Genomic DNA, 72,089 nt, shown 5'->3' with positions numbered 1-72,089 from the left:
CATCTGTTCAAGAAGTTCCTAAGTTGGCGCCCAAACTAGCCTAAACTCTAATACTCTATATCAACCTAATCCCTCTAGACTATAAAAGCGAGAGAAAATACATTCTAGGTTTTCAAAACTCGAGTTAGGTTGAACAGGATCAAAAGACGAAATGTTATCTACTACTCCTCTGCATAATCATACGTCGTCATAGGACAACTCACTGGTACTTCATCAAGTAGCCACATAACAGGAGCATTGTACGGAGGATCTAGGTTAGAGCCCGTAAATAGACGGAGTGCAAACTATTGGGAATAAATAGTATGACCACAATTCAATCAATCATGTGTCAATAATTTGTTATTGTTGTTATATTAAAGAGTCAATATAATAAGGTTCTTGATTAAATTTAGAAATTTATCATTGTGATAGTGATCATAATATTGACAGTAAATTTTTTTAATTTAGTCTAAATTGTTCTTGGTCATAAGATTATTAAAAAGGACATTAATAATCTAAAAATATTAATATATCTCATTTATTAAATTATATATATAGATGGTGCTTATAGAGATATGACCATTAAACTAACTCAATTTGAAAATTCTTAATGGTTATAATTACCGCATATTTGTCAATAGGATATTCTCAAGATGAACATAGTAGTAGAGTTTCCTTTGACCTGCGACTGTCATAGTAATTAACAATATATTTATTATACTTTGATTCCAAACACCTAATACCCTACAATGCTAGTTGAATGGATATTGGGTATGATTTAAATATTTGTAGAATTAATGATTAGTTAATAAGGAATCTGTCTGTTGGTCGAAAATATTTTCGACCAGAGCAAGTTGATTCGGAATGAGTCAGTCGAATAGGCCTAATCGAATAGGAGATTCGATTCGAGAAATCGAGCAGGTTTTCGATGAACTATTCAAAATAGTCATGGAAGCGGGAGAGTTAGTAGCTTCTTTCACACGAGGAAATCATGGGGATATCTACAATAACGTGGCGGGAACGGTTACCAAGAGTGATTACAGTTCAAATTTGTATTTTTGTATTTAATTATAATTAATTGTAAACTAATTGTCAGTTATGTAAGATTGGCCTATAAATACTAAGAAGTGATAGGGATTAGGGGTTGGAACTTTTACTCAGAAAAATACTCAAGCACACTCACATCCCAGGGAATTCTTGAGTCTGCAATCGAGTAACTTTTCTGTAGGGTTCCTTCCATCTTTTCATTCTTTCAGTTTACACTTCTGTAAATTTAACATTTCAAGTAAATTTATTTTCCAAGTGTTCTTTATTTTCATTGTTCAATTTATCCTTTTGTATTTCAAATTTCTATGTCAAAGACCTTCGATTCAGTCAAAGGCATTTCTTTGTTTTCTTTTAAATTCCGATGCGAGCCTTTCTGCTTTCTTCACATTTAATCTTTGGAAATTTTAACCTTTAAGTTTCCTTTACCAATTTATAAACCTTCTTTATTTCTATTACCAATACTTATTTGATAGAAGATACTTTGATGCACTTTTAGAAAACTGGTACTCGCAAAGAGGAGTAGGTTTCACTCCCAGACCACTAGATATTGAACCACCATCGATTTGCTAAAAATCGACAAAACAAATTGGCACGCCCGGTGGGACAGTTTTTAAATCGAAGTGTGTCAGATAAATATTCTTTCCAGTAATTTTTAGTGTATGCGATTACGAAGTGGGAAGATCATTCACATGGCTAATGAATTATCAAATGTGAATGGTGGTTCGTCCACTAATGATAGCATACCAGTGTCCATGCAACAAACCGACGTATCTTCACGTTCGGAGGGTGCAATTGGAACTGAAAGTATAGTTGTTACGACTATTCAAACTGAAAATGTTGGACGCAATATTCGTCCACGTGGCCCTGTGCCACCATATCAACCTCCATTAACTGTTGGTTGGCCTCCTTATGGTCTTCCTCCTGGTTATACCCCACCGGTGGGTGATTTTGTGCCACCTGTCTTCTTTGGGAATGTAAATAGAGTGAATAATGTTTAAAACCCACAACAACATTATGAGTATTCTTGTGATTTTAGTGTGGGCTCCACTTCAAATTCTGTGAGTTCGATGGCGGCATATCGACAACAAGTGGAGGAAAGTCATCATGACCTGGTCAATTTATTAACTCAGCAAATGACTACAATTCTGAATCCCATGATGGCTGATCATGAATCAAGATTCGAGCGTCTTGCTAGACAAGTCGAGAGGATTGCTCGAATTGTTGATTATGATGAAGGTGAAAGACATAATGCCAGGGGAAATAACGAAGCGATGGAAAATATTTTTCAAAATGAAAATGATATTCCAAATCGAGAAAATCCTCACGTGGTTCCCCGAGGTCAAAATGCTGATGACTATTTAGCCAGATTGCGTAGTGGCGAATGCTATCAAGTCACTAGAATTGTAGAAGAGATTTTAAATCGAGTTGGATTGAATGTTGGTTTTATAAACCAACCGCATTTTGTGTCTGCTTTTCCCTAAGTGGTCCAAATGGCAAAAGTTCCAAGAGGGGTAAAAAATCCAAAGATAACCACAAAATTTGCTGGTGAAGTTGGAGAATCAACTACTGAACATGTTGCTTGTTATTTGGTTGAGATCGGGAATTTAGCTAATGATGAAAATTTGAAAATAAAATTTTTTCCTTCGTCATTGACGAAGAATGCATTTACTTGGTTCTCGAATCTTAGACCAAATTCGATTACAACATGGAATCAGTGAGAAACTACTTTTCATGCTCAGTTTTATCGAGGTGAAATGAACGTAGCAGTTACCGATCTAGTGGCTTTGAAACGTGAAGATGGTGAGACCATTGATGATTATTTAATACATTTCAAAAACGCTAGGAGTAGATGCTATGTGTCATTACCTGAGAATGAGATAGTGAAAATAGCAACTATGGGGTTAGGATTCTATATGCGTAGAAAACTGCTTAACGTGCATATTCCTGATTTGGCCCATTTGGCTGAAAAGGTTCGACAGACCGAAATTATGAAAAAAGAAAAAGAAAAATATAGGAGTGAACAAAGATCGAAGAGTAAGCCTTTTACTCGAAAAGAAAAAGTTGCTTATGTAACAATGGAGTCTTTCGAAGAGGAATTCGATTTCGAAACAGAAATCGATTTGGCCGAACTTAAGAAAGGCCCTCCTTATGTTTGTTCTTTGTTAAAGAAATTGCCAAGTAGTGAAAAGTCAAATTATTCAGAACTAAAAAGGAAAGAAATATAGTTTTGATATTTTGAAATCTGATCAGATTTTTGATGTGTTGCTTAAAGATAAACAGTTAATTTTATCTGAGGGTAGAACTTTGCTTTCTGTGAAAGATTTAAAAGGAAAGCCTTACTATAAGTTTCATCAAGCAACAAGTCATTCGACTAATAGCTGTGTCCGTTTCAGGGATTTGATTCAAGAAGCAATAATGGAAGGACGGTTGAAATTCGATGATGGCAAGAAGGAGATGAAGGTTGATGTAGATCCCTTCGAAGTTGATGCCAGTTATGTTGAACCTTGCCTTAGAGTAAACATGGTGGGCATGTCCTACGATTTTGATGTGGCTCTTGATGATTTCGAGTCACAGGTCAGATCAGTATACCCTAGGACAGGGGATGGTTTACTGGACTTCTTAGTTTAGCAAAAGATCAAAGACTGGGACGTATCTCTGTGTCCGCGGTGCAATGTTGTTTTTGATGCTGAAGCAGCAGAAATCTTTGAAAAAGAAAGGATGAAGAAGGAGTTGGCTCATAGGGAAGAGCAGGCGCGCCAGAGTCAGCCACTCAGGCGTATGGAGGGCTCTAGTTCAAAGACTCCTCAGGAGAATGTATCTACACCTTTAAGCCATTCTCAAGCTGTAGGTGTTTAGTGGATCAGGAATTGCAAGGAGTTCCAGAGACGTGACCATTTGTATCGGCATAATCCACAGTGGGGGCATCGAGCACCTTCTCGAAATCAGTATTCCTACTATCGAGGTCGTGCTAGAGGTTACCCACGAGGAAGAGGAGGAAGGAGAGGTTTCAATCAGAATAAGAAACTTTCGATTGAGACAGGCAAGGAACTAAGCAAGGGGGCAATGCCTTCTGTGCATTCTAGAATCGTTTTTCCTTCTGATGGAGAAACTTACCCTAAAGAAATTCCATCACCTGCAAAAATGGAAAAGGGCAAGGCAGTAGCCCAATCTTCTGGAATTGATAAAAACAAAGATGTTGATGTGGATGTGGAATACTTCGATGAGGGCGATGATGATATGGTTGGGACAATATCGATCATTCCCACTGAATATTTGGGGGAGTATGAAGGAGATCCTGATGCAGATTATGATTCGGAGGATGAGGAAGCTTTTTCCTTCATCCGGATAGAGGATGAGCCAGGTTACTTCTTACGGCCTACTGAGAAGCAGATGTCTCACCTTCGCCCACTTTATATAACAACTACTTTAAGTGGGATAAAGGTGAATAAGGTTTTGATTAATGGTGGTGCTGCAATCAGTTTGTTGCCAGAAAGGATGTTAATTAAAGTAGGGAAGCATCCTGATCATTTAGTCCCTACAAACATTGCTGTGACAGATTTTAGTGGGGCTTCGACTCCAGCCAGGGGATTGGTGACTCTGACCGTAAAGGTTGGCTCATCTGAGTGTAATACTGTCTTTGTGGTGGTTCCTTCGAGAGCAAGTTATAATGCTTTGTTGGGGCGAGACTGGATACATGGTGTGGGAGCTGTACCTTCTACATTGCATCAAAGTGTGCTTTTATGGACTAATGAGGGTAAACCTGAAACCGTCAAGGCAAATTCGAATTTATACGTCGAACAAATGCATGTCGATTTCAGGATTTATAATTGTAAGTTAAGGGCCTTAGATGTTGATCGATCACTGAGTCCTTATAATTGTGAAGGGTGCTACTTGTCCTCAGAAGGCCTTTTGGTGAAGTTGCATTATCCAGAGTTGGATTGTGAACCAACTGGTTGGGATTGCCTCTCTTAAAGACTTAGAAGGGACTGCTCCATGGACCAGGTTGAGGAAGTTTCCAACTACCTGGTAATATTACAAAATTATTTAAATAATTCGCAGTTATTAGATAATAAAGATAATTCTTCTTATGAATTTGAATATGATAGGGTTAGTAAGTTTGTTAATTGTAATGCGTCCGATTCGACATTCCCAGTCAAATTTAGTTTCAATTTCCTTATGTCTTGTAATGGAACTAATAATGCGAGCCGGACTGCCGATTCAATAGCAGAGGCCCATTGTGTAGAAAATAAAAGTGATGATGATTTAATCAAAGATCCAATTTCTTCTATTTCTGATGATTTTATTGATTTCACTTTTGATTGTGTTCCGAGGGTTACCTGAAACTGTAGGTCGATCTCGGACGAGATCTTCTGTACTGGTCGGAGATGACGTGCCCGGCTGGTGGGTGGCGGCCGGAGCTGTCGTATCCGATTTGTTGAGCTTGGCTGCACTGCTGATCCTTGGTCACCGGAGGGTAGGGGATACCTGCAAGGGATTCCGATGCTTAAGTTAGCAAGGGTATTAAGCAGGTTTTTAGTAGAATCAGAGTATGAGTTATACCTGGGTGCTCCAGTGTATTTATAATGGTGTAGAGTGACCTTTTTAGATAAGATAAGTTAGTTATCTTATCTTATCTTATCTTATCTTTGAGTGAGGTCATCCTATCTTCTGGGGAACCGCCTTTATCTTTCTGGGCTTTAGCTGCCTTTAGATTGGGCTGTGTTCCTTTGTTTGGGCCTACTTGGGCCTCTGTGGCATTTTGTCCGAGCTCTTTGAGAAGAGGTCGGTAATGGGCCAACCTTCCAAGAGGTCGGTCATGGGCCAACCTTCTAGGAGGTCGGATAGTCTGACCTGAAGAGGTCGGTCGGCTTGTCACTAAACATCCCGGGTCGGACAGCTTTGACCCAAGGTATGAATAGTGCCCCTGCTTGAGTTCGATCTTTCCGTGGGATTGTGCTCAAGCATATGTCTGGCTTGTTTCTTCATTGCTTTGCAATCTTTTGCAGATTTTCTAGAGGTTTGGTTCTTCACAGTCCGACCTCTTTTGAGTGGTAGTGTGGGTTTTCTACTCTTGCCTTCTGGATCACGCCTTGCTTTGAGTTTGTGTTGACAATCCTCTGCTTTGGCGAAGTTGTCCTTGCGGCTTGATATCCGGGCTTTTAATGACTTGTCTGATGACTTTTTTAGTGTTCTTTATATAGAACCTTTTTTAGTCTCGGATGACATTCGTAGCCCTGTTTGAGGTTGTGCCTTTTTTGAGCGGAGTTGTATCCCTTTTAGCTAAGCACATTTGAGCCTTAAGTTGTTTTCCAACCTTTTGGCTTGTTCTTTTTTTGAGATCGTACTTGCGCCTCTTCTTAGCTGACGTCGACCTGTACGACTTTGTCCCTGCTTGAGTTCGGACTTTTCCGTGAGATCGTGCTTTCAGAGCTTCGATCTCTTTGGGGAAGTTGCGCTCAAGCATCTGTCTTTGGTCGATCTTGCGTAGTTTCTCCTTGTGCGAGTTTGGTATTGCCTTTTTCGTTGAGAGGTCTTTTAAGCCTTCTTCCGGCTTGTTTGTCTTCACTGCTCGGGCTTTTTAGTCAAAATCCAACAACTTTTTAGGTAGTATTCTGATGGGAAACCTTTTTATAGTTTGTTTGGACGACTTTTTAGCTCCGTCTTTGAGGCCGTGCTTTTTGCTTTCTAAGTAGTGTCTTTTTTCAAGACTTTGTACTTTTCAGCGAAGCACTTCTGGCTTTGGTCTTTTGACTTTTCCTTGGCCTTTATGAGATGTTTATAGAGTGTTGGTACTTTGTTGTCCAACCTCTTTTTGATTAGATCTTTTTTAGTCAGTCTTCTGTTTAGGTGGGATGACCTTTGGGGCTAACTTGTCCGACAACTTTTTAGTGTTCTTGGTAGAACCTTTTTAGTTGGTCTGAACATTTTTGATAGCCTTGTCGTAGAGCCGTGGCTTTTTGGGAAAAGCTGTGTCCTTTTTAGCGCACGCTTTTCGTTGATCCGACTTCTCGTGTCGATCCGAGCTGTAGCTTTCGTTGGTCTGACTTCTCTTGTCGGTCCACCCTGTAGCTTTCGTTGGTCGACTTCGCTTGTCGATTCTTTCTGAGTTATTTTTAGTAATCCATTATACCTCCCGGATCTTTTTTATGGATTTACTTTTTATAACTCTGTAGCTTTAATCGTCTTTGGGCCGACTTCTTCATGTCGGTCGCTTCTAAGTTCTTTCTAGTAATCCATTTTTGGTTGGACCTTGGTGGGTCTCTTTTATGGATTACTTTTTATAACTTTTTGTCACGCCGACTCCGTTATGTCGGTCTCTTCTAAGTTATTTTTAGTAATTCTCTTTTTTGGACCTTTGTCAGGTCTCTTTCAGGGATTACCTTTTATAACTTTTTCATTTTGGGCCGACTTTTTCATGTCGGACCCTTCTAAGTTATTTTTGTAATCCTCTTTCTTGGACCTTGTTCAGGTCTCTTTCAGGGATTGCTTTTATAACTTTTGTGTTTTGGGCCGACTTCATCATGTCGGGCCCTTCTAAGTTATTTTTGTAATCCTCTTTCTTGGACCTTTGTTCAGGTCTCTTTCAGGGATTACTTTTATAACTTTTATGTTTTGGGCCGACTTCGTCGTGTCGTGCCCTTCTAAGTTATAGTAATCCTCTTTTATAGGGTTGGCCAGACCTCTTTCTAGGGTTTACTTATAACTTTGGTTGACTGGTCCGACTTCTTAACGTCGGCCAGTCTTTAAGTTATTATTTAGCAATCCATCTTATCAAGACCTCGTCAGGTCCTTTCTCCGGATCACTTTCGATAACTTCTTGCATTATTCTGTTTTTATCTTTGCCGATTTGTAGAAATTGGGTTCAATCCTCGTTTGGTCGACCTTTAGATGAATTTGGTTTTCATCTCTGTTAGTCTTTATCGTGATTGTGCAGTGAATTTGATTTTCACTTTCTGGCGATCTGTAGCTTTATAATCGGGCGATGATTTTGCTTTCACTTTTTTGCCGACCTTGTCGAAATCAGGCGATGAATTCTGCTTTCATCTTTGCCGACTTTTATCGTGATCGGGCGGTGAATTTGGTTTTCACCCCGCCGACCTTGTCGTGATCAGGAAGTGAAATTTTGCGCTCAGATTAATGCGTCTTGGTAGAGCAGTGAATTTGGTTTTCACTTTGTCGACCTTTGTCGAAATCAAACGATGAATTCGGTTTTCATCGTGGTCGGGTGGTGAAGTTGGTTTTCACCTTGCCGACTTTGTCATGATCGGGCGGTGAATTTGGTTTTCACCTTGCCGACCTGTCGTAATCGGGCGTCTTGGTAGGAAACTTTTTAGGGAATCTGCAATCTTTTAAACAATAAAATAAGGATAAGAGTATGTATATGTTAGTGCTTACCCTTCTAGGTCAGGCAATCTTTTTAGATCTCGGCCTGGCACCCTTTTTAGATTGCAGGCATGCCATGACCTTGGTAGCTCTTGCCCTTCGAGTTCGGACAGTCGGTAGTAGCCCTTTCCATGTACTTCTATGATTCGGTAGGGTCCTTTCCAGTTTGTTGCCAGCTTTCCTTCTCCAGGTCAAGTTGTTCTGATATCATTTCAGATTAGGATGAGGTCGTTGTTGCCACAGCTTCGCTATACTACCTTCTGATTGTATCTTGAGGCCATTCGACATTTTAATGCCTCTTCCTTGATCCGAGCTCTCTCTCCGACTTCTGGAAGTAGGTTGAGTTCTTTCTTTTGGATTTGGGAGTTGACCTCTTCATTGTAGAGGATCATTCTGGGGGATCCTTTTTCAATCTCTACTGGGATCATTGCCTCCATTCCATAAATCAATCGAAAGGATGATTCCCCTGTGGTGAAGTGTGGAGTTGTCCGATATGCCCATAGGACTTGTGGGAGCTCTTCAGCCCAAGCTCCCTTTGTGTCGTTTTAACCCAGCTAGTATGACTTTGTTGGCAGCTTCTGCTTGTCCACTAGCTTGTGGGTGTTCTACGGATGTGAATTGGTGCTTTATTTTCAAGTCAGCCACCAACTTCTTGAAACCTGTGTCCGTGAATTGAGTGCCATCATCTGTGGTGATGGAGTAAGGAACCCCAAACCTTGTAACAATGTATATGTACAAGAATTTCCGACTTTTTTGAGTAGTGGTATTAGCTAGGGGCTCTGCCTCAATCCATTTTGTGAAGTAATCCACCTCTATAATGAAGAACTTGACTTGTCCCGATCCTTTGGAAAATAGTCCGAGGAGGTCGAGTCCCCTCTTTGCGAACGGCCAAGGTGATGTTACACTGATGAGCTCCTCTGATGAGGCAATGTGGAAGCTGGCATGCTTTTTGATGTAAAACTTTGACTTTGTATTTGGGTTTTGGCTCTGTTGTTGCCTCCAAAGGGTGCCCCTGGACTTTTGTGTGAGTCTTGGGGTTTCCCTTTTACTGCTATATCTGACATCTGATGTTTTTCTGTTATTGTCCGAGTTGTTTCCTTATTTTCCCGAGTTGTTGGTGCTGGCTAGTTTTGAAAGTGCATCAGCTCGGGCATTCTGCTCCCGAGGTATGTGTTGGACCTCATATCCACCGAAATGTCCGAGCTATTTTTTGTTTTTGTCCAGGGTCCCCGAATTGTCGACCTGTTCTCTGGTTTTGTCCAGGGTCCCGATTCTTCCAGCTAAGTTTATTTTCTGTAGGATGCCTTTTATGGGCTGGTTGGTTCGAACTCTGATAGTGTGAGCTTGAAAGTATGGGTGGAGTCGTTGAGAGGTGAGTATGAGGGCGTAGGAAAACTTTTTCTATCTTTTGATAGTTTAGTTCGGCCCCTTATAGAGCCTTGCTGTAGACGGGTTGTTGCCCCCTTTTCGTCTTCTTTGACTAGTGCTGAGGCTATTGCCCGACTTCCCACTGTGAGGTATGATATGAGTTCTTCACTTTCCCTTGGTCGGGTAAGAATGGGTGGTTGCCCCAAGAATTTTTGAAATCTCGGAAGGCTTGTTCGCACTCCATTGTCCTTTTCAAACCTCTCTCCCTTCCCTAATATACCTCTTTGAGGTGTCTTTTGCAAGATGATTTAGAGATGCCTCCTCCTGCGAATCCTCCATTTATCATATGAATATGTCTCTTAGGGGTGTGAGGTGGACGTTCAACTCATCCGACCTCTTCGGTGTGAGGTGGACGTTCAACTCGCCCGACCTCTTCGGTGTGAGGTGGATCTTCAACTCGCCCGACCTCTTTGGTGTGAGGTGGATGTTCCACTCATCTGACCTCTTCATTGTGATGTGGACCTTCAACTCGTCCGACCTCTTTGGTGTGAGGTGGACCTTCAACTCGTCTGACCTCTTTTGTTTTTGATTAGGCGAGGTGGCGGGATCTTCTCAGTGTTGCATATTTCTTAGTAAACATCCACAAGAGACACCCGAAGAGGGGTGTAATTGTGGAATTTTATAGGCTTCTCACCGGGTTGATCTTCTTTTTTCTTGGACTCTTTATCCTTGTCCCGTGGTGGGTTAGGAGAATCCAGTTTTTGAGCTATCTCCCAATCGGGAGTTCTCCTCCATATTGATATATTTGTCCGCCCTTTTTCAGACCTCGTTTAGAGATGTTGGGTACTTCTTGGATATTAAGTGGTTGAAAGGTCCTTCTCTGAGGCCATTGATGAATCCCATGCTGGCCGCTTCTGTTGGAAGACTTTGTATGTCAAGGCATGCTTTGTTGAATCTTTCCATGTAGCTGCGGAGAGTTTTCCGATCTCCTTGCTTGATTCCTAATAGACTTGGGGCGTGCTTGGCTTTGTCCTTCTGGATGGAGAATAACGGATTGCATCTGAGGCCTCCGTGAGATACATCCTGCTTCTGAAATTGCTAAGATGATGGCTTGGATCTGATGTGCCGTCGTACGGAGTCATGTCGGGAGCTTTGAAGTCCTTTGGGACTTTAGCTTTCATGATCTCCTTGGTGAAGGGATCTTTGTCCTTGTGGGAGTCGTCATCGTGACTGGGTTGAATGGTTTTGGCTTTGAGATCAGCCTCGAGCTTTAGAAGCTTGTCCTCTAGCTCTCGTCGTCGCCTAGTTTCTCTCCGGAGGTTTCTCTCAGCTTCTTGTTTCAGCTGTTTAAGACGATTCTGTTTCTTACGGATAGCTTCCAAAATTTCTGTGTTTGGGGGTTGCTTATCTCCCCCGTTTTGAGGTGTGTCTTTGGAGGTGGCGTCCGTGTCTTTGTTTGGCATTCTATCCACCAAACCAGAGTTGTGATCGTTGTCATGGTCATCCGCCATGGTGATGGGATGACTTCCAGGTTCCCTAGCAACGGCGCCAATGTTCCGAGGGTTACCTGAAACTGTAGGTCGATCTCGGACGAGATCTTCTGTACTGGTCGGAGATGACGTGCCCGGCTGGTGGGTGGCGGCCGGAGCTGTCGTATCCGATTTGTTGAGCTTGGCTGCACTGCCGATCCTTGGTCACCGGAGGGTGGGGGGTACCTGCAAGGGACTCCGATACTTAAGTTAGAAAGGGTATTAAGTAGGTTTTTAGTAGAATCAGAGTATGAGTTATACCTGGGTGCTCCAGTGTATTTATAATAGAGTGGGCTGACCTTTTTAGATAAGATAAGTTAGTTATCTTTATCTTATCTTATCTTATCTTTGGGTGAGGTTAGCTTATCTTCAAGGGAACCACCTTTATCTCTTATAGGCTTGGACTGCCTTTGGATTTGGGTCGTGTTCCTCTATTTGGGCCCTTTACTGGGCTTTCCTGGCAGTTTGGCCGAGTTCTTTGAGAAGAGGTCGGATAGTCGGATCTGTCGAGGTCGGTCGCCTTGTCGCTAAACATCCCGGGTCGGACAGCTTTGACCCAGGGTATGAACAGATTGCATCTATGATTTGGAACCTTTGGGATTTGAAAAATATTCAACCAAAGAGGATGATTATTATAAAGGGTTTGAATCTCAAGATCCCTTAGAAGAAATTAATCTAGGGACTCTTGATGATGTTCGAATTACATATATTTGTAAAGATCTTGTTGATCCTTTTCGAACTGAACTCTTTAATCTTTTATATGAATTCAAAGATTATTTTGCTTGGAATTATCATGAGATGCCTGGTCTCGATCGTTCATTGATAGAACATCGATTAGCATTGAAACCCAATGCTCGACCTGTAAAATAGACTCCAAGGCATTTTGCTCCTAAAATCAATATTAAAATTAAAAAAGAAATAGAATGCTTAATCAAAGCGAAATTTATTCGAATTGCATGTTATGTGGAGTGGGTATCAAACATTGTCCCTGTTATGAAGAAGGATGGGAATTTAAGAGTATGTATCAATTTTCGAGATTTAAATAATGCTACTCCAAAAGATGAATATTTTATGCCTATCGCAGATATGTTAATCGATTCTGCAGCGGGGAATGAAATTCTTAGTTTCATGGATGGATATTATGGATATAACCAGATTTTTATTGCAGAAGATGACGTGGCTAAAACTGCTTTCCGTTGTCCTGGAGCATTAGGTACATATGAATGGGTGGTTATGCCTTTCGGTTTAAGGAATGCTGGAGCAACATATCAGTGTGAAATGAATGCCATTTTTCATGAATTCATTGGGAAGTTTATGGAGGTATATATCGATGACGTAATGGACAAAACGATTTCCGCAAGTCAACATATTGACCACTTAAGAAAGGCATTCCTTACTATGAGGAAGAAAGGTTTAAAAATGAATCTGTTGAAATGTGCTTTTGGAGTATCGGCTGGAAATTTCTTGGCATTTGTTGTTCATAAGAAAGGAATAGCTATTGATAGAAATAAAGCAGATGCAATATTAGCATTGTCTGCACCCAAATCGAAGAAGGAAGTGCAATCATTTTTGGGTAAAGTAAATTATCTTCGGAGATTCATCTCGAATCTTTCAGATCGAACTAGGGTATTTGCGCCTTTAGTGAAATTAAAAAATGGTTCAAAATTCGAATGGACCACAGAACATCAATCGGTGTTCGATTCGATCAAGGCATATTTGTCAAAATCCCCGATTATGGCGAATGTTCGTCCATCTAAGCCTTTAAAATTATATATTGCAGCATCTGAAGATACTATTGGATGTATGTTAGCCCAGGATGATGAAAACGGGCATGAGCGAGCAGTTTATTACCTTAGTCGAGTATTAACTGACATCGAAGCAAGGTATTCTCCAATCGAGAAATTATGTTTGTCTTTATATCATGCATGTATGAAATTAAAGTGTTATATGGTGGCTAAGTCAGTAAAAGTTATAGCACAAACTGACCTGATCAAGTATATGTTAAGCTTTCCTATGTTAAGGGGATGTTTGGGAAAATGGATGCTGGTATTAACGGAATTCGATTTACAGTATGTTCCAGCCAAGGCTGTAAAAGGGCAGGTCATTGCCGATTTTCTTGTAGATAATTCGAAGGATCTGAATGACCAGGGGGCAAACATAATCGAAGTAGAAAGCAGTTATTGGAAATTGTATTTTGATGGATCCAAGCATAAACATGGTGCAGGAGTTAGGATTCTCATTATCTCACCAGAGGGTATTCCATCAGAATTCTTGTTTGAATTAAAGTATCTTGTTTGAATAATGTGGCTGAATATGAGGCTCTGATTTTGGGTCTTGAAATTTTAATCAGCAAAGGAGCTTTAGAGGTTCAAATTTTAGGGGATTCACAGTTAGTTTTAAAGCAGTTATCGAAAGAATTGAAGTGTAATAATGAGACGTTACAAAAATATTTAGTAACTGCTTGGGAATTATTAACGTCTTTTCGAAAGATTTCCTTGGTGCATATCCCTAGAATTCATAATGAAATTGCTAATGAGTTAGCCCAAATTGCTTCGAGGTATCGGGTTGGTCCGGAGACTCTTAGAAAATTATCTGGTATCCATCAAATTTTAGTACCAGCGAATGAAAGAGAGGTTTTGTGTATGGATGAATGGGAGGATTCTGATTGGAGAAAGCCTATTGCTCTTTATTTAAAGGATCCCAATGTTGTAGTTGATAGAAAGATAAAATTACGAGCAATGAATTTCGTCTTATTGGCTGATGAACTATATAAAAAAGGGATTGATGGGAGTCTGTTAAGATGCTTAAGTCGAGATTATCAGAACGTTGCCTTAGGTGAAGTCCATAATGGAATATGTGGTGCCCATCAGGCAGGGAAGAAAATGAGATGGGTATTATATCGAAATCATGTATACTGGCCGTCCATGATAAAAGATTGTATTGAGTATGCAAAGGCATGTCAGGAATGTCAGAAACATGGTTTGATACAACAGATTCCAGTGGCTGAAATGCATTCGATAATAAAACCATGGCCATTTAGAGGTTGGGCTCTGGATTTGATTGGATTGATCCATCCTCCTTTAGCAAAACAACACAAGTTTATTTTAATAGCTATTGACTATTTCACAAAATGGGTTGAAGCAGTTCCGTTGGTAGAAGTTGGTCAAAATGAAATAATAGACTTCATTGAGGAACATATTATCCATCGATTTGGAATTTCTCAGATGTTAAGTACTAACCAAGGAGCTATGTTTACTGGTCAGCGAATTAAAAATTTTGCGGTTTCGAGAAACATTAATATGGTTACTTTAACTCCTTATTATGCACAGGCTAATGGACAAGTAGAGGCGACAAATAAGATATTGATAATCTTGATTAAAAAGCATATCGGGAATAAGCCTCGAACGTGGCATGAAACTTTAAGTCAAGTATTATGGGCTTATCGAAATTCGCCAAGAGGTTTGACAGGAACATCACCTTATAAATTGGTATACGGCCATGATGCAGTGTTACCATTAGAAATCAATTTGAATACTTTAAGAGTAGCAAGACAGAATGATTTTCCAGTTGATCATTATTGGAATGCATGTTCGATGAGTTAAATGAATTGGACTCAGAGCGAATCCTGGCACTTGATAATGTAATTCGACAAAAAGAAAGTGTTGCTAGAAGTTATAATCGTTGAATTAAGGAAAAGTCTTTCAAAATAGGCGAGTTAGTTTTAAAAGTCATCTTGCCGATGGAGAAGAAATCGATATTTCTGTGTAAATGGTCCCATAGTTGGGAAGGCCCTTTTCAGGTAATATGGATGTATTCTGGGAACACTTATCAAATCAAAGATATCGAGTCAGGAAAAGTGATTAACTCGATTAATGGGAAGTATTTAAAACTTTTCTATTGTTGGCAAACATAAAAGTTCAATATATATAAAGTTCAGAAAAGACAAAAGAAGTTACAAAAATAGAAGTAAAAAGGAATTCAAGGTGCTACTAGTTTTGCCAAATCGGAGCGCAGTTTCGCCCTTTTGTTTTCCAGAATTGAAAGCTCTTCCATTTGTTTGAACTTGTCGGCTTGAATTTTCTCAAGTTGTTTTTCATATTCTCCCCGCTTGGTATCGATTGAGACAAGTTCTTGAATAAGGAGATGTTGTTCTTGTTGGGCTACGGCCAGAGGTTTGGCTATAGTGGCTCGATTCCGGCGTATGGTGGCAAGTTGTTCTTTAATTTGAATTATTTCTGCTTCGAGCCTTGCTTCTTCTTGATCATGAAAAGCTTGAACAGAAATAGCATGGGAGATTCTCTGGTCAAATTCCTCACGAGAGGTTTGGATTGGTTGAGCAGTTGCAAGACAATTTTCTATATTGGATCTGGCTGTGGCTTCTTTATTTTTAGTTTTCTGAAGTTGAAACTGAGATGCAACGCTCTCGTTAAGAAGTTGTTTGAATTCTTGAATTGAAGCAGAATACAGTGTGTTAGTTGGGAGTTCAAAAGAAGAATTCAAAAGATCAGCCAAGAGTTTGTTGAGAATTGGATCATTAACCCATGTGGTAGGTGGATGATCCAAGAGCTTGATGAGTGATCGAAGTTGTTCCCGAGTGTCAGGATCTAATTCGATTGGAGGCCTTGATGTAGCAGGTCTTGAGATTTCTGGTACAGGCACTGGCACTTTGTTTTCTTGGATAACTTTATTCAAAACAAAGATCAAGTCATCCAAGGTTGCACTGGTTGGAGTAGTAGGAACATTCGATGTTCCGGGTCTTGGTCCCGGAGGGGTCTGAAGATTAGCTTGGAGTGAAGGATTAGGTTGCAACTCTGGAGGAGTTTCTAAAACCTTAGATCGAGAGGAATTTGAGTTGGTGGTGTCAGCAGACTTAGAAGCGGAATCGGAATCCGGGACCACCTGGTTCCCTTCAGAGAATGCAGCTTGATTATTTGGTGAGATTGATTCAAGTCTGTGGGTTTCTTCTGGGGAATGCTGCAAGGGATTTGCTGTCAGATCAATCACCTGTGTTGAGTGAGGAAGAGGTAGATGAGCAGCAGGAATTGATTGTAGGGACCCTATAAATTGAATCGAATCATGTGATGTAGAGTGCTCTGGGTCATTTTGTTGTTAGGGAATCGGTTGATCAGGAACTCCAGTGGAAGAAGCCGATTGGGCAATATTAACGGGCTAATACAAAAGGTACACAGTTATGAGTTTAATTTTTTTTAAACTAAGTAAGATGTGTGTAGTGATGATTGTGTTACCTGAGAAACTCTGGATCTTAGTATTAACTGAGGGCTAGGATCAGAATCGGCTGCATCTTCCGATTGAGAGGAAGCAGCAAGAGAATCCTTATTGGTTGGTTCACTCTCATCAGCGCTTTCGCTTGATGATTGCAACACTAACTGTTAAAAGTCCAGAATAAAAAAAAACATAATATATAATTTGAAGGATATTTTGAGTTTGAAAATAGAGTTATGAATAGAAGAATTACTCTTCGAGAGGTTCTGGTAGGAGTTCTTCTGCTCTTATGTGGTGGTGGTCGAGTAGCATCAGCCTTCCTTTTGTGAGTTCTTTTTGGTAAACTCTCAGTGACAGCTGTTCGAACAGCAGTTTGCTGAATTTCTTCCAAGGTACGGGTGTATCTTGAGTAATAAGCAGTCCACCATTCAAAACAGGATTTGGTGATAAATGAACTGCGTTCATAGATCAAAAAGTTGAAACGGTATCTTTGTTTTTGATTTTTCAAGAGACAAGTGTTGAAATCTTCTTGAGATGTCAAAGTAATTTGATAGAATGGTTCACTGTGTCGAGGTTGTAGAGTTGGGATAGCTTGAGAAAATCCGAGTTGTCTGGTAGTCAAGTGAGGAGCGTACAAGGTTATCTTGAACTTTTCCTTCTTATACTGTGGTAACCCGATTGGTATCACTTGAACAGCCAACAAGTTTGCCCAAGTTCGATTTGCAAGTTCGTTTTTCTCATTAGTGTTTGGGAAGAGCAAACAATCGAGTCAGGCAGGGCCACAATTGCGGTGCAAAAAAGATGTAAAATTGAGTTGCTTATTATCAAAATCTTTGCAGGAATGGAAAAGAGAGAAAATAGACCAAAATCTGTCTTCATCTAATTGGGTGTTTGGAAAATTGGGTTTGTAATTAGACAAGCGAAAACCCTCAATGTGCTATTTATCAGTACTGCCACCTACAGGTTTTGTCATGAAATTTTCAAAAATGGCATTAAGCCATAATTAAAGGAGCCAAAGAGGACCTCCTGTGTTGATTATTTTGTTATCGCGGAGGTCACAAACAAGTAGACCAAATTCTTCGAAAATGTGCCCCAAAAGAAGTTTGGCCAAGTTGAGAACTTTTCCTTCATGTAAAAGAGCAGCCAGGGGAAGGTAGAGCTTTGACATCTGTACGCTTCAGGAACAGAACAAAACTGTATTTAGCCAGTAAAACAAGAAGGCTACATGTTCATTATCTGTGATTTCTGTACCGTCTGCACCCATGTTGTAGGCAATGAACTCACTGTAAGAGGTGCTGAAAGTAACATTGTACTGACGCTGAGATTGCATGTCAGGAGTACAATCTAGAGAATTTATTGGGAGTCCTGTAATGGCAGCCACATCGAGGAGAGACATCCCGATCATTCCGCAAGGAAGGTGGAAGTTGTTGGTAGTCCTATTCCAGAAACAAGTCACTGCTCCAATCATCCAAGGATGAGTAGTGAGTGAAAAATGAGAGAGCCTTAGTAGCTTTTGTATTCCTAGGGCTCCCCAGATAGCACCTTTTGTGGGTTCGAGACGTTGATACCAAGTTGTGAAATCAAATCCTCAAGGATTGATTTTTGGATTATTTCGGAAGGGTTTTTGGTTGATAAAGTGAGAAATGTTAAAAACTTGGTTTATCAATAAATCTTCCTCTTCAGCATTAGAGAAGAAAGAGAGTTTTTTCTTTGCTCTTTCAAGAGTTTCAATCGGTCCGAGGAAGCAGTGTGTATCTGTGCCGATTGTGAAGGGGATTAGGATTCTCGTGTCATTAACCTGCAAATGGGGGTCGTCAATGATTTCATCATTGATTTGATTTAGAATGCGAAGGGCTGGTGGAGATGGTGGCGCTATTACAGGACCTTTACCCTTATCTTGAGTAGTGGCATGAGAAGAAGAATTAGCCATTGTCAAGGAAAATTGAAGGTTGGGGATTTTTGTGAAAAAAATTCTTGGTGCAAGGAAAGTTCAGAGAATGATGGGGTTCGAAAGATTTGAACAAAGGAGAAAGTGAGAAATTTAAAGTATCACAGTAGCCGTTATTGTGGAAGGAATGCAAATAGAGGTAACTTCGCGAGGAATGTGAAGTGGTAGAAAGAGAAATCGCAAGTTTCGGGAGACGTATTGAGTGGATCAGTAGTAATGGAGAGTTTAAATAACAATTATTACTGATTTGAAAACTGACGTTGCTTTTTTGGATTAAGTGTTTTATTCTTCGATAATGTTATCGAAGGCAATCACATTAATCCAAGGGGGCAATTTGTTAGTCGAAAATATTTTCGACCAGAGTAAGTTGATTCGGCATGAGTCAGTCGAATAGGCCTAATCGAATAGGAGATTCGATTTGAGAAATCGAGCAGGTTTTCGATGAACTGTTCGAAATAGTCATGGAAGCGGGAGAGTTAGTAGCTTCTTTCACACAAGGAAATCATGGGGAATATCTACAATCATGCGGCGGGAACGGTTACCAAGAGTGATTGCAGTTCAAATTTGTATTTTCGTATTTAATTATAATTAATTGTAAATTAATTGTCAGTTATGTAAGATTGACCTATAAATACTAAGAAGTTATAGGGATTAAGGGTTGGAACTTTTACTCAGAAAAACACTCAAGCACACTCACATCCCAGGAATTTCCTGAGTCTGCAATCGAGTAACTTTTTTGTAGGATTCCTCCCATCTTTTCATTCTTTTAGTTTACACTTCTGTAAATTTAACATTTCAAGTAAATTTATTTTCCAAGTGTTCTTTATTTTCATTGTTCAATTTATCCTTCTGCATTTCAAATTTCTATGTCAAAGACCTTCGATTCAGTCAAAGGCATTTCTTTGTTTTCTTTTAAATTCCGATGCAAGCCTTTCTGCTTTCTTCACATTTAATCTTTGAAAATTTTAACCTTTAAGTTTCCTTTACCAATTTATAAACCTTCTTTATTTCTATTACCAATACTTATCTGATAGAAGATACTTTGATGCACTTTTAGAAAATTGGTACCCGCAAAGAGGAGTAGGTTTCGCTCGCAGACCACTAGATATCGAACCACCATCGATTTGCTAAAAATCGACAAAACACCGTCAACTCTTGGTAAAGAGTTTGAACTCTATGATTATAATGATTGAGATTAATAAAACTTTGGCCAAGGAATTGAATGAATGAAGAAATGAGTTTCTTAGGTCATTCATAGTTCATTATAATAATAGTAACAAGTTAGAGTTTGACAATTAAACCATACTCTAAGGGTTAACCAAGAGCTAGAAAAATGTAAGGAATTATACTTTGTTCTTCTCAGGTTCTTAGTAAAAAAATATACTACTTCATACTATCGGGTCGTTGAGGAGTGTTGGTAGACGTCAACCTTGATTAGTAAATTTAATATGACTAATTTACTATCCGCTTAGTATTGAACCTATGGGTCACACACTAACGAGTGTTTTAATCTTTACTGTAGAATTATTTAATTATTATTTTGATTTGATCAAATAAATAATTATATTTATTCAAATGGAATATTATTGTATTCTTTGTTAGCACCAATAATATAATAATAGTATGATAAGTAAGAATATTAAATGAGATTTGAGAATAATGAGTTATTCTATTTCTAAATTTGAATTCTAAGTTTGGACGAGATTCTAACTGATTCTGTTTCAAATTGAATTATGATTGATTCATAAATTTGAAAAATTCAAGTTTAAAATAAAAAGATATGATTTAAATTTGAATTTGAGATTCAAATTTAAAATCAATAACAAATCTCATACTATATATATGTATGACAAGAGCAAAGGGAAATGAGACTAATAACAAGAGTTTTATTCCTTTACCTCTACATACATAAACATATATGAGCCTAATTCTTGGAGAATAATTTTATGGTGTGCAAAGAGTTGCAAGAGATTTATTAATTTAGATTAGATGTCCACTAGTCAAGGAGTTGACAGTAAAGGTTCGTTTCAGTGTGGATACGCATAGAGTCTTCATACAATTGAAGAATAAAGTTTTTACTAAAGTATCTAACGGTATTTAGATCTGATCTATATATTATTGGAATAAAATTTAAACGCAAAATAGATCTTTAAGATTACTTTCTTTTCTTCCGTTGCGTGTTATGAACACATGGTAATCCTTCACAAACATCGGCTGGTCTTACAGAAAATGAAGCTCACTCTAAACTCAGAAAACTACCCAGAGCAAAATTCCTTTTGCAGAACGATCACGGAAGGGTACTCTTGCCTCCATCTGAAGGGGGAAAGGAAGGGACACTTTATTTATATTCAGAATGCATCGAAATTACTTAATGATAACTCAAAACTCCTCATCCTTCTTCTTCGTTATCATCATCATTTTCTTCTTCTCTTCCTCCTCCTCTTTTTTTTTTCCTCTTTCTCCTTCGTTATTGTCGTTGTTAACACCACCACACCACCACCTCCATCACTTAGTCTGTGCTTGTTTTGAATTGAGTTTGTTTGTGTGTCGTCATCATTAAGTAATTTCGGTGCATTCTGGATTTTATTTTGGTCTATTTTTTATTTATTTTCGGTGCATTCTAATCTGAACTTATTTTGAACTGAGTTTATTTGTGTGTCGTCACTATTAAGAAATTTTGGTGCATTTCGGATTTGAACTCTTATACATATAAGACGACAATAATGACAATAATAATAACAATGACAATAATAATGATGATAGAGGAAGAGGAGGAGGAAAAGAAAAGAGGAGATTAAAGAAAATTCAAATAAAAAAAGAACAAGGAGAAGGAGATGGAGGTGGTGGCACAGTAGTGGTGACAACGACGATAATAAAAGAGAAAATGAGCAAAAAAAAGGAGAAGAAGAAGCAATAGCATAAGAGTGGAAAGAAGAAGAAAAAGATATGCGTGACGGTGAAAAACGGTTATAACAACTTAATTGGATTTAGTTAAATATTTTGCTTAGTTGTAAGACTTTATTCTCTTTGTAAAGTAGTGCGTTATTTGAAAATTTTCGAACGTATAGTTTTCTAAAATTCTACCAAATAAGATGGCACGTCTTTATAAAATTTGATTAAGAGTGCCTGTTACTCTTGCAAGTTTATTTTGCTGTAGAGCTTTATTAATTCTTGGTCGGTTCAAGAATGTACACAGTTACACACTTTGGTTACTAATGAAATGTTTATATAATAACTATCCTTGATTCCCTGTATTGGAAAGATTGTAAAACGGCCATCACAGAGAGTTAAAACAGATCCTTCTCCTTTCACAAACATATTTTGATTATTCAGATTCAGAAAAGTGCATTCCATAACCAACAAGGCCAGTTCTCCCTAACTGCTACTACTAAATTTTAAGTGTCGTGGTGCTTCTTCATCGACGCTCAATATCTGATGTGAAACCATTACCTCCAATGCTTCCCTCATTGTTGGCGGCGTTCAATGGCTCATAAATGTCAGAAGGTCTCTTCTCAAATCTCCAGTCCTGTGTATCAGACAAGTTTACAATGAGACTGGGACATAGAAATGCAACTATACATGTCAAGACTCAAGAAGATGCCTTTGTGATTCAATCTGGAATGATTTCGGTCGGTTGTTGAGAGGCTCGAACGTCCTTGACTTTTATGTAATTGTACATCACGACGCCACATAGTGCTGCAGAAGTAAAAGATACAATAGTTGATCAAGACAAAGGAGGGAGTGATATTAAGAATGTGTTTCGAGTTTCAACTGAAACTTACCTATAGCATAGCCAGTTATATTCAACCCAGTCATTGTGGACTCTGGAAATATAACAGTTGAAAGGGCTATTAATATCCAGTCCTTAAGCACGCCGGCGACTCGGATGGTCACAGCACCAGTTCTACCGATTACTAGGAAAATAGAGAAATTCAAGGCGAGAGCACATAGAGCATTGGAAAAGAAGATCCAAAAATTGAACTGAATCTGTGAAACTTCCATTGCAGGCTTTTCCAGTAGGTACCAAGGTACAAAGAGAAACACAAAACTGCGCATAACAAAGCAAACGAGAAGTTATCACATCACATTAGACTGGATTCACTAATATCCAAGCATTGGTGCTCACAATAACATTACTTGTTAAGCAAGAGATTGAATCACATAAAGTGACATCTTTTATCAACATTGATCAATGTTAACAATACCTCTTCCGGAATAGCAAGAAGAATCAATTGGATAGTTGCTAGACACACACATTAGCTGTTACATTTTCTATACTTGATTTCTTGTATAGAGAAAACTAGTCGGAAAATTTCAACAGAATATACCTGCATGGAGCTATATAATATAAGCTTGTGATAGGATTTAAACTTAAGCCCTTCTTTTGCAGAAGGACTTGTGTTAAGACCAGTCTTAAAGCTTCTGCAAAAATGCCTGTGACCTGATAAAGTGTACCAACTACATTAAAATGAATTTCCCCATACGAGGAAACGACAACTCCAATGCTGACCAACACCATGTTCAAGAACACATCACACCTTGCTTTCTCAGTGCCGCACACAATAGCCACAACAAATGTTGCCACTGGCACTGAAACATCAAGTTTTGGAATTAAGGAAAGATTGTTTAGACTGTAAGATAAACATGGGAAGTTCAATAGAATGACAACGTACTCAGAGCCTTGAGCATCTGGATAAACGCCACAGATATATGCAAGTAGGCAGTGTTACCAAACCTGTCAACAAAAGTAATAATAATAAAATAAAATAAAAAATTTCTCATACAATTTTTCAACCAATTTCATAAGGAGCAAACTTGTGAATTTATCCTATATAGAAACCATAGTCAATAGTACTTAGTACTTAGTTACCAGTTACCACCAATGTGATCCTTTCAATTGTACAAGTGAACCATCATAGTTTCTTCACAAACATCATACTTCGAACAGATTCAAACAATAGAAATGAAAATTTCCAAGGATAGGTAAGTAGTGGCAGATGGAGAATTCCAGTTTGAGTAATCAAGGGAGGAGTAACAACTCCAGATTCATAAAAACACTGATTCACCCTAATCGAAAGTAACAGAACTATACTTAAATGGGGTAAAAATTAACAAATACTGCACCCGGAAAGAAAGCTTAAGCCCGTTGAAATTTTGATAAAAAATTCAACAGGGATAATATGGTTTGATGCAATATTGATCAAGCACTTTCCAAACTAAACTAGATAGAAAACATACAAATGAGAGATATTTCCCAATTCCCATTAACCCTGCAAGTTTATCATGCTATAGATGTGTGTGTGGCTTGGTGCAGTTCCCTGGTTCTTCTACAAGTCGTCAACAAGTGAAGTAGCATGCTCATGTACTTCAAGGAGTTGGTTGGTGTTTTTGTTTCTTTTTGGGTTTAGTTATTGTTACCGAGGTGCAGCTACTATTTGATGTTTGCATTTCTAATTTCTATGTGCATTCGGTGTTTATATTGATACTTGTTTGGTTATGCTTCCCCTTGGTTAGCCTTTGTGGCTTTGTAGATGCTCTTTTCAAGAGTCAACCATTGTTAAACTATCTCGAGGGGGGGAAAGAAAAACAGTTGTAGAGCTTACCAAAGGCTTGATGCGAAGAAAGCACTAATTGGTACCACACAAGTTGCATATCTGAGATAGAAAGAAAGTGAGTAAAAATAAATAAATAGAACAAAAAGAGAATAAGCTAAAGAAGGCTTCAAAGCGGAGAAGATACACTTACATTTCAAATGTCATTTTGACAGGAGATACAACCTGGAATTTAGAATGAGAGAACATAAATTAAGGTACTAAATATATAATAAGACAATGAAAGGTGATCAAGTAGCACAGTTAGAGGCATAGTGATGCTAAATTATGAAGAACAACCAAATGAAATTGGAACATGATCATGCATAGGCTTCATTGCACAAATCAAATCTTTGAGACACCTAAGAAAAATTGACCATAGTCTGTTATCAATGTCAAAGCCTAGTACAAAAGAGGTTGGCAATATCAAGCATACAAACTTAAATGAAATTATGTAATCTTTTTTTGTCCAATTATCACAATTCAAAGAAGTTCGTTAGTAAGAAATTAAAATATTAGAGTACATTTAATTTGTATTTTTATTTTTATCTTTTATTCTTATTTTTTCTTAACTAAATACCGAAAAAAAACACATTAAAATGAAAACATATCTTAATAGTTGTTTTCCTTTTTCAAATTAATTTACATGATTTAATTATATTAATAATTATGTAGATTTAAAAATGCATGCCATCTTAGCTCAGCGGTAGAGCGCGTGGCTTTTAACCACGTGGTCGTGGGTTCGATCCCCACAGATGGCGTTAACAAAGAGAGAGTTATTTATAACCTCTTATGTTAAAATAAAAAAAAATCTTAAACCTATAACTAAAGTCCAATTTAGTGAATAAATAAAAAAATTAAAATATATCAAACTAAATTAAACATTATAAAAAAATGAATTGAAATAGAAAAAGAATTATTAAAATTGAAAATAAAAAATAAAAAATAAATTGAAATTGAATACAAAAAGAATTGATTCTTTTTTTTACCTAATAATTTATCATGTATTTATAACCTCTTATAAAGTTAAAATAAAAAAATCCTAAACCTATAACATAAAACTCAATTTAGTAAATAAATAAACAAAATTAAAATACATCAAACTAAATTAAACATGATAAAAATATAAATTAATAACTTATAAATAATATTTAATCTTTTCATATCGCAAATATTTAAAGCACGTGTCATATATTGTGCATGTGTGATGTGATTAATGTCGCTGGTAGAATAGGTCTTTAGGTTTTGAATGATTGTTGAAATTGGGATGATTTTTTTTAAAAGAGAGCTCAACACAATAAGTGGAACAAGAACAACAACAAGCAAATAGAAAAGTCCACCGTGAAAACATAAGCGAAATTTATGACCGAAGAGGCTCTCAAGGCCCAGGTGAAGATCGTGGTCCCGGACTTCGACACGTCGGCTATTGGGATCTTCAAAACAATTCAGGACGGCAAGATTGTTGACATGCCCCGAAAGTGAACTCTTGTAACTTGCGCATTTTATGTGGATTTGTAGAACACTTGTTGAAACTGTTTACTTTTGTTATATTTAAGTGGTCGCCTGGTCGGCTTATACTTATCGCCTTTATCTTGCTGTTTAGTAGTATTTTGTTTTGTTACCATTTTTTCGGTGTGGACTTATTGCTTGTGTCTGTTTTACCGTTTGTGTTGGTAACTTGGTTGAAACCGTCTTGGTCTCATTATCGCGGCCGTTTGTTATGGCTATGATTCGATTGGCTCCCGGGGTGATCAGTCCTGGTTGCCGTTGAAGAACGCGATGGTGTGGGATACACATTGGGGAATAGTAGATGGGAGAATTCAGACAAGTAAATATTAATCGTCAGCTAAACAAGTTTATGAACATGGTAGGCACTTAATAAAAGTAAATCATTGGAAATTAAAAGGTTATCTAGCTCGTCAGGCCGCTTGACCGGTGTACCCAAGCTACGAATAGAACCTCCTCAAATTATCTGCATTCCATGTTCTCGGGATTTCTTTGCCGTCGAGTCTCTCCAATTTGTAGGCGCCTTTGCCAAGCACTTCTCTGATTCTGTAGGGACCTTCCCAGTTTGCCGCCAGCTTTCCTTCTCCTGGGTTGGTAGCCCGACGTCGTTTCGTCGCAGGACGAGGTCTCTTTCCTCAAACTCCCTTCTGAGGACCTTGGTATTGTAACGTAGGGCTATTCTTTGTTTCAGTGCTACCTCCGACAAGTGGGCCATCTCTCTGGCCTCATCCACCAGGTCTTTTTCCACCGCTTCTTCTACTCCCGTCAGAAGTAGTCGCGGGCTCGGCTCGCCAATCTCCACAGGTATCACTGCGTCGACCCCGTATGTTAGGCGAAAGGGGGTTTCCCCTGTGGAGCTTTGCTCGGTTGTTCGGTAGGACTAGAGGACCGAGGCAAGCTCGTCGGTCCATGTGCCTTTTTTGCTATCTAAACGCTTCTTGAGGCCTAGCAGGATGACTTTATTTGCGGACTCCACTTGTCCGTTTGTCTGGGGATGTTCCACCGAAGAGAACTTTTGTTTTATCCCCAGGCCAGTGAGAAACTCTGCAAACTTCTTGTCAGTGAATTGCGTCCCATTATCCGAAATGACGATTTCCGGGATGCCGAACCGGGTTATCACCTGCCTCCACATGAACTTTTTACAATTGGATGAGGATATACTGGCCAGCGGTTCAGCCTCTATCCATTTGGTGTAGTAGTCGACGGCAACTATGAGGTACTTGACTTGCCCTGGGCCAACCGGGAAGGGCCCCAAGAGGTCGACTCCCCATTGTGCAAAAGGTCGGGAGGACGTCAGTAGGCTCAGCTCGGAAGCCGGCGCTCTATGGAAGTTGGCGTTCTGTTGACACTTGGCGCATTTTTTCATGAATTCTCTGGAGTCATTCATCATTGACGGCCAGGGCTTTACCCCCGATATGGTGGCCGCAGCATCCCTCGTGGACTTCTCTGAGCACGTAGTCTGTCTGGTCGGGGTGTAGGCACTTCAGCAAAGGTTGGCTGAGTCCCTTTTTGAATAGCTGGTCCTGTATGACCGTATACTTGGCAGCCTCCCTTCTCAACGCTTTGGCTTCCTTCCCATCCCCAGGGAGTTTGCCGTTTTTCAAGAAATCGGTGATGGGGTCCATCCAAGAGGGGCTCATCTTGGTCAGGTGTAGAGCAACTGCGGGCTCTTTCGTGATGCCTTGAATGAGGGAGTGGTTGCCGGTTCTAGGTTTTGTGCTTACCAACTTAGATAGGAGGTCTGCTCGTGTGTTCCTTTCCCTTGGGACGTGTTGGACCGTAACCTCCTCAAATTGTTTGCTCAGCTCTTTGACCCTTTTCAAGTATTTTTGCAGCAGCGAGTCTCTGGCTTGGTAGCTTCCATTTACTTGCACGGTGACGACCTGCGAGTCGCTGCATACTTCTAACCTTGTGGCCCCGAATTCCTGAGCTAGAACCAATCCCCCTAGAAGGGCTTCGTATTCTGCTTGGTTGTTTGATATGGGAAACTCGAACTTAACCGATTGTTCGTAAATGACTCCGTCCGGGCTTTCTAGGATGATCCCAGGACCTCCAGACGTCTGGTTGGAAGCTCCGTCCACATGGAGTTTCCACCGTGTGCCCGTGTCCTCGGTTGGATTTCCGATCACTTCCACTAGGAAGTTCGCCATTGCTTGTGCCTTAATCGCGTGTCGGGGTTCGTAGCTCAGATCGTATTGGGACAGCTCGATGGCCCAGGTCATCATCCTCCCCGCCAAATTAGGTTTTGGGAGCACCTGGCAGATCCCCTGGTCCGTTCTCACGACCACCTGGTGACCCTGGAAGTATTGTCGTAGTCTGCGGGAAGAGATCAAGAGCGCTAGTGCCAGTTTCTCTAGCTTCCTGTACCTAAGTTCTGCCCCTTGCAGCGCTCTACTCACGAAGTAAATCGGTTGCTGGGCCTTCCCTTCTTCTTGCACCAGCACCCCTGCAAGCGCTCCTTCTGTTATGGCTAGGTATAGGTAGAGTGGTTCCCCGGCTCTGGGTTTCCTGAGCACAGGTGGTGCTGCTAGGATTTCTTTGAAGTGGTTGAATGCCTCCTCGCATGCCGGAGTCCATTCAAACGCTATTCCCTTCTTTATCAAGTTGAAGAAGGGTAGGGCCTTTGCTGCCGATGCGCCGAGGAATCGGGACAATGCGGTGAGCCTTCCCGCCAGCTGCTGAACGTCTTTGATGAAACCCGGGCTCCTCATCTGGAGTATCGCTTGGCACTTTTCGGGGTTGGCTTCCACTCCCCTTTGGGTTATCATGAACCCTAGGAACTTTCCGGCCTCCATGGCAAAGGCGCACTTAAGCGGGTTGAGCCTCATGTCGTGTTGTCGGAGGGATGCGAACACATTCTCCAGGTCGCTTATGAGGTCATCAGGTCGGGCGATTTTTGCAAGGATATCGTCCACATAGACTTCCACCATCTTGTCGATAAGATCGCTGAATATTTTGTTCATCAACCTCTGGTACGTTGCCCCCGCGTTTTTCATTCCAAAAGGCATCACCTTGTAGCAGTAGGTCCCTCCCGGCGTTATGAACGCCGTTTTATCCTCATCTGGCCGGTGCATCGGTATCTAGTTGTAGCCAGAGTAGGCGTCCATGAAGCTTAGATACCGGTATCCCGCGGCCGCGTCAACGAGTGCATCAATGTTGGGGAGGGGGTAGCAGTCCTTGGGACATGCCTTGTTGAGATCAGAGTAGTCCACGCACATCCTCCATCTCCCATTGTGCTTTTTTACCAGGACCACATTTGACAACCAGGTAGAGTAGTCTAGTTCCTGGATAAACCCTGCTTCAAGGAGGCTGGCCGTTTGTCTGGCCACTTCCTCTGCCCTTTCCTGAGACATTTTTCTTCTCCTTTGAGCCACTCGTTTGGCTTCTGGCCTGATGGCTAGGTGATGTGACATGAACCCGGAGTCTATCCCCGGCATATCGGCAGGTGTCCAAGCAAACAAGTCGCCGTTGGCTCTGATCATTTCCATCAAGGGCTCTTTTAATTCATGGGGGAGGTTCCTATTCACGAACGTGAACTTTTCCTCCGTGTTCCCGACCCTAAACTTTTCCAGGTCCCCTTCTGGTTTGAGCCTGGGCTTGTCGTCAATTCTGGCATCCAAGTCGGCGAGAAATACCCCCGATGCTTCTCTAAATTTCTTTCTTAATGCGAGACTGGCGTTGTCGCAAGCGACCGCCGTTTCCAGGTCTCCCCTCACAGATCCTACTGACCCTTCTTCAATTATGAACTTCATTACCAACATCCTTGTGCTGATGACTCCTCCTAGGTCGTTGATGGTTTTTCTCCCCAGGATGATGTTGTAGGCGGTGGAGTCTCTAGGATCACGAACTCGACCATTATCGTTCTTCTCCCTTGGCCTTGTCCCAATGAGGTCGGCAGGGTGATTATGCCATCCGGCTTAATGAAGTGGTCGCCGAGCCCTACGACGCCGTGCTGGTGAGTCTGTAGGTCGGTGTTCCTTAGGCCTAAAGCGTCGAACACATTGCGGAACATGATGTTTGAGTCTGCCCCCGTATCTACAAGGATTCGCTTGACGAGACCGGTTTCTACTCTGGCCGTTATGACCATGGGAGGGCTTTCTCCGACGTCGTCGAACCATTGATCCTCTGGGCCGAATGAAATGGGTGGGTGCTTCCTCGCGCTTCGTGCAGAGGACGAGGAGACCGCCAGAACTTTGGCGTCTTTCCTATGCGCCGACCTTGATCTAGGTGCCGCATTCCTAGCTGTTACTACGTTCACTATGGTGAGGCCTTGGTCGTCGCCCTCCGGTTCTTGGCGTCGCTTTGCTGCCTGAGTCCTGTCTTCGCCGTCGTGGTCGTGATTCCGTCATCTCGGCTCTCTAATGAGGTGGGAGAATTCAGCTAGCTTTCCATCCCTGATCGCTTGTTCTAATGCGTCCTTTAGGTCGAAGCAATCCTGTGTCTTGTGCCCATAGCCCTTGTGATAGTCACAGTAGAGGCTTCGGTTTCCCTCTGTTCGTTCTTTTAGTGGTCGAGGCTTCGACAAGATCCCCTTTTCGGCGATTTGTTGATAAACTTCCATGATTGGTGCGGTGAGGGGAGTGTAATTGGTGAACTTCCCGACACGAGGAAACGGTCTGGGTGCCTTGCTCGGACCGCCGTCCCTGGCGTGTTCCTTTTGTCCTTCTCTGCTCCTGCGGTGCTGGTCTTGGTTGTAAGAGGGCTGCCGTTTGTTGGCAGCCACGACTTGGCTAACTTCTTCGTTGTTGATGTACTCCTTGGCTACACATTGGATCTCCTGCATGGTCCACACCGGCTTCGTGGTGAGGTGCTTTCTGAGGTCCTCGTTCAGGAGCCCGTTTGTTAGGCACAAGCTTGCAACTGAGTCCGTCAGCCCATCTATTTCCAGGCACTCGTCGTTGAATCGGTCTAGGTATTTCCTGGTCGGCACTCTGGGCCGCTGGGCCACTCCAAGCAGGTTGATTGGGTGTTTTGCTTTTGCAATTCTAGTCGTGAATTGGGCTAAGAAGGTGTGGCTGATGTCCACAAAACTGGTCACCGAGCCTTGCGGAAGGTTGTTGAACCACCGTATTGCAGGTCCCGCCAGGGTGACCGGGAAAGTGTGGCACCTTACCTCATCTCCCACTCCCTCCAAGTTCATCCTGGCCTCAAAGGCCGTGAGGTGTTCCAGCGGGTCTTACATTCCGTCATACCTCATGTCCGTTGGCTTGTCAAAGTGTTTTGGCAGCCGGACCTCGAGGATGGAACGGTGAAATGGGGTCGCTCCCATTATCACGGGTCCCCGCGTTCTCGTTGTTCTCCCTTCGTCGTCCTCCTGACGAGTCTCCTCGTGGTTGCGATCTGTGGTATGCCGCCTTTCGTGCCTGGTGTAGATGAGGGGGTCGTGGCGTCTTCTCACGCGTCCTCTTTCCCCGGCGCTCTCGGATTCAGCCTGAGGGCTGGCTGTGCGTCTGGAATGGCTCCTTGAGTGAGAACGAGAGTGGCTTTAGTCTGGGGTGTGCTGGTCGTGTTCCCGGTCTGCTAGCCGGCGTTCCAAGTCTTGCATCCTGTGGCGTAGTTCCTGCATTATTCTGGCATGGTTGTCGCCAGTTCCCCCGAAAGGGCGTCTTTCGAGAGATCGGGTGGTACGTCTCGGAGGGGACCTCGTGCACGGTCGGGGAGAAATCGCGGAGGGTTCCCCTCTGCGCTCGGTCTCGCGGCCTGTCTCTCCCAAAACAACGTCCATCCAGGCGACTAGCTCCCCACAGACGCGCCAATGTTCGGTAGGTCGGATACCGGATGGGTTGGGTTGATACCTTGATCAAAGAAGGGGAAGTCGTCTGGTCGCACGTCTCTGAGTTGAGGATAGGCAGAGTCCCGAGCTCTTCGGATGTAGAGGGGGGTGTCACCTGTAAAGACACTCCGACGCTCAAGTCAGTGAAATGTGCAGGCGAGTAAAGGTTGGGTGGTATGTGACGTACCTTGGGGGAAGGGCAGGTCCTTCCCTATTTATACCGTGTCAGAGGTGGGCCCTGCAAGGGCAGGTCCATCTTCTTCGAGACCTCCCTCGCACAGCTGTAGCGAAGCTGTCAGGGACGCGTGTCTGGGTCGGCAATCGGGCGCCTTGTTACTAATTGTCCGGGTCGGGTGGCGCCCGGGTCGGGCCGGCCCACATTCAGTCTGGGCCAGGCCGTAACATATACGATATTAACTTCACTCTACTTTGCATGTATTAAGAGGCTGTTTTGTGGGTGGAAATGCTGTGAAAATTTGATGTTGATGAGAAATAACTTGCAACAGGATCATTTTACTGTCTAAATCTAATCTAACTAAAAGAATTTCAGCATAGGATAGTTTTATATTATAGTAATAATTCTTGTTATTTGCTTTTCAAAATTTAGCTCATCATATACGATTACACCTACTTTTTGAAATATTTGGTCTGAAATGCTTGCTATAAACTGATTTTTCTTAACAGGCACTATTGCTGCTGACATTGACATTCACTTACCAACAGTGCAACAAAGGGAGTTCATTAGATTAGAATTCACTTACCATTGTTAAACTCATGCCTTAGAAGTCATAGTATACTTGTGCTTTAGAGTTGCTATTTTGCATTCCTTTTTTTATCGTTTTACATGGTCTTCATCCTATGTTAATTCCTAAGTTGTTAATATAAACAACTTATGACTTTAGTATTAAGAAGTCATTGTTTAATGACTTTTGACTTTTCTATAATTTGCCCTGCCACTTATCCTTAACATTTTCTGTAGGATGGGTTTATAAATTGCATGTACGATATTCGCTTCAATATACTTTTGGCATGTATTAAGATGCCATTTTTCAGGTGTGAATGATGTGAAAAATTAATGTTGATGAGATGTAACCTTTTTTTGACAGATTGATGAGATGTAACTTACTTGCAAAAAGGATCATTATATTGTCTAAATTTAACTTAAAAAATTGCCTGTAATAAGTCAAAATGGTTTAATTGCAAATTATCTTTCAACATGTGCTCCAATGATAACAAACACGAAGATAACATCCATGAGGAACCGAAGATTGATTACATAAAGCAATAACTCGCATGTTTTTAGAACCGTGTTAATTGTCTTATTGTGGTTATTTATATGATAATAAACTAACTGAAAAGCATATGTTATTATATTAATGAAACTTATGAAAAAATAAGAAAGATATCACAAAACGCATACAAAAAGCTTTAATAAACAAAATTAGATATTTAAAATAGTTCTTAAATTTGGGATGTTACATTATGGGTGTGAAAATTATCCCATATAACACGAATTCTGAATTTTATTTTCCTGTTGCACTGTTTTGTCTAGCTGGGTACTTGTAGTATGAGTTAACTAAGTAAACCTTGATGAAGGATTTAGGCATTTAGCAATGTTTTTCACTTTTCAATCAATGTTTTTGTCAGAGGCACAGCAATTTTGGACGACAAATGCATTGCATGCGGAAAAAAGCTCTTGGCACTACACTTATAGTTTAGAAGGTTTAGTCTGGTTAGTCTTACATCGAGAAGAGCACGCAGAAAGAGATGGGGTTTTAGTATAAAAGAAAAAATATTAAAGCATATCCTTCCCGGTTTTCGGACTAAGATCAAGTGAAGTATGGTGAGTTTTAACCTGCACCTGGTCAATTGAGGTTAATGAAGAACCTTTTACCTCTAATACAGGTTAGTGCAAAGGTGTCCCTTTTTTATGATATTGTCATAAAATCCTTATGATTTGTTAAGGTGTCTCTTTTTTATGATATTGTCAAAAAATCCTTGTGATTTATTATGAATTATGTAATAGAATCTAACAAAATCAAGGAAAATGCTATTTATACGTTACCTTTCAGCCACTCTCTCACCTCACCTCTTGTGCTTTCTTCTCTTCTTGCAAAAAGGGTTTCATTGCATGCACCTCAATTCTCTTCTCTTCGATTGCGCCAACCTCACTTTTTACTTCTCTTCGATTGCACCAATCTCACTTCTCACTTTCTTTTCTTCTCCACGGTGCCCTTTGCTTTGCTTTGCGCTATTTTTGGTTCTTGTTATCTTAGGGTTTTGATTATAAATTTTGATTCAATGGAATCCATAAACTCGAATGATGAGGTTTGTATTTAATTTACTTCATATGTTAATTTTTTATTCTTGATTTGATTTTAATTTTTTTATTATATCTTAGGGTTTTTTGTTCTTGTTATCTTAGGCTTATGCTTCTGATATGTGGCTTCATTATGTCATTTAGATCCTTTTACATCATGTACGTTGTGTGATTATATCCTGAAAAATTTATGTTATAAATTTGTGTAATGAAAAAAATGTTTAGCTCCTGGATTGTAGTCAAATTGGTAGTTTGCATATTTGAAATTTCTGCATTTACTTAGATTAGATGATGATGTTGATTCTATGAATGTGTTGGGGTTTAGTGTTATATTTGACTATTGAGTTTGATTATGATGTTTACTGAATTTGATTATATTCAAGATTAGTGCTATATTTGACTACTGAATTTGATTATATTCAGGTTCAATGCTTGACAACTAATTTGTCTTGTTTATTCATAGAAAATTGAGAGCGTTTTTATACCTGATTTAATTTTAAATTTTTTATTATCTATGTTTTAGGTTGTTCCAAGCATAGGAATGGCATTCTCCTCTGTATGTTCTAGAATTGGTTATCGAAGATAAAAAATTGATCCATTAAAGAAGACAAATCCTTTCGAGAAAAATTATAAAGTTAGGATTATTGTGAAAAGGGATAAGAAGATGGAATATGTGTTAACCTTTGTGAATATCCAGCACAACCATGCTATTAGTCCTAGCATGGCAAAGACCCTAAGAAAGAATAGGGAACTAAGCTTGCATGCCAAACGGATAGCTAAGATCATTGATTAAGCTAGTGTTACAATGAGAAACACATATCAGAGTTTAGCAACTGCTACTGGTGGCTATGATAAATTAACTTTTACTGAAAAAGATCTTCGGAATCATGTAGCAAAAAGTGTCAGAGTCATACAAGAGGAGGGGGATGAGCAATCGTTAATGCAGTATTTTCATCGGATGCAACAATAAAACTGCAACTTCTTTTACAAAGTTAAATTGGATGAGCAACATCACATAGAGCATGCTTTTTGGGCTGATGCTAGAAGTCGTACTGCTTATGAGCACTTTGGGGACGTTGTGAGCTTTGATACGACGTACCTAACAAATAGGTACGACACCACAATTATATATTTCAAGTTAATTATATATACTTTGGTTTTTGCATGTGTTTGATGGATAAGGATAGGTAGAATAGAATGAATTTGTTGCTGCTGTGCATGATATACTGAGTTTGATTATGTACTCTTATTTTTGCATATGTTTGATGTATAGGGATAGGTAGAATAGAATGAATTTGCTACTGCTGCTCTGCATGATATACTAAGTTTGATTGTTTGATTTAGTCAGTTTGATTATGTTCTCTTGTTTTTATTATAGGTATGATATGCCTTTTGCCTCATTTGTTGGGGTTAACCACCATGGCCAATCATTGCTACTTGGTTGCGCTCTTCTTTTATGCGAAGAAGAGAGTTCCTTTGTTTGGTTATTTAATTGTTGGATACGATGTATGGGTGGCAAGCCGCCTATTGACATATTGACGGATCAATGCAAAGTTTTGCGGAATGCCATTGAAAAAGTTGTTGCCAATGAGACAACATTGATGGTGTATTTGGCATATCATGAAGAAAATTTCAAAAAAAATAGGAGCATGCAAGCAATTTAACGAGATTAGTGCTGATATGACATATATTGTATGGGATTCTAGGTCTAAGGAAGCATTTGAGAGCTCTTGGATTGATTTTATCAACAGATTTAGTTTGCATGATAATAATTGGTTAGCAGGTATTTTATCAGTTTGATTATCTTATATATACTGTTTGTTTATTTATCATTTATTAATCAATATGCCTTACAAGTTTGATTATGTCCATTTTATGGTTTCAGATTTGTACGAAGAACGTGACAGGTAGGTCACTATTTTTCTTAGTAACAGTTTTTGGGCAGGCATGCGTAGCACTCAAAGGAGTGAAAGCATGCATGCGTTTATAAAAGGCTACCTAACCTCAAAGAGCAACTTGCAACAATTTGTAACACAATATGACAATTGTCTTGCAAATAAAGCTCAACAAGAATATGAATTGGATGTTGCCAGTTTCAATACCATTATCCCTTGTGCTACTGCCACTGCTATTGAAAAACAGTTTCGGTTGTGCTAAACATGCACACCACTTTCAGCCACTATTTTCAGCCACCGTATTTATATACATATACAATACAAAATACAAAATTCAAAAATTAAAAATAAAAACCTCACTCCCAACCTTACTCTCACGCGCTGAAACAACGTTCTTCTTTCTCCTTACCTTACTCTCACTCTCACTCTCCGACGCGACTCGTTCCTCATCCTCATTCTCAACGGTGATTTTCCTTCCCCCTCTCTCCGGCGACATGATTCTCCTTCCCTCTCTCTTGGGTGGCACAATTCTTCTTTGCTCTCTTTCAGGCGCGGTTGCGATTCTCCTTCCTCTGTCTCGGGCGTGGTGCTCTCTGTCTCAAGCACGAATTTCATCGACTGCATTTTTCTTGTTTGATTCTGTAAGGTAAATTTCTATTCCTTGTTTGGTTATGCATTATTCTTGTTTTATTCCATCATCTTCTTTGACGGCATTTTTCTTGTTCGTTTCCAACATCTATCAACTTCTTCGACTACATTTTTTTTTGTCATTTTGAGTTTCTATAAATGAATTTGTGTTGTGCATATTTTGTACTAAAAATATTTAAGTTAGGGTTTTGAATTGAAGTCTCAGTATGCTAATTTTAACAATTGATTATTAGTAGACTATTAATTGATTATAACTGGATTTTTGTGATATGAGTTGGAGTATGTTTGATTATTACACTGAATGAGTTTGATTATGCTCAGTTTTTTAAAATTATATTATAGCATAGTTGGATGTTTTCATATCCAATACTCTTGTCAACATTTATGTCAGAATTGGCAATTTGTTTTGTGCGCGGAAGCTGTTTGCTGAAATGCCCCAAAGAAAACACTGTTTCCTGGTCTTGTTTGAATTCAGGATATGCACAAAATGGCATGCCTGATGACGCTTGTATTTTATTCAAAGAGATGATTTTTGCTGGCCTCATGCCAAATCACTATGCCATTGGCAGTGCCCTTCGAGCTTGCCAAGACGGAGGTCCAACTAGGCTTAAACTCGGCATGGATATTCATGCCTTAATTTCTAAGTCTCCATTTTTTTCAGACTTAAACAAATGTGATATCTACAGCATGTTTGATTACAACTGAATTTTGTGATATGATTTGGAGTCTATTTGATTATGCTCAACTTTTAAAACATGATATTACAGCATGTTTGATTATAGCATACTTGATATTTGATTATTGAGTTTTAACTTTTTTTATTTTTGAATTTGATTGGATTTTGATTGTTTAATTTGCTAGTTTTGAAATATGCGAAAGAAGACTACACCAAAACGAGTAGAAAGAGAACCAGAAAACAGGGATACCAAAGAAAATAAAAGAAAAATGTAACCAAAAGACTTCGAAGGAGATGGAGTGGAGAAAGGTATTTTGTCTTTATTTTTTATCTTTTATGCTAGATTTTTTTTTCATTTGATAAGGTCTTTGCATGCTTTGATTTTATTATGCAGAGTGCATTACTAAATATTAGTTTACACAATGAATCATATGCCACTTTAGCTAACACATGCTGTATTTTAGTGTTTGATTATTATCTCTGAATTTCAGAAATAATACCCACTGAATGCAGTGTTGAGTTCAAATCTTTTATTTTGCCACTTTAGCTAACACATACTGTAACTGATGATTCCCAAGCATGATACATTGCTACTGTGTGTGTGCAGTAAAGAGAAGTGTGAGTTGCATTTGCTCCAATTATTGGTCTTTTCGGGTGATTAACTTGCAACTTTCAAAGTTTGACCTATAATTCTGGGTTTCCAATAAAGTTGCTATCATTGTGTCCATGATCTATATCTAGCTGCATTGCACTAATAAAGTAAAAACATTATTCACAGTAACCTCCAACACTAGTCTTACATAGGTCTGGTTGATTATTAACACTAGGTCACAAGCTAAGCGCTTATTAATAATTAATTATTAAAGTTTAAAATTAATTAATTAATCAATTAATAAAGAAGCACGAAGAATCTGCAGGTCCTTTTAGTTGGAAACCAATTCATCATCAATTAGGTTGTCAAAATTCAAGAAACAGCATTCCTTCTTGTTATATATAGTCAACATGGTCTAAAAATTAAGTGTTAGTAACGGTAATTAATAAGAAAATGTGTCACTAATAGGAACTCTAATCTAATCCTTTTTTTTTTCCTGCAATGCAGTAATGGTAATTAATAAGAAGGGAAAAGGGGAGATTCAGTATTCTACTATTCTCATTCTATATAGCAACTACATAGTTTGATTACAATGTTATTCATATAGATGTTACATTATTGCCTTACTGAAATGTTTATTATTTTAACTAATTGCAAGTTGCTAATTTGAATTGAAACTGAGCACGCTACTACTTTATATCTATGATTTGATTAGAATATGATTACTATTTTCATTCATGTAGTGCTATATATATGTTGACACGAGAAGCGCACCAAACTTGTTAGCGACACTTTCTTCTGATTATTTGAATGATGGGTAACGCAACGAAATCCGAGCAATGGGTTTTGGATCTCTCTTGGGTATTCCCAAGGAGAATTTAAACCATGATTTGATTTTGGCCCTTGCAAATGCCTATAATCCCTCCAAATTTCATCTTCTCACTCCGATAGGAAAAGTAGATGTTACTTGGGATTCAGTTGCAGCTGTCTTTGGATTCCATGTATACGGTAATAATTAAAATTTCTTTAAGATCCTTTGGTTTTATTAATTAGGATTTACTGTATAAAATCAAACATGCTGTATAACATGTTTTAAGATCCTTCATTATGTTGCTATTAAATTTGATTTTTAATATCACTTGATTGGTATAGGAGTATAACTATATATTGAATCTGAATCTTGCATTATTGATGACTTGCTTGTTGAACTTTTTACATATTGAAGCTATTGATGTTAAAAATATCGTGCTATGCTGAGTTTGATTATCATGTTGACTACTGAGTTTGATTATACATATTTACCGAGTTTGATTATAATCATGTTTCTCATTATTTTCTTTAAAATAGGTGACCCATTCAAGGATGTAACTAAAGAGCATGAGCCCATGCTTTTAGAGTTCAAGAAAAAAAGTCCAAATGCTTTGAGACAAATCATGTTAGAAAATCCAAGAGGGGGTCCCAGATTTAGGAGAGCTTTTTCGTTGTATGCATTTATAACATTTTTGTTATCAATAAATACAACAATAACTCGGGATAAAATTTTTCCATTTGTAATTGATATTGATAATCTAATGAAGTACAATTGGATTAGATGCATTGTTGATGGCCTTGCTGATGGAGTTAACAACTTTAAAGAAGGAGTGGTGTCAAGTTTGAATTGGTGCATATATGTGCTTCAGGTATTTTTCATTTAAACTAATATTTCTTTTAGGGGTGGCAAAGCGGGTCGGCCCGCCCAACCCGCCCCGCCCCGCCTAGGCCCGCCCCGCCAACTAAAATGGGTTCAAAATGCTAGCCCGCCCCGCTTTATGGCGGATTGGCGGGTTGGCGGGCTAGCCCGCTTTTTTATTTTTTTTAAATAAAATTCATTAAAATTAACCAAAAAATAATAATTAAAAAATAAATACAAATAAAAAATAGTCAAATTATAATATAATTTTTTATTTTTTTTTTTAATTTTTAACTTCAATAAAATTGTTCAAAATAATATTTATCAATAGAATCATCTTTATTTTAAAAAATAAGTCACATAATTTGAGCATATATACAAAATTGTAAAATAAAATAAATAAAGTTAATAACTAAAAGAAGAATAAAAACAAAAAATAAAAAAAAAGTGTTTAAAAATTCTATAATTATTAATTTTATAATAGTAATCACACTTTTATTTAATAAAAAAAAAAGAAAAATAAAAATCTTCGGCCCGGCGGACCGGCCCGCCCCGCCCCGCCAAAACCCGCCAATTTGGCGGTGCGGGTTTGGCGGGCTTTTTTAATTTGGCGGGCTCCAAATCCTAGCCCGACCCGCCTTTTTTAGCGGGTTTAGCGGATTGGCTCGACGGGCTCGACCCGTTTTGCCACTCTTAATTTCTTTGACTATTATCTAAAGCATGTTTGATTATAATATAACTTTAATTAATTGAATTCAGATTTTATACTTCCATAAGAAAAAATATGGACCATTTGATTTTGAGAAAGAACCACAACTGCCTTGGCTTTCCCATTGGACAAAGAAACTCATTTCTACCCAAATAGCATTAGAAAGAAAAAGTTCATCGATACTTACATTGTCCGCTCTCTAAAATTTCATTTTCTATCCATAATGAATGAATTTTTACTAATTATGCATGTCTTATAGAGGCTGGTTAGGTCAAAGGAAGAGCAACATATGCCTAAAAGGCCAGTTCGACCAAAGAAAAGCGTTGTGAAAGAGGCTACCAAAGTGGAAAAAGAGCAAAGTGAAAAGATAAAAGTGGTAGACAGCCCTAAGAAGGATAAAAAAGAATCGAGGCAAGAAGATTCTGCAAAATCAACCAAAGTAAAAAAACAACAAAATGGAAAGAGAAAAATGGTAGACAGTCCTAATAAGGACAAAAAGGAATTGAGGCAAGAAGACTCTACAAAATCAAAGAGAGAAAAGAAGCCAGAATGAGGAGCAAACACAAATTCCAATGAAAAGTAAGTTAGTTTGGCATTCCCATCATTCTCTATTTTGACTTTTCAGCACTCATGTATACTACATTCACTTTCGTACATGATGTTAAAAATTAATAATTACTTGCTTCCTTTGATTATACATGTTTACATATTTACAAAGTTTGATTATACTCTAAGTTTGATTATACATATTTTTAAAGTTTGATTATACTCATGTTTAGTGCTATATTTGACTACTGAGTCTGAGTTTGATTATACATGCTTACCGAGTTTGATTATAATCAGGTTCAGTGCTATATTTGACTGCTGAGTTTGATTATATTCAGGTTCAGTGCTATATTTGATTGTTGAGTTTGATTATATGTGTTTGCTCAGTTTGATTATGCTCAGGTTTAGTGCTATATTTGACTATTGTGTTTGATTATACATGTTTACTGAGTTTGATTATAAATGACTAACGAGTTTGATTATCCTTCCCATAGTACAATCTAAATCTTCATGAAATATAAATCGCAAATATGTTTGTAGTTTGATTACATCCTTGCTTTTCCGTGTATTATCTACAGCCGGAATGAAAAGAAAACACACTCACCATCAATGCCTACCTTCGACCTTGGAGTTGAATTTCCTCCAACACCTCCAGCACCTCCAACACCTCTAACAACTATGACCTTGGATTCAATTGATGTTCCAACCCAACAAGTGTTGGGTTCAAAGATACCATGCCTAATCAAACAACAGATGTGTCAATAGAGGTGTCAGAACTAATTGTTGAGGAATTAGTATTGGATGCTAATATGATTGAAAAATTATACGAGTGGGTGATGGACAAAAGGAAAGATGAAGAGAAGATTGTGGAAACATTTAGTGGCCAACGCAATCTCTTCCTTAAAAGAACTAATGCGCAAACATTAAAGACACGAAATGAAATAGATAATTAGGTTAGTAACACTAAATATTTTTTTTAGTATAAAGTATTTATTTTATTCTTGAATTATTTGATTATTAATTGTTTGCTTTGCTTGTATCAAGGTGGTCAACTATTATTGACGCATGCTTAATGAGTTACCACAAACAAGATTCAAGAAAGATATATATTGCATGAATTCAGACTCAGTGGTAAGAAATTTTATTATGTATCTCTTCGTTTTTTTATTTGACAGATTTTGTTCTATTCTAATTTATGATCAATTTGATTTTAATTGCAGTTATTGAGTTTTTATAAAGATGGGCAACGTAAGAAGAGCTCTACATCAGCTGACATATCTAGGATCCCTAATTTTATCAAAATTAGGATGCGAGGAAGAAACTTGTTTTCTTACCTTTTTACCATAACCATCATTGGTGGTTATATGCATTAGATATTTGTAATAACAAATTTTACGTCCTCGATCTGTTGTACACATCTTAGACTGCTGAACGGGATGAAATAGATCAATATGTTGTAAGTTTATTTTTTTATAACAACTTTTATTTAGGTCTTGATATTTGATTATCATATAACTTTGACAATTTCAGGACATTTTTTAACAGGCAAGTTATCTTGAGAATATGTTAGGAATTGCGGATCCTGCATATGTTCAAACCTCCTCAACTCCAATAATTGAATATCTGGACACCCAAACAACCAAATTTTCATGATTGTGGTTTGTTTGTAATGAAATGAATGGAATTGTGGGAACTATCAGAAGCCATGCCACAATTCCATCCATTTCATTACAAACAAACCACAATCATGCAAATTTGGTTGTTTGGGTATGTTCAGATATTCAATTGTTGGAGTTGAGGGGGCTTGAACATATGCAGGATCCGCAATTCCTAACATGTTGTCAAGATAACTTTCCTGTTAAAAAATGTTATGAAATTGTCAAAGTTATATGATAATCAAATATCAAGACCTAAATAAAAGTTGTTATAACAAAATAAACTTACAACATATTGATCTATTTCATCCCGTTCAGCAGTCTAAGATATGTACAACGGGTCGAGGACGTAAAACTTGTTATTACAAACATCTAATGCGTATAACCACCAATGACGGTTATGGCAAAAAGGTAAGAAAATAAGTTTTTTTCCTCGCATCCTAATTTTGATAAAATTAGGAATCCTAGATATGTCAGCTGATGTAGAGCTCTTCCCACCTTGCCCATCTTTATAAAAACTCAATAACCGCAATTAAAATCAAATTGATCTAAATTAGAATAGAACAAAATCTGTCAAATAAAAAAACGAAGAGATACATAATAAAATTTTTTACCATTGAGTCTGAATTCATGTAATATATATCTTTCTTGAATTTTGTTTGTGGTAACTCATTAAGCATGCATCAATAATAATTGACCACCTTGATACAAGCAAAGCAAACAATTAATAATCAAATAATTCAAGAATAAAATAAATACTTTATACTAAATAAAATATTTTGTGTTACTAACCCAATTATCTATTTTATTTCGTGGCTTTAATGTTTGCACATTAGTCCTTTTAAGGAAGACATTGCGCTGGCCACTAAGTGTGTGTTTGGATTACAGTTTGCAAACGGGAGTTTGCATAGAATTGATTTTGCAAACTTGATTTTGATGAAAAGTAAGTTTGTATTAACGTGATTTATGTTTGGCAATCTTTATGTCAAAATGGATTATAGTAAAATAAATGTTGTTTGGATTATACTACTCAAAATTACTTTTAGATGAAAAATTACTAAAAGAGACATCAATTAAAATAATTTTTTATATTATTCTATTATTTTACTTTAGATAGTTGAAAATCTTATTAACCCATTTTATAATAAAGTTAATATTTACTTACTAAATTAAAGTAACATATAAAAATTGACAAAATATATTTTAATACATAAAAATACTAATAAATATTAAATTAAAAGATAAAACACTAATGAAATACATAAAAAATAATATCTTATACAAAATTAATACATAAGAACACTATTATTTTTACTGCATGTGATTAATAATTTGATCCCTAATCAAATCTCGAACACGGTCCATTTCTACAGAAGAGCTAATGGTTAGAGTTTGATCTGAGCTTTCACCAACATAACTATTATCTTCTCCATCAAGAATGTTTGCATGTTCATATTGATTAAACTTAGTATCTATTTCAGAATATCTTCTAATAAAATTATGAATAGCCATTGTTGCACACACTATCTGCACTTGAGTTTCAATTTTGAACTTGGGCATGTGTCGCAAGATAGCAAATCTATTTTTTCACACTCCAAAATTCCTTTCTATTGTGCATCTTAAGCTTGAGTGATAATAATTAAATACTTCATTATGATTTGTAAATCCAGAAGAACGCCTAAAATCTGAAAGATGATAGCGCTCACATTTATATGGACCAATATATCCTTTCGGTGTTGGATAACCGGCATCTACCAAATAATATTTACCTAATGAGGAAAAAATTAGTTACATGATAACCAAGTAAATATAGTTTATTTGTAAGAAAATGATAAAAATTAACCTGGAGGAGGATGCGGAAAATTCATGGTAGGAGTTGTAATAGCATTATCAAATACACGAGCATCATGCGCAGTGCCTTCCCATCCAGGTAAAGCAAAAATAAAGCACATGTCCCAATCACATACCGCCATTATATTTTGTGTTGGATATCATTTTCTTCCAATAAATTTGGGTTGATCACTTGGGCTAACCACACATGGGATATGAGTACCATCAATTGCTCCTATAGCATTTTTAAAAAATGGCCAATATCGTTGGTCATTTTTTATTTTGCTATGAACATTCTGAAACTTAGGATCCGATGGCTTAATATATTTAATAGATAATCTCAAGCAAGCAACCAATACCTCATGAAAATGTCTACTTACTGTCTCTTCAGAATGTTGAAATCTTTCTTATATCATCCTATTACCCACTCCATGACCAACCGTATTTAAGAACATTGCAACTATTTCCTGAACTCCCATTTGTCTTGTACATTTTAATCCTTATTCAACTAATTCATCACAAAATTAAAAAAAAATATGTTTTTCCATCCGAAACATTTCATAACAACGAATGCCATGGCCACATAAAATTTCTTGCCCCCATAAATAACATGTTTGTTCACTAGTTCTGCATGATTTTTTGGACAAATAATTGACTGCATATTGACCAATTAATGCAGAAATATTTTCAATTTCAACTGTTTCTTCTTCTAGAATGGAAAGTAATTTTGATTCTTCATGTTGTTCCTTTTCATACTCTTCAAACAAATACTCCATGTTCATTCCAAATTAATTAACAAAAATTAAGTCCTACATAAAAATATAAATAAATTCTTATCAATACCAAGCTAAGAAATAAATTATATATAATAAGAACAATAATTAAGTATCACAAACATTATATTATAAAATGATAAATAAGCAACACACAAATTTTTCTATTGTAAGTCCTAGCATAACAAAAAATTCATGGACAAATTAAAATGGAGTACAATAATAACTTAACTAGTTTTGCATGAAAATCACAAAAAAAAAATAATTTTGCATGAATGGTAGTGGATTATATGCTGCATGTTTGAGCCAATCCAACAATCTTTGATCATATCCTTTTAAGGATACAAACATTTCTCTAGCAAATTTAAACATCATTAGTTGACAACAACAACTATGAAAATCGGAATCACTAATGATCATTTCCATCTTTTGAATCTCAGCCATTACTTCCCCAATAGATGCACCGGGTACTAGAAATGTGGACACAATAGTTGAGCGTGATTCAGATGCAAAGGCAATTCTACTTATTGCATCTACAATTTGCTTTGAGGTAGGGACTTTAAAATTTTTTTCTTTTTGTTGTTTCACAAACCATATCTCTCTTTCTTTTTTCCGTACTCTTTTTACTATTATTTTCTTGAGAAGAGCTAAGATTTATGTGTTGAAATTCAGAACTAACTCCCACACTAGCACCTATACCTTCTTCACTATCTCCATAATCTTCTTCTATATCAACATGACCTTCCTCAAAGTATGGTCGATATCCATCACCATCTTCTTCTATGTCACTAGGTAACATCCCAGATGAGGGAGCCCAAGCAAATTTGCTATTGGCCATAACATTTTTTAAATAATATAGTTAACTCATCTTTAAAAAGAAGTCCTTTATTTCTGAATTTTTCATATAAAGAATTTTCCTGTATGTGTACAACTAATCAACACAAGACTTATTACCAAAATTAAAGTTAAAATTTTTGCTTTAATAATAAGTTATTACGTACCAATTATTTTCTCTCCCACCATTCATTTGGTGCATCAACGGTATGTTTAGTATAATCCCATCCTAAACCCATTTATTTGCTAAAAAGCTTGTACCATGATGACCATTCCTTGTCCCATTTATTTTTTAATTGAATCTTATTATATTGTTTTCCAGTTTTTTCATTAAACTGAGACAAAGCATCCTTCCAACTTTTTTTTGTAAAAGTGGTTCCATTACGTTGCTGTTTAGCAACTTGATCTAAACATGCTTGAATAAATTGTTTAGTAGTCTCCATGTTCCATGCTGCTTTTGTCTTTAGAGATTCATTGTTACTCATTATTCTATTATATATATATATAATCAAATATGTTATCTTTTTTTAAATTTCAAGTAATAATGTGAGAATATTAATTTAATATTATTTTTATACTGTACTTTCAATAATTTTATTTTTATAAAATTTTTTTGGCATCCAACATTCATAATTTTGTTAATACTTATGAATAATTTTTTATTTAGTTTGTCTTTTTTAATGGGATCAATTAATCTATATTATAAAAAAAGTTACAATAAAATATAATATATGAGAATTATAATTATAAATTTTACATAGTCGAATAAAAAATAAAAAATTTCAGCCGAAACAAAAATAAAGTATAATAAAAATATAAAACGAGAACTCACGTAAATAAAAAACGATAAAAATTTTATAAAACCAACAATATATATCATATGAATAAAAGAAATATAATAAAAGATAAAAAAAATTCATATGAACTATATCAAATAAGAAAAATAAAATAAACTTTGTATAAGATATAAACACCGTGCATAAAAGAGAAAAAAATAGAATTCATATGAACAAGAAATAATAAGAATACCTTAAAAATTAATAGCATGCCTGAGAGATTAGAACACTGAAAAAATAATATAAAAAAAGCCAATGATAAAAATAAGTAAAAAATAAAGTCAAATAAAAATAAAAAAGACATTTTACATATTAAACATAAAGAACAGTAAATAATAAAAAAAATTCATATGAACTAAAAAACAATAAGAAATAAAAATATAAAAGAGAGTACTATATATTTTATAATATTAAACAAAAAAATATTTTATAATTTATTTTTGTGTCGTTAGTACTCTTTAATTTAGTATCATTTGGACTATAAATTTTTATTATTTATGACCCCTTTGTTACTTATAATTAGTATATAATAAAAACAAAAATAAAGTACAGTAAAAAGTACAATAAAAATAAAAAATAAAAACAAAAAAAATTCATACAAACATAATATATAATAATCACAACCAACAACATATATTATATGAACAAAAAAATTATAATAAAAAGTAAATAAAATTTATATAAATAAAATCAAATAAAAAAATTTATACACAACATAAATATAGTACAATAAAGGATAGAAAAAATAATTTATATAAACAAAAAATAATAAAAATATCATAAAAATTAATAAAAATAAAAATTTAGGGCAATTTACACAAACAAAATGATTGAGGAAAACCTTTACGCAAATACAATATTGGCAATTTCCAGACGCAAATGCAACAAACGCATCTGTATATAATCCGCTACACCCTGTAGCGGAACTCAATTTGCACGTAATCCGCTACAGGCTATCGCGGATTACGTTGAGGGCTGCATTACTCATAAACCGCTACACCCTGTAGCGGTTTATGACCAAATGGCGTTTGTGCATAATCCGCTACACCCTGTAGCGGATTATGAGTATAGTGGTGATTATATGTTAATAGTAACAACCCATGATGCAAAATGCACAAATTGATACAAAATGTAATCGTCATTCTTAATAAGTCGTACAAAAATAATAACCACCAAGCATTAACAATAACACAGAATAAGTTAACTACATAACTCATATAAATAAGATATAACTGTCACAAGTCGTTAACCCTAACAGAAAATAAATAAGTAATAATTCATACAAGGATTGAAGTCGGAAATAAGACAATCGGCGCTAGTGCTGGTCACTACCAACATCATGGTCGCCCCCGAATGGACCAAGTAGGTGCGAGCCTGTGCCACATCGAGTCGGACGCCTAACCCTAGCCGCTCGCCGATCTCCCGGTGGAGCCTCCTGTGCCCCAACTCCAAATGCAGATGGTGGCGTCCCCCCATGCCGAACCAAGTGTCGTACGGGCTGCCTGCGGGCTCATTCAGGTCGACCGGGAGCTAGGTCTCAGGAACCTGTGACGGCACATCCACTGGCTGTGGCCTATACTATGGAGGGTCGGAAGGGCCGCCTGGAATCGGGCTCTGGTACTGATGAACGTCGTCACCCCGTATGATCTCAACAAAATCCGCATAGAACTGGGGTCCACCCAACTGATTGTCCAAATCCATGGTGAAAGAAGTGGTAGCAAGATCGGCTAACAGCTGTGTGCTACACTCATGTAGTATCTGAGAGCTAGATACGTGAGTAAAAGTTGTACCACCCATACTAGCCTCCGCGGTGCCACCAACATGAGTGTTTGTAGGGTGCCGACGGGACGATCCAGCCTCGTCATCATGGTGGACGGGAGGTGCTCGTCCACCACGAGCAGCCCGTCATCTAGCAGCAGATCGACGAAGACGATGATCTGCCTGGCCTCCGTCATCACCACCAACCTGCTCCTCCTGCATCATGTCGTCGAGCCAGCACCACTCGCGATCAGTGTAGCAACTGTAGGGGTCCAGCCAAGTTGGTGACGTTTCTGTTCGCCACTCTGCACATGCATCGGTACAGCCACGCCAATGCAGCGGCTCCCCAGCTATAGCTGCCTATGTCATCTAGTCTCGCCACAAAAGGCAACCAGCGAAGGTGGACCCGATTAGCACTCTTGTCCATGAACAGCTGTGTCGACAGAAGCATCATAATATACGCACGTGCATATATACGCACGGTCTCCTCCGAAGCATCCGCTGGTAGCACCCTGAACCACTCATGAAATCATGTGAAGTGGACTGTGTATAACTTTTTGTTATCCAATGGCGGAAGCTCACCAAATAAGTCCTGGAACCACTCCCATGCCAGTCTGGCCCCCTCGATGTGCAGGTGGAAGTCTGTCATGCACCCGAAAATAGCCTGGCCATCCACAGGCAGCCCCAACTGGTATGCTACGTCCTGGAGCGTGATAGTACACTCTCCGAATGGCATATGAAAAGTGTGGGTCTTAGGCCGCCACCTCTCGATAAATGCGCTGACCAGAGGCTCATCCAACTAGAACCAATGCGCGTTCAGCCTAGCCAGGTGGTACAACCCAGCCCTCTCCAAGTAAGGTATGATCCTATCATGTAATGGCATATTTTGTTGCCTACGGACGCTATACACACATCGGGTTGGCTGCATTTTCAGAAATAAAGAACACCGGCTTAATTTCTAATAATGACATCACCAAACTATAGCTTATGTTTCTATTCTTAAGCTACTTAGGTTTTGAAATTACTAATTTACCTCTCTACCTTGACTATTAAATGTTAAATGTCAAAGTTTAAAGTTCAAATTTTCATTTTCAAACCAAAAGCTAAACTAAGTCTCTATCTATCTAATTAATGAATTACTTCCTTAATATTGAATAAAATATACATTTATTAAAATATTGAAGGGAAATAGAGACACTTACCTCTTCATTGATGGTTCCGGCTACCACTACAAGAAAAAGCAATATTTGTAACAAAAAAATTGTTACAAAAAATCGAAATTTTGAAACAAAAGGATTTTGTAACAAAAAAAAGGAGCCGTTACTGTATGTCCCGTTACAAAAAGTTTTTGTAACAAAAAATGGAACTGTTACAATTCAAAGTGATATTTTGTAACAAATTTTTTGGATACAAAAAACCATAAGTCATTACAAAAGTGGTAACAAATTTTGATCTTCAAGGTATTTTTGGTGATAATCTATTTTTTTTTTCTATCATAAAATTTTGTTACAAAATGTAACTTGATTTTGTAACATTTGTTTTCTTTAGTTACAAAAGTAAAATAATTATTTTGTAACAATTTTTTTTAATACAAATTGCATGCATAATTTACTAAATTATTTTTTAAATTAATATATTAACTATTTTATTAAACAAGTCTATATTTATATAATATGTAAAAACATACATAATTCAAACATGTCTCATTTAGCTAAAATTGTTTTAAAACAAAATAACATTATTGAGTACATTGATTAGTTCTACAAGTTATATGTCTTGCACAAGTTCAACCAAAAGTTAAAAGTTCTAACATAGATTAGTGTCTCTATGAATCAAAATATTCTTGAGCCCTCAAGGTAGTATGTGGTCACCATTTTAGCACTCCTGTAAATAAGAAAAACCGAAACAAAAAGTTAGGTGCATAATCAAAAGTTCCTTAAGTTCAAAAAGTTTCTAAATTTTCAAAACAAGCAAGTTTGTATTCACTTCTCAACAATTCAAAATACCAAAACAAGTGATACACATGTATGTGTAGAGCACATAATCAAGTAAATATCAATCACAAATAAGTGGCATAAATTAAAACAATTTGGTGTTGACTAAGATAGAAACATAAAGAAACATGTAAGCCAAAGAACATTCAAACACCAAATTCCAATGAAGCATAAAAGTCACAAGGTTGAGACAAGACTTGAAAAATTCATGCCCTATGTGACTTAAGGTAAGTTAGGCATGAATAAAATAAATCAAATTAGCCACATAGGTAAAAAGAAATCTCCAACCTTGTGAGAGCATGCAAAAGAGGCTCTTCTTTTAAAAGAATTTCAAGTTCGTGGTCAATTTGAAAATTCACTTGAACTATTCAATGCATAGGAGTAATTTAGTATGAAAAAAAAAAGGCAAAGAATGTTAAAGGCATGACCACACTTGCAAAGAAATATCTTGAGGCAATCAGAAATCATGTAGCAAACAATGGTCTATTTTGACACAGAAAACCAACCAAGCTGAATAAGAATCATGAGTTTGGCAAATAAAATAACCTTTGCATTTTCTTTTCCAGAAACAACTCCAAACCTGGACTTTTTGGCAGGAAATACTTCATCAACACGCTTATTGGTGTATTTTGGGCTCCTCAACAGCCCTGGTCTCGTATCCACATTATCCATCTGATTGGTGCTGCAAACGTAAATCAACCAAAATCTCATGAAATCTTGAAATAACACAAACATTTTAAGAGAAGCATAAGAAACATACCTTGTAGTATCACTCAAAGGGAGTGAAGATTTATCAGTGACAGCACTTCCCCTCTTCAACTGCTCTCCCTGCCAACCATGTAAAAATGAGAATTTCTTCCTCAACAATTCAATACTATTTTGTCCAACATTGGAAGAAAAATAGAAAATATATTGGAAAATCAAATCAAAACTATTCAACAAGCTTGTGATTATAAGCAGATGGAGAGAATTAAGCAAAAAAGAACTTAGCTTATGTCACTACAAAAGTGAAATTAATATATGTACTAGTACAGCATAACAAGTAGCGAAATTTTTTATTTTGATTCTTTTTTTAAAAAGCCTAATTTTTTTCCTGATACAAATGACTATGTTACTATAGGTATTGGAAGCTCCTATACAGAAGCATCATCGTAATTGAATTGAATAACAAATGTGAAATAACAAATCAAAGTAAAGCACTTGGAAATTGAAACCAACCCGAAGTTTCGAAGGTGTCTTTCTTTTAAGCACGGCGCCACCACCGTTCACCGGCGCTGCCAATTTTCCCATGGTTCCGATCACCACTAACTTGTAACTACTATCACTATATATCTCCAATAATTATGCAAAAAAAAATTACACAAGAAAAAATCATAATGAATTCATATGAAGGAAGTAAATAAACCAATTCCAGCAAGAAAACATGAGGAAACAATTAAAACCAAGCAAGAAGCAGAGCAGCACTCAGCAGAACAGCAATTAATGGCCCATCATACAGCACCCAAAACAGTAAAATAAACAAAGGTAATGGATTCAGGCAGCATTCTATTCATTGAAGTCAATAACCATTACACTTGCAAGCAGCAGGGGCACAACAGTTTATCCATTAATTCAACAGAAAATCAAGCAAGCCAAACTAAACAATTTCAGCAACAGATTTATCAATAAAACCAATCTCAGTTCAGCAACCATCATCTATTCCAACACAAACAACAATAACTCAGCAGCATTTCCTTTCTCATTGAATTTAACAATCATTCAACAAGCAAGCAATGAGGGGGAAAAATCAGCAGCAACCAACAGCAAGTATAGAGCAGCAATAACAACTTAATGTGAGAAATTATTCAATGACAAATGCACACACAATGCAATCACTATAAACACAAGTAACTATTCGAAAGGTATTTATATCATTTCCAACAACATATTACACCAATTGAAACTATGATAACATTAAATGAATTCAAAGATTGAAACCATAAACAATTAACTTTAGAATCAGAAGTTCAGATCTTAACACCATAATCAAATTATTTACCCCAAAAACAGGCACTATTGAGAAGGATATATACAAAATACTAGTATTTTCTCCCGGCGGTAGTGGGCTTTGGTGATGGCTGAGCAACGGGCGGAAAAAATAATCGCAGCAACAGTAATCGCAGCTTCAATAACTGACAAAGAATGGAATGGAAACAAGGTAGCAGAAATAGGATAACAGTAGAGTAAAAGTGGAAGTAGAACAAATTAAAGGAGCGAAGGACCTAAACCGAAGAGGCAGCAAAGACACCTCCATCAGTGACTCCATAGACAGCGGAGCTCAGTGGTGGTCACGGCAGCATCCGGCGAGCCCAGCAACGACAGTAGCAGCGATGGTGGCCTCCGTCATTCTTCTTCGCGTCTCTCTCTGTCTCGTTCTACTTCTTGATAGTGACAACGCGGGGCAGCGGCGAAGGCGCAAAGAACACCCCTCCTCCTCTTCCTCGCGGCTAGGACGAGGTCTCCGGTGGCAGCGGCGGCATTGGAAGCTTCAGTGGCGAACGAAATGGCCTTCTCCTCCTCTCCTCGTCGCGTCTCCTTCCTCTGTCTCTGCCTCTCTTGCGCACCGTTGCCTTCTCCATGGTGGAACTCAACAGAGACGACGGCAACCTCAACCACGGTGGCTTAGCCGCGACGGAGGCGGCGCCCTTCCTCCCTCGTTTCCCTCGCGCTCTTTCCCCTATCTTCCTTCCTCTTCTCCGTTCTTCTGATTTCCCCCTTCTCCCCTCTCTGTCTCTGAGTGTGCGTGTGTTAGTGGATTTAAGGCACAAATTAGAGATTTTGTGTATTAGGGTTAGAATTTGAAATTTTCATAATAATTTTATAAAATATTTAAAATAAAATAATAATTTAAATTTTAAATATGATATTGTAAAGATTATTTTTAAAAAGTATAAAATTTTATTTATTAATAAATTAATGTACTTAAATAATTATTTTTAATTTAAATTATAAAGTAAACATATTAATCATGTTTTATAAAATACAATTTAAATTCAAAAATGCCTTAAATTAAATTAAATTATATAGTATTGTTATTATTGAATTTTAATTTCAAATTATATGAAATAATTAATAATAAGATCTTTAATAATAATTATATAAAAATATTATTTAATTATAAATTCTCAAATTATTTTTAAATAAATATTCTAATTTTAAGAATTAGACATAATTAAATTAATTACTCTTAAAATGCAATTTTATTATTAATTTATAAATTATTTTCAAATAAACACTAATTAAGATAAAATTAGAGATAATTAAATTAATTTTTTATTCATAAAATTTAAAGTATTTAATCTAAAAATTTTAAATATTTAAATCAAATCATATAAAAATTTATTTTTTTTCAATTACTAAAAATTTCTAAAAATTTATTTTGAATAAATATAATAAATTATAAATGACTTAATATTTAATTTTTGAAATAATTTTAAACTCAAAGTATCGTTAATTTGACTTTAATATTTTTAGTAAAATAAATTTTTGAATATAAAATTATAAATAAATATAATAAATTATAAATTATTCATTAGGTTAATTTTCAAAAATTTGAATTCTTATATTTAATATGTTGAAATAAATGTTTTTTTATTAGTTATAAAAAATCTTTGAATTTTGTGACAAATAAATAACTTGTTACAAAAATATTGTATTTTGTGATAAATTAATTTTTTGTTACAAAATATTTAGAGTTTTTGAAACAAATATATATTTTGTTACAAAATATTTTTAATTTTTGTAAGAATATAATCTTTTGTTACAAAACATTATAATATTTTGCAACAAAACAACAATTCGATACGAAAGCCAACATAATTTGTAACAAAAAAAATCACATCGTTACAAAATATTGAAATATTTTGTAACAAATTTTTTTCTTGTTACAAAATATTCTTATTTTGTAACAATAACTAAATATTGTTACAAAAAAACCATCATTTGTAACAATTTTAAATTTGATACAAATTTTTTGTTACAAATGCTCTATTTTCTTGTAGTGTACGTGAGCAACGCCGTCGAGCCGGTACAACCGCCGTTCATCCTCCATTCTTCCAAACTACTCAAGAATTTGAATTTTCTCTCTCTTCTCTCTACTTTCTCTCTCTAACTTTCTTTCCAAAATACTTCAAATGATTTCCACTACAGCCTCACGCGGTATATATAATCACCACTATACTCATAATCTACTACAGGGTGTAGTGGATTATGCACAAACGCCATTTGGTTACAAACCGCTATAGGGTGTAACGGTTTATGAGTAATGCAGCCCTCAATGTAATCCGCGATAGCCTGTAGCGGATTACGTGCAAATTGAGTTCCACTATAGGGTGTAGCGGATTATATACAGTTGCGTTTGTTGCATTTGTGTTTGAAATTTGCCAATGTTGTATTTGCATAAAGGTTTTCCTCAATCATTTTATTTGTGTAAATTGCCCAAAAATTTATATCAACAATAGTTGTCATATAAATAAAAAAATACAATAAAAATATAACAATAGAAAATTAAAAAAATAACATCAGAATACTAAAAAAATGATATGAAAAATATTTATCGTATAAATAAAAAATACAATAAAAAACATAAAAATCAAAATATGAAAGAAAGAACTAAAAATAATAAAAAAAAAATTAAAATCTTTACCTTGGCAGTGATGAAAACAAATCTGGAAAAAAAAATATGTAACGAAGAACATACAGAGAACTACTGTGAAATTATGTGGTTATGTGCATCCTTTTTATAGAAGAAATTAAGGGTACAGTTGGTAGATATGGAATAAATTTCTTACCTAATTCCTCTAACGGTAATTAACTTTCCCAACGTGAACGCAGAAGCTTGAATTTTTAGCTTCACGTGAACATACGTTCAGAGATGAAAGCACTTATGGGTTAGGGGTTTCAAAAAATTGCCAACATAACAATGGGACGTTCAAGACGCTCAAACAGGCTTTTCTATTCCCCAACGTGAACCACAAACACGCCCTAAATGTTGCCACAATCTTCTCTTCATCTTTCCTTTCGTCCATCACCCACTCGTATAATTTTTCAGTCATATTAGCATCCAATACTAATTCCTTAACAATTGGTGCTGACCCCTCTATTGGCACATCTGTTGTTTGATTTATGCATGATATCTTTGAACCCAACGCTTGTTGGATTGAAACATCAATTGAATCCACGGTCATAGCTGTTAGAGGTGTTGGAGGAAATTCAACTCCAAGGTCAAAGGTAGGCATTGATGGTGAGTGTGTTTTCTTTTCATTTTGGCTATGGATAATGCATGGAAAAGCAAGGATGTAATCAAACTAGAAACATATTTGCGATTTACATTTCATGAAGATTTAGATTGTACTATGGGAAGGATAATCAAACTCGTTAGTCATTTATAATCAAACTCAGTAAACCTGTATAATCAAACACAGTAGTCAAATATAGCACTGAACCTGAGCATAATCAAACTCAGCAAATACATATAATCAAACTCAGCAGTAAAATATAGCACTGAATCTGAATATAATCAAACTTGGTAAATATGTATAATCAAACTCAGATTATAATCAAACTTAGTAAACATGTATAATCAAACTTAGCAGTCAAATATAGCACTGAACCTAAATATAATCAAACTCGGTAAACATGTATAATCAAACTCAATAAACATATATAATCAAACTCAGTAGTCAAATATAGCACTAAACCTGAGTATAATCAAACTTTAAAAATATGTATAATCAAATTTTGTAAATATGTAAACATATATAGTCAAACTCACAGTATAATCAGAGAAAGCAAGTAATTATTAATTTTAACATCATGTACGAAAGTGAATGTAGTATACATGAGTGCTGAAAAGTCAAAATAGAGAATGGTGGAAATGCCAAACTAACTTTTCATTGGAAATTGTGTTTGCTCCTCCTTCTTGCTTCTTTTCTCTCTTTGATTTTGTAGAGTCTTCTTGCTTCAATTCCTTTTAGTCCTTATTAGGACTGTCTACCACTTTTCTCTTTTCACTTTGTTGTTTTTTCACTTTGGTTGATTTTGCAGAATCTTCTTACCTCAATTCTTTTTTATCCTTCTTAGGGCTGTCTACCACTTTTTCCTTTTCACTTTGCTCTTTTTCCACTTTGGTAGCCTCTTTCACAACGCTTTTCTTTGATCGAACTGGCCTTTTAGGCATAGGTTGCTCTTCCTTTGACCTAACCAGCCCTTACAAGACATGCATAATTAGTGAAAATTCATTCATTATGGATAGAAAATAAAATTTTAGAGAGCGGGCAATGTAAGTACCGATGAACTTTTTCTTTCTAACACTATTTGGGCAGAAATGAGTTCCTTTGTTCAATGGGGAAGCCAAGGCGGTTGTGGTTCTTTCTCAAAATCAAAGGGTCCATATTTTTGTTTATGAAAGTATAAAATCTGAATTCAATTAATTAAAGTTATATTATAATCAAACATACTTTAGATAATAGTCAAAGAAAAAATTAGTTTAAATAAAAAATACCTGAAGCAAATATATGCACCCATTCAAACTTGACACCGCTCCTTCTTTAAAGTTATTAACTCCATCAGCAAGGCCATCAACAATGTATCTAATCCAATTGTACTTCATTGGATTATCAATATCAATTACAAACGGGAAAATTTTATCCCAAGTTATTGTTGTATTTATTGATAACATTAATGTTATCAATGCATACAACAATAAAGCTCTCCTAAATTTGGGACCCCTCTTGGATTTTCTAACATGATTTGTCTCAAAGCATTTGGACTTTTTTTTCTTGAACTCTAAAAGCATGGGCTCATGCTCTTTAGTTACCTCCTTGAATGGGTCACCTATTTTAAAGAAAATAATGAGAGAAACAAGGTTATAATCAAACTCGGAGTATAATCAAACTCAGTAAATATGTATAATCAAACTCAGTAGTCAACATGATAATCAAACTCAGCATAGCACGATATTTTTAACATCAATAGCTTCAATATGTAAAAAGTTCAACAAGCAAGTCATTAATAATGCAAGATTCAGATTCAATATATAGTTATACTCCTATACCAATCAAGTGATATTAAAAATCAAATTTAATAGCAACATAATAAAGGATCTTAAAACATGTTATATAGCATGTTTGATTTTATACAATAAATCCTAATTAATAAAACCAAAGGATCTTAAAGAAATTTTAATTATTACTATATGCACGGAATCCAAAGACAGTTGCAACTAAATCCCAAGTAACATCTACTTTTCCTATTGGAGTGAGAAGATGAAATTTGGAGGGATTATAGGCATTTGCAAGGGCCAAAATCAAATCATGGTTTAAATTCTCCTTGGGAATACCCAAGAGAGATCCAAAACCCATTGCTCGGATTTTGTTGCGTTGCGCATCATTCAAATAATCAGAAGAAAGTGTCACTAACAAGTTTGGTGCGCTTCTCGTGTCAACATATATAGCACTACATGAATGAAAATAGTAATCATATTCAAATCAAATCATAGATATAAAGTAGTAGCGTGCTCAGTTTCAATTCAAATTACCAACTTGCAATTAGTTAAAATAATAAACATTTCAGTAAGGCAATAATGTAAATTCTATATGAATAACATTGTAATCAAACTATGTAGTTCCTATATAGAATGAGAATAGTAGAATATTGAATCTCCCCTTTTCCCTTCTTATTAATTACCATTACTGCATTGCAGGGGAAAAAAGGATCAGAACAGAGTTCCTATTAATGACACATTTTCTTATTAATTACTGTTACTAACACTTAATATTTAGACCATGTTGACTATATATAACAAGAAGGAATGCTGTTTCTTGAATTTTGACAACCTAATTGATGATGAATTGGTTTCCAACTAAAAGGACCTGCAGATTCTTCGTGCTTCTTTATTAATTGATTAATTATTTAATTTTCTAAACTTTAATAATTAATTATTAATAAGCGCTTAGCTTGTGACCTAGTGTTAATAATCATCCATACCTATGTAAGACTAGTGTTGGAGGTTACTGTGAATAATATTTTTACTTAATTAGTGCAATGCAGCTAGATATAGATCATGGACACAATGATAGCAACTTTATTGGAAACCCAGAATTATAGGTCAAACTTTGAAAGTTGCAAGTTAATCACCCGAAAAGACCAATAATTGGAGCAAATGTAACTCACACTTCTCTTTACTGCACACACAGAGTAGTCATGTATCATGCTTTGAAATCGTCAGTTACAGTATGTGTTAGCTAAAGTGGCAAAATAAAAGATTTGAACTCAACACTGCATTCAGTGGGTATTATTTCTGAAATTCAAAGATAATAATCAAACACTAAAATACAGCATGTGTTAGCTAAAGTGTCATATGATTCGTTGTGTAAACTAATATTTAGTAATGCACTCTCCATAATAAAATCAGAGCATGCAAAGACCTTATCAGATGAAAAAAAAATCTAGCATAAAAGATAAAAAAATAAAGACAAAATACCTTTCGCCACTCCATCTCCTTCGAAGTTTTTTGGATACATGTTTTCTTTTATTTTCTTTGGTTTCCCTGTTTTCTGGTTCTCTTTCTACTCGTTTTGGTGTAGTCTTCTTTCGCATATGTCAAAACTAGCAAATTAAACAACCAAAATCTAATCAAATTCAAAATATAAAAAAAAGTTAAAACTCAATAATCAAATATCAAGTATGCTATAATCAAACATGCTGTAATATCATGTTTTAAAAGCTGAGCATAATCAAATAGACTCCAAATCATATCACAAAAATTCAGTTGTAATCAAACATGCTGTAGATATCACATTTGTTTAAGTCTAAAAAAATGGAGACTTAGAAATTAAGGCATGAATATCCATGCCGAGTTTAAGCCTAGTTGGACCTCCGTCTTGGCAAGCTCGAAGGGCACTGCCAATGGCATAGTGATTTGGCATGAGGCCAGCAGAAATCATCTCTTTGAATAAAATACAAGCATCATCAGGCAAGCCATTTTGTGCATATCTTGAATTCAAACAAGACCCGGAAACAGTGTTTCCTTTGGGGCATTTCAGCAAATAGCTTCTGTGCGCAAAACAAATTGCCAATTCTGACATAAATGTTGACAAGAGTATTGGATAGGAAAACATCCAACTATGCTATAATATAATTTTTAAAAACTGAGCATAATCAAACTCATTCAGTGTAATAATCAAACATACTCCAACTCATATCACAAAAATCCAGTTATAGTCAATTAATAGTCTACTAATAATTAATTGTTAAAATTAGCATACTGAGACTTCAATTCAAAACCCTAACTTAAATATTTTAAGTACAAAATATGCACAACACAAATTCATTTATAGAAACTCAAAATGACGAAGAAAAATGTAGTCGAAGAAGTTGATAGATGCTGGAAACGAACAAGAAAAATGCCGTCAAAGAAGATGATGGAATAAAACAAGGAAAATGCATAATAAAAAAAGGAATAGAAATTTATCTTACAGAATCAAACAAGGAAAATGCAGTCGATGAAATTCGTGCCTGAGACAGAGAGCATCACGCCCGAGACAGAGGAAGGAGTATCGCAACTGCGCCTGAAAGAGAGCAAAGGAGAATCGTGCCACCAGAGAGAGGGAAGGAGAATCATGCCAATGGAAAGAGAGAGGCAAGTAGAATCACCGTTGAGAATGAGGATGAAGAAGGAGTCGCGTCGGAAAGTGAGAGTGAAAGTGAGAGTAAGGGAAGGAGAAAGAAGAACGTTGTTTCAGCGCGTGAGAATAAGGTTGAGAGTGAGGTTTTTATTTTTAATTTTTGAATTTTGTATTTTGTATTTTGTATTGTATACATATATAAATACGATGGCTAAAAATAGTGGCTGAAAGTAGTGTGCATGTAGCACAACCGCAAAAACAATAATTAGTAATTACACAAGTATCTCATTCTGTACAGTTGGGCTTATTGGGAACTATTGGTCCAATTATTTTACTTCCAGGAACCAAAGTATGTCTTCTAAACAAAGTTATTAAACAAAAGGGAACATCCACCAATCTGAACTAGCTGAACTGATCAGAAGGGAGGCTTCTTTGTTGATAGCAACAATGGCGATAATCAGGAATCAAGCAAATCCTTTGCTAGCAGTGGAGGAAGAAGTGCGATGCAGGGAGGATGGACCACCACAATAGTTCAGAATTTAGTTCAGAATTTTTTATGTTTTTTTAAGATTTTATACTATTTATGAATTTGTATCTCTTTGCTTATCTAGTTATCTAGTTATTTATCATTTTTTTTAATTAATCTGAAAGTACATTGTGTTCAAGCTTCAAAAGCAGAAAAAAGATAAAAATATCAAAAGCTAATTGATTATCAAAATTAAAAGTTTAACCGCTCATCAATCCACCGAAACACCTCACAAACAAATATACTTTCAACTTTTAGGATAAAAAAGACAAAATCCAATAAGCTAAGGAGTATCATTATCATCACCATTATAACCCTTTTTATATTATTTGTCTAATTTTGATGCTATACAAATCTAATCTAATATCAAACTTTTAAAAGAGAATTTTCAAGTAAGTGGAATGCTGACTTGTCTTAAAGAGAGCATGAGAGTTGGATTGTTTAAGGTGTTTCATGTCCAATGTTGCTCTATCTTGTTCTCACATTCAATTACTCAGTTATGTTTTAGTAATGGAGTGATTTTTACTATTTGACTTTACTGTCTTCTGACAACTACTTTCAATTTCTCCCTTTAATGTCTATTTGTTTTTTCATTCATTCTTTGTTACATACATTTATTTTCGAGCAAAGCACATAAAGAAACTAAATAAGAGGCAATTTTACATAGATTCCCTAAAAGAAAAAATGTTATGTGCATGTCTTGAATTATATATATATATATATATATATATATATATATATATATATATATATATATATATATATATATATCGAATTGACTAAACTCGATTTAGCCATTTTAGTGCTAAATCGAATCAACTATTTGGTAAATACAAAAATCAAATTTAATGGATTCGATTTACTAGAGTTTGAAATTCGAATTAGAAAGTAACCCATAGTATATCAAAACTAGTTGCTTCGATTTATGCCCATGATTTATACCCCTAGTAATTCGAATTGATTGAATTCGAATTAGGCCCATAATAAATTAAAATGATTGAATTCGGTTTACATGAAATGTACGCTAGTAGTGGTAATGGAATTTACTAGCCTCGAATTAGTATATATATACTTATATAAACAATTCGAATCCACTTTTTCGAATTACATTTCACCAAATCACCAAATTTCCAACGCCGAATCCAGAGATAAGTGAACAAAAAAATTACAACATTCAAAATGCAGAAATAGAAGACGACCCGAATCGTATCTATTGGTTGGACGGCGTTATCCATATTGATGGTTCCATCTATAAAGAGGTTAGTGAATGAAATTTATTTTTTTTAAAAAATAAATAATTGTATGTGATATTAAGTCGCTTAGAATTTCATTATATGCGTTTTTAGAATTCTTAAGCTACAAATAGTAATTAGAGTAGTGATTTAATAGATTGTTAGAATTTTAAAAGTACAAATGCAAGGTGGAGGAGTGATAAACAATGGTAAGCTAAAGTAGTGATTAACTAGATTAGAATTTTTTTTTTTTGGAGTTTAGGTTTCGAATGTTAGATTAAATAGGCAGTAATAGTTTGACAAGGATTTAATTTACTTTAATTTTTTAAAATTTAATTTAATTCTTAAAGTTAGATTAATGAGGCAGTAATTTAGTCAATTTTAATTTATTTAAAATTAATTTGGTTTAATTTGTTTAAGATTAATTTAATTTAGTTTACTTTATTTAAAATTAATATAAAATAATCCTTAAATGATAGAGTTTGTTAATGTAATTTAACTTAGTTGAATTTTATGATTTACGTCTTAAATATTAAATTAACTATGTAGGTTAGAAACTAATTTAATTTGATTTAATACTTAATTAAATTATTGAATGTTAGGTTATCTATGTCCAGGGTTGCAATATAATTTACATTAAAGTTTATTTTTAACAGAGTTGTCGGCTTTAGGTGATTTTTGATATATCTTGGATATGATTTTTTTGAAAAGGATCTGCATTACTTAATGGTCTTTTGATGAATTGATTTATTAATTATCATGATTCTAAGAAAATTTTTCATTGTCATGCAGCCCCATTGATGTATCACCAGTATGAGGAGATAGCATGAGCCAGGTTTGATTGAAAAATCATCTCAAACCTATGTTTTTTATTATCTATTGCAATTTCCGGATTATTATCTAATTTTCAATCATGTAATGGATTTACTTGAACCACTACATAATTTTTTTTTAGTCTTTTTGGGATCATGTCTTGTATTAGAAAGTTTAGGAGTAGTATTTTTTACCAACCCCATTTTTTCTTAACGAGGGTTACGGTGTTTCATCTCCTTCTTCTCCTCTCATTCAGCGTATATCTTGAATTTTTAAAGGGGAGGAAAGGCTGAATCAAAGTTTTAAACGTGAATTAGGCTATGGGCTTGGGCCCACTTGGGTCTGATTCGTCCGGTTTGGTTCATTTGCCTGTTTTTGTACCAAAATCTTTAAAATTAGTGTCAAAATTCATATTTTAATTATCTCTACTTCTTTAAACTAAAAAATTTAAGTTTCTAATTTCTTTAAATAATAATTAATTTATTGGTTAATTATTTACTAATTACTCGGGGTTTACATCCTACCCCCCAATAAAAATTTTCGCCCTCGAAAATTTCGATCACTTTACGAAAAGTAATCGAGAACAGCTCCTCATTATTTCCATAACACCTCGCTCGCGTCCACAAGATGTCCGTTGGGTCTTGTCCACACCGAACAATCAATATTAAGGTGATCAGTCTTAATATCTCAAGTCAAGTGCTTCGAATCTCCAAAATATGCTCACCAACATTTATGTTATATATTTCAAGCAGACATCCTAAATAGCATGTACACACAGTCAGAGTATACTCATAAGCATAGTCAGTCCGTCCCTCAAGCTCTACAGAAACGAACTGCTCTGATACCATAAGGTAACACCTTACCACACAGAGCTTTACGCCTATGATGTAAATCAGAGATGGCGAGGCGCTACGACCTCTAAAAGTAAAAATACTTATATATGTGACAAGAGTAATATAACTAGGAGTCTTGAAAGAAACAGTACGATTAAAATAAAAGCGAAGGTACAAAGCTCATGGTCAACGATAAGACGAAAAGCTTATACAGAAAACTAAAAGACATATATATAATTCCAACTGGTAAATATAATCAAGTTCTAGACTCGACCTGCGAAACAAAGGCCGGCCAGAGTATATATATATATATATATATATGACCCCAAAGAATACCCTAAACCCAAGCTACAAACCTATTTTTCTAAGTCAACCTCTAGGAAGAACAAAACATAATATATACAAGGTGGAGAATCTATATACATGTGCAAACATAAATAAAATACAACCCTGATACCTAAGAGTTCTTCACTTCCACAGTCTCTAGAATGTTCAGTGCGGTGCTGCCCAACCTGCATTTGAAAAATAACATGTATGAAATGAGAATTGGAAGTCCTCAGCATGGTAAAAATGCCGGCATAGTTAATATAAAAGATCCCGGAAAAGCCAACGGCAATCCTAGAACTCTGATACTGAGATATAAAGCTTAGAGTTAAAGTTTAAAACCATAATACAATGTGGGCTATCTACGGTTCTTAAGTCTAACTCAATTCTACTTATTTTCTCAGCTTCTCGCCTTCCTCCAATCCTCCAAAACTTCGGTGCACAGACAAGCAATACAGACAAAGTAAAAACAAGTAGGATACAGATACAGCAAATAGCAAATATAGCAAGTAAGCATAATAATCACATAGTCAAGCCTAATTAATGCACAATCAAAAAAAGACACATATGCATATGATGTATGCCTGCCCTATGGCCGATGAGTCTCATATGTCGGTTATAAAGCCAAACCCGACATGTCCAGTAACTAACACTGGACAAAACACCAAACACGAAGCAAGTGGAACAACACCGCAACCCTTGCATCTTACCCGCGTATCCGGAGCAGGGGATAACTTCACCCTTGCCTCTTACGCATGTGGTGTTACAGTTCTCAACCTTCCTCTTTCTCATAGCCAACCACATCCTCAATCATATCTCATACAACGTCATCATTGACTCGGAGCGAGTGGACAATGCCACCGCATCTTATCCGGTCACACATATCTCATTATCATTATAATTCATTCATATTCATTCAACAGTTAAACTTAAAAATCAATTCTCATCATTCTACATTCTTTATTATCACACCTCTCATTTCGTTCATCAACAATTCATATTCAAAACACGATTCATTCTTTTCTAAATAAAGCAAACTCAAAACGTAATCATTTTCTTAATAACTCAATCAAATTATAAAATCCTTAAAAATCCAAATCTTTCTAAATAACCACTTCAAACCAAGCCACCTATTTTCATAAAAATTTCGACATCTCTAAAACTTGGACTTTTGCCACCCCACAAGGATCCTAACCACCAAATCAAACATCTCTCGGTCATTTAAATCATTTCCAGTATCAAATTATTTCAAAATCAAACCAATTCCAATATTAAATCTTTTCCAAAAACCAACTAACTCCAATAGCAAACCGTTTACGAAAATGAATCACACATCATATGCCATATACACAATCCATCAATAATTCATTCAGTTCATTCCTATCTTAAGGACTTCTAGCCTAAGTTTTCACGTGACATTAAATATTAACTATGAGAAACCAAAACTATACCTTGGTCGATTTCCCCCTAATGCTCGGAACACTTCAAAGATCCACCGTTCCTCAAGCTCCAAAACTCCAATTCCTCTCCATTAAAAATTCAGCTTCCATAGTTCACTCCCAAGCATCCAATTTCACCAATTCAATCTCCAATTCAATATAAATTCAATCTAATACATATGATTCCATACATAGCCACAAATCAATACCTAAACTTCACATAATCAAAGTATTCACAAGGGATATGAGTTTTTCACTTTACCCATGAATGATATGGGCGAAACCCAATAATTATCCGCTGCTAAAGTATCCCTAAACCATCAAAATCACAAAATCTCTCAAATACTAAAACCCAAAATCACGAATTGAAAAGGAGTGAGAACTGGCACGAGATATCAATTTTCTTACCAAATTGTTGGGTGGGTTTTGTAGAGAATTCCAAGACAAACGCGTGGCCACTGACGGCTCGTCAATCGGAGCTCCAAATTGAAAGTTACGTGAAATTAAAATTGGAAACGAGGGTTACGGTGTTTCATCTCCCTCTTCTCTCATTCAGCATATTTCTTGAATTTTTAAAGGGGAGGAAAGGCTGAATCAAAGTTTTAAACGTGGATTAGGTTATAGGCCTGGTCCCACTTCAGCCCGGTTCGTCCGATTCGGTCTATTGGCCCATTTTTGGGGCTAAAATCTTTAAAATTAGTATCAAAATTTATATTTTAATTATTTCTACTTCTTTAAACTATAAAATTTAAGTTTCTAATTTCTTTAAATAATAATTAATTTATTAGTTAATTATTTACTAATTACCCGGAGTTTACAAAAGCCGTTATAAAAAGATGGCCTTTGATTCTTGGTGTATTAGCGAAGCGGAAGGGTTTTCGGGATTCATTTGGTGTCTTTGGAGGAAAGATCATTGGAATGTCACACCTCTCAGTCTACAAACAATTTATTCATATGAAAATCATATGGGAGAATGACATACACTGGTATCTTAAAGCGGTATACGGTAGTCCTAGAGTAGGAATTTGGAATGATCTTTGGGTTAATTTGGAAAACATTGCGAGCACTATTGATGAACCTTTGTGCGTGGGAGGGAATTTCAACTCCACTTTGTCTAGTAATGATAGAGAGGGTTTCTCAAACTTATCTTTAGACTCCAATAAATTTATAAATTACATTAATATTTGTGATTTAAAGAACTTAAGCTTTTCTAGGCCACCCTTTACTTGGAGTAGAGGAAACACGAGGAGAAGGCTGGATCGCTTTCTTACAATCTAGAGTTCTCTAATTCTTTTTTTGCTATTGGTGTTAGGCACCTACCTAAACTTAAGTCTGATCATTTACCTATGTTATTAGACTTTCATATGACACAGATTAAGGATGGGAATAGGCTGTTCAGATTCCTGGCTCCCTCGGTCCTACATGAAGATTATGATAATATGGTAAAAGAAAGTTGGAAGAACCAAGATGATTTGCTGAAGAACATAGCCAGCTTCATAGAAAAAGCCAAACTTTGGAATAGGAAAGTTTTTGGTAATATTTTTAAGAGAAAGCAAAGGCTCCTGTCAAGGCTCGAGGGTATTATTAACAAGCAGTCCTTTAGCCCCAATCCCCACTTGGATAAACTCCAAAAGGGATTGTGGAAAGAGTATGAAGTCATAGCAATCCAAGAGAAAATCTATTGGCAACAAATGTCAAGATGTAACTACATCAATTTTGGTGAGAAAAAATTCAAAATACTTTCACCAAAAAGCGAATGGAAGGAGGCGAAGGAACAAAGTCACAGCTTTAAAAATGACGATGGAGAATGGGTTGAAGATATAGAAACTCTTAAAGCTTAGGAAGTTGATTTCTTTAAAATTCTTTATTGTTCTAGCATGAATTTTAACCCCTTTAGTATTACTGATAAGTTTCCTAAGTTGTTAGACAGGGAATATCCTGATATAGCCAGAGAGGTGACCACGGAAGAAATCAAGGAAGCTGTTTTTTCTACGGGGAGTTGGAAGGCGCCGGCGAGTGACGGATTGCCAGCAAAATTTTATCAACAAGCTTGGGATGTTGTTGCGAACTCCTTACTGGACTGGGTGAAACTGATTTTTAATGATCCCAGTAATATTGCAAGAGTTAATCAGACTCTTATTGCTATTATCCCCAAAATTTTCTTTCCAGAGAATTTTGGGCATTTTAGACCAATAAGTCTCGATAATGTTTGTTATAAATTTGTGACTCAAATCATAACGTGTAGATTGAAAAAGTTCATGCCTACTCTTATCTCTAACACACAATCTAGTTTCGTGCTTGGTAGAATTAACGCAGATAATATTCTTGTGGCTCAAGAGGTGGTACACACTGTGAGGAACAAGAGGCGAGGAAAAGAGCTCATGGCTATCAAAATTGACCTAGAGAAATCCTATGATAGATTAAATTGGGGCTTTGTGATAGATACTCTTAGTGATACGAGTATCCCGGAGAAGATAATAAGGTATTATTGCTCATTGCTTATTAACTCCAACCATGAATCTGTTGTGGAATGGATCACCTTCAAAATGCTTCTCTCCTACAAGAGAAATCAGACAGGGAGACCCCCTCTCACCTTATCTATTTGTTCTTTGTATTGACAAATTATCTCAATTGATTTATAGTTTGGTGGAAGATAAAATTAACACTCTTGAGAAGAGGTCCTAAAATTTCTCATCTCTATTTTGTAGATGATCTGGTTTTATTAGCTAAAGCGGATATGAGGTAGGTTCAGATCATTAAGGAGGCTCTCCAACACTTTTGCGACTATTCGGGTCAGAAAATTAGTTTTGGGAAGTCAAGCATTTTTTTCTCTAGCAATGTCAACCACAACAATAGGCAGCAGCTTAGTCAGGAACTAAGTATTTCCCTTACAACAAATCTGAGAAAGTACTTAGGGGTCCCCTTATTCACGAGAGATACAATCAACAACAGTTCCAATTTGTCATTGTTAGAATGCAAGCCAAATTATCTAGTTAGAATAAAAAGACCCTCTCTTTGGCAGGAAGGTGTACCCTCATCTAGTCGGTTCTCTCTACCATTCCAAGTTACTGTATGCAGACCATGAAGATTCCAACAGCAGTGTACAATAAAATAGACAACTTGTGTAGGAATTTTCTTTAGAGGAGCAGTGCGGAAGAAAAGAAGATCCATTTACTAAACTGAGATAGTGTTTGTAAATCAAAGGACAAAGGGGGCTTGGGCATAAGAAAGTCTCAGGAATCCAACTCCCTCTTTCTTATGAAGTTGGCTTGGGGGATAATTTTGAATATAGATGTGCTTTAGGTGAAGGTTGTGCGAGCTAAATATGGGTGCGGAGATGATATTAACCCCAAAGTCCAGTTAAGGGCAAACAATTCTAATGCACGATGTGGCATTAACAAAATCTGGAAAAATTTTAGAAGAAAGTTTATTTGGCGGATTGGTAATGGCAAGAGGATTCATTTTTGAACAGATCAATGGATCCCAGGGTTCGAAAACTTAAAAGAAGTGGCACTGGTGAACCTAGATGAAGATAGATTACAAGAAAATGTCGCCAACTATACTACAGGTCATGGGGATTGGAATTGGAGAGCTCTAAGTCTTGTGCCACCTGAGGAAATCACAGACATAATGCACTCAATCAAAGTATCTAATCCCGTCATAGGGGATGACTGTATTAGTTGGTTACCAGCCTCAGACGAAATTTTTTCTATCAAGTTAGCATATGAAGCATTTTATAATGATGGGGAGTGAGAAAACAATTCGTTCAAACACATATGGACAGCCAAATTACCACAGAGATTAAAATCATTTAGTTGACTTTTGATGCATGTGGCCTTGCTAACAAATTACCAGAAAAGAAGAAGACTTACAGAGGATGGGAGCTACCCGAGATGCCAAGGAGATGATGAGACTTTGGTCCACACGTTACGTGATTGTCCCTATATCCGTAATGTCTGGAAGAGCATTGAAGCCAGTGATTCACAGGGAATGTTTTTCAGTCAAAATTATAAAGACTAGCTAAAAACTAACCTGATGAAAACCACTGTACTTCAAAATGGTACACCATGGACCATTACTTTCATCATAACCTGCAACACAGCATGGAGGTACAGGAATGAGATAATTTTCAATCACACTTCCCCCCAGAGCAACCGATTGCAACACTTGATTCAGACATTGGCAGAAAACTATAATTCTGTTCTGAATATCACGGAACAGAGTAGCAAGAAATTGAGACTCGCCAGAGAAGATGTTGTTTGGGAACCCCTGGAAGAGGATTGGATAAAGTTGAATGTCGATGGGTCTGTGTTCCAACCTGAGAGCAACAGAGCTAGCGGCGGACTAATCCGAGATTGTAGAGGACGGTTTATTGCAGGTTTCAGCCTATATTTTAGGAAGATGCACAATAACCATGGCAGAATTATGGGGTTTGTATGTGGGAGTGAAATTCGCAATTGACTTGAAGATTATATATATATATATATATATATATATATATTATGTGTATATAAAAATTAGTATTAAATTATTTATTAATTATTATGTATTCGTATATAAATATATGTATTATTTAATTTATTTTTAATATGTATTTTTTATTTCAATATATATACATAGTTAGTTATTTTCGATATAAATATAACATGATTAGTTTTTATAATATCTAATTTTACAAATTAAAATACTAAAATAATCATTTATAAATAGGATAAAGTATATTTTTTGTTTTTAAAGTTTGACAAAAGTTTTAAAAATATCCCTAAGTTTTATTTTGTTTCAATTTTGTCCCAAAAGTTTTCGATTTGCATCAAATATACCCCTGAGGCTAATTTTTCAAAAAATTTAAGATCGATTCAACAACAATTTCATAAGAATAACCTCTCAACACAAGCAAATCAAGTATAATTTTCATGCATTATTGTTATATTGGTCTTAAATTTTCTGAAAATTTAGCCTCCGATGGTATATTTGATGTAAATCGAAAACTTTTGGGACAAAATTGAAACAAAATAAAACTTAGGGATATTTTTAAAACTTTTGCCAAACTTTGGGGACAAAAAATATACTTTACCCTTATAAATATCTTTTTTTTTTAAAAGAAAGAGCTCAACACAATACTGTGGAGCAGTCAATCAGAGCTAACAACCAAAATAAAGAAAAATAGTAACAACAAAATTCAAGTAAGAGTAGAACAATTTAAAATCCCCTTGTCATCTCCGGTATTGCCATCAACAACAAAAGGGGTCTACACCACTCCACTCGTTATGGCTCAACACAGTCATGTGAGTGATATCTTCAACACCTTTGTTCATGTTCTGAAATATCCTTCTATTTCTCTCCAGCCAGATGTTCCAAACAATCGTACAAAAGCATCTCAGTCGTTGTTCTTTATCCTCCCTCCTCCTTGGTCCCTCTGTCCAGCTCAGAAAATGTTCTCGCATTGACCCTGAAATAGACCATTGTTGTCCAAACATCGCTAACCAAGCACTCCACACCTGCCAAGTAAATTCACAGCATACAAACAAGTGGTGCACATGCTCCGCATACTTATTACATAGAACACAGATGTTGTCGTCCTGGTTAATGATCCCCAAACGGCTTAACCGTTCTTTTGTATTCACCCTACCTAGCAGGACAAACCAAGCAAATAGTTCCACTCTAGGTGGAACTAACCCTTTCCAGATGGTTTTTGTAAAGCTGTAGCTTGTCACCTCCTCCGGTAGTATCGCCTCCTGCAAAACCTGAACAAATGAGTTAGTTGTATAAACTCCTTGTCTGTCATATTTCCATACTACCCTATCCTCTCTGTTAACAACTAGTTGCACAGGTCTCAATGTCTCATGTAATTGATCCAGTAGTTCCAACTCCCATTGAAATACTATATATTCGTATTTTTTTGTTAACCAAGTCCAATCAAATTTGTCTAAGACAACAAAAATCAGTTATGACTAATATTATTTTAAGTTTGATTGTTTAACTTGGTTAGACTTAGTTCATAAAAAGACTTGGATGTATAGTTTTTTTTTTACATATATATAAATAAATACTTATTTAAAAATTTACTTATACAATTAGAAATCAATTCTTATTGAGATTCATAGTTGAAAAAGTTCTTTCAATTAATGTAGTTACAAAAAAAAAATTAAAACTAATATAAAAAAAAAGATAAATTACACTCTTTCAAGTTAATTTCTAAGAAAAAGCACAAATTTTATTTAAATTGAGAATTGATCATTCTAATGACGTCTACTATATAATTTTTAAATTGACTATGAAGTACCAAAAATTAAATAAAAATTTATTGTGGGATCAAATTTAATAATTTAGTAAAGACAAATAAATATTATTATTATATACTACTCAAAAAAAATTTCAAATCGTAGTAGAGACGATTGCCTCCACACTCGTATACATACAGAGTGTCCCTGATCTGCTCTATCAAGCAGCTCCTGACTAAGTTAGATAGAGTGAACCTTCGCCATATCTACCGTGAGGCAAACTTTGTTGTAGATTTGCTGGCTAAACAAGAGCAAGGAAGGGAACTGGAAATTTCCTTCTTCGAAGTCCCACATTTTTTCTTAATTCACGTCTTGCATGCAGATGTTCAGGAAGTTGTGTTTCCTAGAAGATTTGTGATATAGTTGTTTTTTGTGTTTTTGGTCTTTAGACCCCGTTTAGTATAAAAAATGAGGCTATTTTTTGTAAAAGAAGGCGTAAAACGTCTTTTTATAAAGATACTTATGTGTTGTATTATTATTGGACATATTAATAAATTAATTATTTTTGAATTTTTTAACAAATTAGAATAAAACCGATTTTTTTATAACAATAACAATAAATCCAACTGTTATCGGATTTGGTCAAACTGACCAATTTATATAATTTTTGTTTTAAAAATTAGGGATATATTTATCTTTTTATTAAAAAATATAAACATGATTCAATTTAAATTGTGTAAATCAATCAAATTAAATCGGATTTAATAATTATAATACAGACAATTGAGTTTATTATTGTTGTTATAATAAACTGATTTTGTTTTGGTTTATTAAAAAATAAATTATTAACTGATTTAATAAAAATGTCTAATAATATTATGATACATGTAAATATCTTTAAAAAAAATATTTTTAATGTCTTTATCGAAGAGGCCTTCATTTTTGTATTCGTTG

General features: G+C 36.2%; 3 protein-coding genes, 2 long non-coding RNA genes and 1 other non-coding gene across 6 annotated transcripts; 2 read left to right on the top strand and 4 right to left on the bottom strand.

The window, feature by feature from the left end:
- Window positions 1-21,798: 21,798 nt before the first annotated feature.
- Window positions 21,799-25,865, bottom strand: LOC107612440 (putative sugar phosphate/phosphate translocator At3g17430). The gene is given in 8 exon segments (XM_088503079.1): window positions 21,799-22,003; window positions 22,079-22,173; window positions 22,260-22,525; window positions 22,806-23,067; window positions 23,151-23,212; window positions 24,081-24,131; window positions 24,223-24,254; window positions 25,731-25,865. Coding segments are annotated over 8 exon segments (1,014 nt in total). The 3' UTR covers window positions 21,799-21,892.
- Window positions 24,758-24,829, top strand: TRNAK-UUU (transfer RNA lysine (anticodon UUU)). The gene has a single exon. It is a non-coding gene; the product is annotated as a tRNA-Lys (tRNA).
- A 1,088-nt stretch (window positions 25,866-26,953) lies between the features above and the next one.
- LOC107612427 (uncharacterized) lies at window positions 26,954-28,342 on the bottom strand. The gene has a single exon (XM_016314138.1). It carries the CDS (start codon window positions 28,340-28,342, stop codon window positions 26,954-26,956), a length of 1,389 nt encoding a protein of 462 aa, XP_016169624.1.
- A 1,577-nt stretch (window positions 28,343-29,919) lies between these two features.
- Window positions 29,920-30,714, bottom strand: LOC107612416 (uncharacterized). The gene has a single exon (XM_016314134.1). The coding sequence runs from the start codon at window positions 30,712-30,714 to the stop codon at window positions 29,920-29,922; it is 795 nt and encodes a 264-aa protein (XP_016169620.1).
- Window positions 30,715-33,170: 2,456 nt separating this feature from the next.
- LOC107612402 (uncharacterized) lies at window positions 33,171-39,004 on the top strand. The gene is made up of 7 exons (XR_002347470.2): window positions 33,171-33,252; window positions 34,191-34,777; window positions 35,046-35,450; window positions 35,553-36,208; window positions 37,072-37,195; window positions 38,222-38,486; window positions 38,826-39,004. It is a non-coding gene; the product is annotated as an uncharacterized LOC107612402 (long non-coding RNA).
- A 24,353-nt stretch (window positions 39,005-63,357) lies between these two features.
- On the bottom strand, window positions 63,358-69,359 carry LOC148578526 (uncharacterized). Its single transcript, XR_015902474.1, has 4 exons — window positions 69,159-69,359; window positions 68,947-69,005; window positions 68,787-68,870; window positions 63,358-63,663 (listed from the first exon to the last, which is right to left on the bottom strand). It is a non-coding gene; the product is annotated as an uncharacterized LOC148578526 (long non-coding RNA).
- Window positions 69,360-72,089: the final 2,730 nt, after the last annotated feature.

This window comes from Arachis ipaensis, chromosome B1, assembly GCF_059453495.1.
Source record: "Arachis ipaensis isolate K30076 ecotype BB chromosome B1, ASM5945349v1, whole genome shotgun sequence".
Lineage (NCBI taxonomy): Eukaryota > Viridiplantae > Streptophyta > Magnoliopsida > Fabales > Fabaceae > Arachis > Arachis ipaensis.
This window is presented reverse-complemented; position numbering and strand designations above follow the sequence as displayed.

Excerpts from the sequence above, each read along its gene's own strand:
- LOC107612427 (XM_016314138.1), bottom strand. The coding sequence starts at position 28,342 with ATGATAACCCAAAGGGGAGTGGAAGCCAACCCCGAAAAGTGCCAAGCG.
- LOC107612416 (XM_016314134.1), bottom strand. The coding sequence starts at position 30,714 with ATGAACTTGGAGGGAGTGGGAGATGAGGTAAGGTGCCACACTTTCCCG.